The 71,108-nt window shown below is 36.7% G+C and overlaps 8 protein-coding genes across 18 annotated transcripts; 5 read left to right on the forward strand and 3 right to left on the reverse strand.

Annotated features, from left to right (window-relative positions):
* Positions 1–1,977: 1,977 nt before the first annotated feature.
* LOC120004762 ((+)-neomenthol dehydrogenase-like) lies at positions 1,978–4,204 on the forward strand. The gene is made up of 3 exons (XM_038854051.1): positions 1,978–2,304; positions 3,450–3,638; positions 3,783–4,204. The coding sequence occupies exons 1-3, from the start codon at positions 1,978–1,980 to the stop codon at positions 4,182–4,184; spliced, it is 918 nt and encodes a 305-aa protein (XP_038709979.1). The 3' UTR covers positions 4,185–4,204.
* Positions 4,205–19,934: 15,730 nt separating this feature from the next.
* Positions 19,935–21,022, reverse strand: LOC120006020. The gene is made up of 3 exons (XM_038855899.1): positions 20,417–21,022; positions 20,232–20,318; positions 19,935–20,066 (listed from the first exon to the last, which is right to left on the reverse strand). Exons 1-3 carry the CDS (start codon positions 21,020–21,022, stop codon positions 19,935–19,937), a joined length of 825 nt encoding a protein of 274 aa, XP_038711827.1.
* A 3,561-nt stretch (positions 21,023–24,583) lies between these two features.
* On the forward strand, positions 24,584–26,315 carry LOC120006133 (protein FAR1-RELATED SEQUENCE 5-like). The gene is made up of 2 exons (XM_038856041.1): positions 24,584–24,717; positions 25,648–26,315. Exon 2 carries the CDS (start codon positions 25,648–25,650, stop codon positions 26,275–26,277), a length of 630 nt encoding a protein of 209 aa, XP_038711969.1. The 5' UTR covers positions 24,584–24,717; the 3' UTR covers positions 26,278–26,315.
* LOC120006135 lies at positions 26,180–27,573 on the forward strand. The gene is made up of 2 exons (XM_038856043.1): positions 26,180–26,321; positions 27,164–27,573. Exons 1-2 carry the CDS (start codon positions 26,300–26,302, stop codon positions 27,415–27,417), a joined length of 276 nt encoding a protein of 91 aa, XP_038711971.1. The 5' UTR covers positions 26,180–26,299; the 3' UTR covers positions 27,418–27,573.
* Positions 27,574–27,821: 248 nt separating this feature from the next.
* Positions 27,822–30,785, reverse strand: LOC120006134 (protein FAM136A-like). Its single transcript, XM_038856042.1, has 3 exons — positions 30,541–30,785; positions 29,905–30,042; positions 27,822–28,249 (listed from the first exon to the last, which is right to left on the reverse strand). Exons 1-3 carry the CDS (start codon positions 30,667–30,669, stop codon positions 28,067–28,069), a joined length of 450 nt encoding a protein of 149 aa, XP_038711970.1. The 5' UTR covers positions 30,670–30,785; the 3' UTR covers positions 27,822–28,066.
* Positions 30,786–31,241: 456 nt separating this feature from the next.
* Positions 31,242–32,729, forward strand: LOC120004753 (shewanella-like protein phosphatase 2). The gene has a single exon (XM_038854043.1). It carries the CDS (start codon positions 31,257–31,259, stop codon positions 32,466–32,468), a length of 1,212 nt encoding a protein of 403 aa, XP_038709971.1. The 5' UTR covers positions 31,242–31,256; the 3' UTR covers positions 32,469–32,729.
* Positions 32,730–34,665: 1,936 nt separating this feature from the next.
* LOC120005322 lies at positions 34,666–39,004 on the reverse strand. 11 transcript variants are annotated; one of them, XR_005469793.1, is made up of 7 exons: positions 38,784–39,004; positions 38,602–38,672; positions 38,142–38,324; positions 37,737–38,002; positions 37,007–37,185; positions 36,409–36,487; positions 34,666–34,956 (listed from the first exon to the last, which is right to left on the reverse strand). XR_005469793.1 is itself a non-coding variant. In XM_038854904.1 (3 exons), exons 1-3 carry the CDS (start codon positions 37,095–37,097, stop codon positions 34,854–34,856), a joined length of 273 nt encoding a protein of 90 aa, XP_038710832.1. In that variant the 5' UTR covers positions 37,098–37,723; the 3' UTR covers positions 34,666–34,853. The 11 variants fall into 11 exon arrangements, 2 of the variants coding, with proteins under 2 accessions (XP_038710832.1, XP_038710831.1); XR_005469796.1 differs by lacking the exon at positions 38,602–38,672; XR_005469794.1 differs by lacking the exon at positions 38,784–39,004 and having other exon boundaries at positions 37,007–37,150; positions 38,602–38,763.
* A 2,541-nt stretch (positions 39,005–41,545) lies between these two features.
* On the forward strand, positions 41,546–43,083 carry LOC120006142 (shewanella-like protein phosphatase 2). Its single transcript, XM_038856059.1, has one exon. It carries the CDS (start codon positions 41,580–41,582, stop codon positions 42,789–42,791), a length of 1,212 nt encoding a protein of 403 aa, XP_038711987.1. The 5' UTR covers positions 41,546–41,579; the 3' UTR covers positions 42,792–43,083.
* The last annotated feature ends 28,025 nt before the right edge of the window (positions 43,084–71,108 follow it).

The raw sequence follows: 71,108 nt of genomic DNA on the forward strand, positions 1-71,108 counted from the left end.
CTACTTGCTAGTATAAATGCTACTTTCAATCCAAACGAGTTTTTTTGACACGTAATCCGAGACATTTTTACTCAGCATTTTATACTACTTTTGACATGCTACTTGTATGAAGCATTTTAGTAGCATTTCACTGTCAAAAGTCAATATTGTCCCCACTAAATTTTTTTATTCCATTTATACCCTCACTTCATGTGTTATTATAAATTAATTAATAAATAAATAAATTTATTGATATTATAAAATATTTATCATTTAATATATGCTACTCAGCAAAAATGTTATCAGCAAAAGTTCAACCAAACACCACACAGCATTCGAGCAGCATTTCTGCTACTAAAATTCTCCAACATTTCTGCTACCATATCTGCTATTTTCAAAATGTCTTACCAAACTAAGCCGTAATTTAAGAGCATCACGTGAGCTTTGATTATTTTTTGTTTCAGTAATTGGGGTTTCAGTGCAAAGCATGTTTCAATTATCTAATATATTTGAAAGTTGTGCCGAAAGTGAAACCATATAATAAGCTTTCACCTACTACAATCCCTATTATCCAATACTATATTCTCTGTTCCTATAGAAGCTAGAACCTATTCTTTTTTTTAAAAAAAAGCTTATAAACCACACACAGGCTAAACCTTGTCCGAGGGACATAAAGGCCACCACAACGTATGTAAACTATCAAAATTTCAACCCCTGATGAGAATGATGCCATGAACCTTAAGGTTCTAGACAGACAACCTAACCAATCAGACTACCTCTCATTCTGAAGTTAGAAGCTAATTGGGTCTTGCATGGGAATAAGCAGCCTCCACCTAGAAAAAGGAATGTGACAGGAGAAAAGTATATAAAGTACTTTACATATTCCAAAGCAATAGGGTTTTGATGGATTATTATTCTTATTATCGTAACAATGTGTGTGTATGTGTATGTGTGTGTGTGTGTGAAATGGGTAAAGAGTGTCAAAACTGTCTATTTAGTCTTTTCAGGCATGACAAAACCACTTTCAACTCACTGTGTGGATTCCAAGCATGCAAAGCACCAGCGGTATTATTATTTATCAAAGCTCAAGCTTTAAATCATCATAATAGGTTCTTGATGAAATTGAGGGAAAGAAGATTATAAATTATTCTCTAGAGTGCATAAACTCTTATATAATTTGTAGGGGATGAATTGTCAAAGAAATCCATACAGTCAGGTTTCACAGTGTATATATTTGTAATTAAGATTAAGATTTGTGTTTCTGCTCTTTACTTTTTTCCACAAGAAAATTAATTTCCTATTGTCACGCATGATTTGAAGGGAATATATATATTTTGTACTAGATACCGGAATATATTTCACACTGTATTGTAATATTGTCTTGTTTTAGATGTTAGAGATTGACTTATAAACAATTTGTTTTTCCTCTAAATCATGCATGACTACCTTATATATTTCTTTCATATAAGGTAACACTACACATTCATAAAATAAACATTCATAAACTTACATAAATATGTGACATGTCTATGTGGTTTCTTTAATAAAGTTTATTTGTTTTAATCTGTGGCATGCTTATCTGGCTTGACACCTAGATTATATAAATTTATGTATGTGAAAATTATGGACATATGTCATTTTGGTTTGATTAATACACGTCTCCTACATGCATGCTATATACTTGGACAATATTTATTTACATGTGGTCTTGTATGTACCTTTTCTCGTGATTGTGGCCTAACATGTTTTTTTTTCCTTCCTTTTTTATTAAATAAACATAATCAAGTACGTATTTTTTAAATATATTTCAGAAAAGTACCTATGTTTCTTTACATTTGGTACTTGAATTATCCCATTTTATTATAGCAAATTTTAAAAATTATGATAAGTCAAACTTGAATTCTTGAGTTTGACGAAGAGCCAACTCGAGATCCCTAGTGATGTGTAACTCATGTCCTTGATATATATATATAACTTATTTCACTCAATACTTCATCAATGGAAGTAAAAGGGCAAGAAATCCTCCTCTCTTCTCCGCCTCCCATCTCCTCCCCAAGGTGGTGGTCGTCGGAGACGGTGGTGGTGGTGACGGGAGGGAACAAAGGGATTGGCTTTGCATTGGTGAAGAGATTTGCAGAGTTGGGATTGAGTGTGGTTTTGACATCAAGAGACAAAGAGAGAGGACACAAGGCTTTGGATTTGCTAAGAAGCCAAGGAGCCTTTCTCCTCCATGTTCATTTCTTTCAACTAGACATATCAAACCCTTCTTCCATCACAACATTTACTTCCTGGTTCAAACACAAATTTCAAGCCTTAGATATCCTTGTAAGTATATATTAATTAATTAGTTTTCTCATGATTATTTAGTAGTATTAATTGATTAAATTTTACTGTTAACTATGCCACCCTATATGAGATCTGTCATGCATGTGTCCAATGCAATCATATACGCATATATGTATATACAAAAATGATAAACATCCCAACAGTTGTTATCCCAGTTGCTAACTTGGACGCATAGGATCTAAATGAATTCGTGACTCCACATGTCCCACATGATGCACATGAAATCATGTGTGTGCAACTCAACAGTTAGGATAACTGTAATACCAACTGTTGGAATCTCTATTATTACTGATGTATATATATGTGTGTATAAATGGTGCATCCAAATAATTTTTGATTATGGGAATTGTGACTCCAAAAAATAATTGGATTATGGGTTTGTATTTATGTGTATATACATATATGTGTATATATGTATATATATGTTTGCAAAAATTTTGCTTTTTTTTTTGGCATCTTCACTTTGTTTTGGTTTACAATATTAACATAGTTGCCTTGATTAATTAGTTTCTGAACTATATATATACTAATTTTTCTGTCTCAAATGCATAGTGAGCCCTAATTATGGTATTTTCTGAAAGGGAATATTGGAGCATGTACCAAAAAAGAATAAAGGAATATTCCAGTTCATAATTGTGAACTTTCCATTTATGCATCTTCCCCTACCAAACTCCCTCCTTTTGTTTTGGCTCATCAAAAATACACATACTATTTCATATACAATATATTTTTTCTAAAAATAAATTCTAGAAATATTCAGTTCTATATGTATATACACAAACACAAACACAAAAAAAAAATATATATATATATATATACACACACACACACATATATATATACATATAGATGTTAAGATTCTTAAGAACACGTTTCTATTTATCATGCATATTTAACAAACAATTGAAAGCTTAGAGGCTAGAGACTTCAGGTCATCGATCCGTGATGCCCTGCTGTTTTTTTTTCTGGTTTCAATATATTCTCTGGCTTATAAAATTAAAAAAAAAATCCATGACTCCATGTCTCTCTACTTGACCAAGAAAGTCAAAAATGTGTTATGAATTTTGAGACCCATCGTATATAATAATATATATATCAGATTAAAATTATTTGTTATTTTGCAGGTTAACAATGCAGGTGTATCATTCAATGAGATCCATGAGAATTCAGTAGAGAATGCAGACACTGTTATCAAAACCAATTTCTATGGTTCTAAAATGCTCACTCAGGCCCTCTTGCCCTTGTTCCGCCCATCATCACCTTCTTTCAGTGCTAGGATACTTAATATTAGTTCAAGACTTGGGTCTATCAATGTAAGTATATATATCTTTTACTTTACAATATTGCATGTATATATATATATATACACACACAGAAATTTCAAAATATATTTTTCGACAAAAATGTATTTAATAAGTAAGAATTTTGTTGTCTTGAATTTACTTTGTTGTATGCAGAAGATTAGGAACCCTAAGCTAAAAGAGATGCTACAAAGTGAGAACCTAACAATCGAAGAAGTTGAAGGCATGGTGTCATTGTTTCTTAAGAATGTCAAGGATGGGACATGGAAGAGTCAAGGGTGGCCTGAAATATGGCCTGATTATGCTGTATCAAAGATGGCACTCAATGGGTATTCTAGGGTCTTGGCTAAGCTTTACAAAGACAAGGGTTTATCAATAAATTGCTTTTGCCCTGGCTTTACTCAGACCTCCATGACCGGCGGCAAGGGTACTCACACAGCCGACGACGCTGCCACGGTTGCTGCTAGCCTTGCCTTGTCCCCTCCCAAGGACCTACAAACTGGGAGGTTTTATATAGGTTTTCATCGGCCGGGGAAAATTATGAACTCTAAATTATGATGAGTTTTGGCACTTGATTAACTATGTTGGAGATAATTTACATTTTTTCCTATTTTGTGAGCTTCAATAACATTGTTATAATATCTAGAAACTAGAAGTCATAACCTCTATCTGTTCACTTGTTGGGTCTGTCATAACCTAGCCCGTAAGTGTAGGGGAGTGCAAAAATTTTATCACATCTTGAATTGGCATAACCCTATTAAATGACATATAAGTAAATGTCTAGTCTATCTCACACAACCAACATGTTTTCTGGGCTTAAGAACCAATGACAATAGCCTAATAAGAACAAAGTTTGTGCTGGCATTTACACAAAATGAACAATATTAATTTATAATGTTTGGACTGAATTTTCTAACATAAAAAGGCATTGTTAGAGGCTTATAAAACAACAATTGTTGAACCATATGGAGCCAAAGTAAACTAAATAATTGCAACTAGTTATTTACTTAGATGACTTTTCTTAGTTGATATAACTTTCTCTATATTTCTAATACAACATCACGTGTTACACCTATGAAAGTGTCTCCTAAGGCTAAGCTAGAGTTCTTCATGGTGGACCCTTCCTTCTAAATAAGAAAATCAACACTGAATAAGGATTTCTTTGTCAGGAAAAAAAAAAGAAGCAAGTCTCACATGGGGTAAGCATATGATGTACACTAAACCAATGTTGGAACACCCTGTCACGAGTATGGTTGAAAATATTAAATTAACGTGGACGGCTATAATTACGTTAAAATCCTCAAAAGAAAATCTAAAGAAAATTAAATATATAGAAGTTTAAAGACAAATCCTAACCCTACAGGATCCTAATATTCATGCCATCACGATCATTCTGCAAAATGTTGGCCGGTCTCCATCAACGAATGCACCTGAAAAAGAAAATCAAAAGAATGGGTGAGCTAAATAACTCAGCTCAGTAGGGGTAGATATCTAATAAAAACTCAAATACCTATGAGACTGAGACCTCAGTGAACAAATACCAGAACAATATAGCAAAATAAAATGTAGATTAAATATATCGAAACAAGAGAAAAATATAGTGTAGATTAAATTTACCAAAATACGAGGCAAGCTAGTGAAGCAAACAGTGACAAATAATATGTAGGTAGAAAATAATGCATATGATCATGTTGCACAACCATTACTGACAATGCGTATACATAAGTGTATATATATATATATATATAATAATTCTCCTATGTGAACCAAAAGTGTGAACCAACTTTGTGAATCTATTTTTCAATCATAGATGTGATGGGTCCCACAGAAAATTTATGGTCCACACTTTTGTTTTGTTTTATTACAACCATTAGATTTGAAATTCACAAAATTGGTTCATACTTTTAGTTCACATAGGAGAATTATTCTATATATATATATATAACAAGCAATCACCACCACATGTGCACATAATAGTTCAAAAACACTCATTGGAGACTGTGACACCTAAAGTGCACATGAGTGGTAGAACCAAAATCAATCCACCAAGTGTTATGAGGAACTTCAGTTAAATTTAATTCAAAACATACATAAACAAATGCTCACCTTTTTTTCGAATCATGCCTTACGTTTCAGGCAATCTTTCTAAAAGTGTCCAATTTTTCGACACTTCTCATTCTTACGTTTCTTCTTGTAAACTTTGAAAGAAGGTTCATTAATCTTAAATGGTCTATTTCCTTTACCTGCTTTCGTTCTATCTTCTTGATAGTTTACTAAATGAATGGATTAAGGACCTAGCAATTTAAGCCTCATTTTCTACTGAACTATATTTTTTTTTTTAAAGAAACCAGAAATTTTATTTCATAAGGAGAAGAAGAAGAGCCCTTCTCCGGTGGCTCACAATGGGGGACTAAACCTAACCTATGGACAAAAAGAACAAGAGAACAAGCACCAAGAAGGAAAAGAACAAATCATAACAACAGCAAACCAAAAGGGCAGACAATAGCTCAAAAATAGAACATTAGCAGTTAATCTGTCTCATGATTGGGACCCCCATCGAGTCAATGTGTATCATACCTTAAACATTTGCACAAGAAAATTCTCATCCACATACATTTTCAAAGACTTCAGGCTTGCTACAATGTTTGTCATTTCAATAACTTGCTCATGCATAGTACGAGAACCATCAAACTTCATAGTGGTCAGCGTCCTCATTAGTGTCCCAACCAAAGTTTGGGAGCACTCTACCACGAACTTTGAAAATTCTTTAGCACTTTAAGCCTTAGGAAGAACGAAATTAATATTTTTTACAATCGTCATTCGCATGAACATTAAGCTCAGTATGTTTGATCTTTCTCAGTTCTCATAATAGGACATTTCTTCAGTAGTGTTACCGCAGTAATAACATCTGATTTTATAAGTGGCTGATTTAGAAATGTCTTATAATAATGAACTTTAATTTACCCAGAAATTTAAATCATCATATCATTAATTTTAGAAGCACAAAAATTTATGCGTAGGTGAAAATCATACATACAACTTCGAATTAATGTGCCTTAGAGATTCAACCATTTTGGTGATTAACAAATCAAAAATTAAATTGCAAACTGTATTCACTTCACGATTAGCACTATTGAGCATCCGTAAATAGTGCTGTAAAATGGTGTTTGTCCAGACGGTGAGTACTGTTGTCTGAACACTACTCAAATATTGTGTTAACCGATCAACTAGCCTATTGCCCAATTCATCTTTTCTTGATCCAAAACAAGGCTTGATCCACAAGATTTTATGGGAAGAACATAATTGTTCATGATCAATTCGTCAAATAAAAAACAAATTGAACAATTATTCCAATGAAAATAATGCTACATCATAAATCTTAGAGTTGCATAATTTGATTAAGAGCAAGGTTGTCAAATCGTATGAATCGATTGAGCAAAATCTGACTAGACTTAGTAACACTTTGACTTGTTATTTTGGAGTAGGGGAGGCTTTTGTTATTTTATTATGTTGGGATGGTTAGATGGAGTTAGGATTAGTCTTATGATGGATGCCTATTTTTGAGACTCTGTGATATATGACATGATCATCACATATTTTGTTAAACCATACCTTTATCTAGCCTATGCTATTCCTTGCAGCGTATCCTTGTTGCATTGAACTTAATTGTGATTGGATTATGATGACTTTAGTTTGAATCCAATTTATTTTGATACTGTGTGTTCTTGAGCCTTCCTTAGCCAATTTTCTTGCTCCCAAATAAAGTCCTTCTGATTCATTGAACGAGAATTTTAGTGTGAAGTAAGGTTGGTGGACATGTGAGCATATGGTTGCAGGTTATGAGTTCATAAGAGAGTAAACACTACCCTTAAACACTTGAGTGAAAATTTTCTTCTATATATTATGTGTGTACCTTGGTGAGGGTGTGTGAGAATAATTGTGTAAACTAACGTGGTTGTGAGCAGAGTTAAGGCTATGCAATTTTCTACTGGACGTCAATGTTGCATTGAAATAATGAGAAAGTACTTGTGCTACCAATTCTTGATTGAAGTTTTTCAAATGATGCTTAAATCGTTTAAACTTTTTCTTGATTGCTTGCTTGAGGACAAGCAAGGTTGAAGTTTAGGGGATTTTGTTAGGTGTAAAATACACCTATTTTTCTGGGCTTAAAAGTATTATTTTCCTATGTCGATTAGTGCAAAATACTACCCATATTGGTATTTTTATGAACAGGTACTGTAGAGAGTAAAGCTGGCATTGGACAAAATTTGTAACCTGTTTTGTAACCTGTTTTGCAACCTGTTGCGATCGCAGAATGCGGGAATTAGACTTGTGTGATTAAGTTGCTGATGTGGCAAGGACAATTGGGCCAGTTTAGGGCTTGCTAAGGACTATATAAGCAGTGTTATGCTGAGACAAAGGACACTTTTGGCTACACGGTTGAAGACCTAATATTGTAGAGAGTGCGACGGCAAGAAGAAGGAGGAGAGGAGGCACATCAATTCTTCGACAAAATCTCAATTCTTCCATTGAGTTGAACATTGTTAATGAGTATCTTTATGGTTTTTATTATGACTATGTGTAGCTAAACTCTTTTCTAGCTAGGGTTTGGTAATTCTTCTACCATAAACTTTGTGCACAGATTTGATTGACAATCAGACTAAGTTTAATTCTTTGTTCTCTGGATTGATTGTTTATTTCCTATTGTTATGCATGCCTGATCAACATCATAATTCTAGGAATTGTTAGTTAAACATATTCGGCTGACCATGACCCAGTGTTTGACGAAGTAACAAGAACTTGCGTAAGATCCAAGTTTTGGGAACATAGAACATAATTGATTGGGTAATAGACCATTATCCTTGATTGTGCAACTGTCGATTTCCTAGTGCTTATGCTTGTCTTAGGAAACTCTTAGGATAGACCAACCAAGACTCCTTTGATAAGAAAAGATCTTGCAACTGGACCAAAGTCAGGATCGTTGTTTAGGGAAATCTAATTGACTGCAGCTGGACCAAGGCCTTTCAATTGACATTGTTAAACTTTTAAATTGTGTGATTGCATATTAATTTGTGTGCACAGGTGGAGGTAGTTGACAAGCCAAACCCAAGCTAGTTTTCATTCATTGATATTCAGTTCAATTTTATTATTAGTTGCTATTTGAAGTAGTAAATATTTATTTTACACTATTGTTAGTAGTTATAGTTGGTAATTAATACAGTCTTCGTGGATTCGACCCCATTCACCATTTACTGTCTTTTGACACGTACACTTGCGAGTGGGATAAACTCGTCGGTATTGAATTGCAAGTATTTCTTGTGATAAAAAGTATCAATCAAGTTTTTAGCGCCGTTGTCGGGGATTGTTAAGTTCATTATCGGTTATTTCTTATGACAGTAGTGTATTTATTTACTTTATTTTTCCTACTTAAACTTACTAAAAAAAAAATCTTGTGCAGGTCCATAATTGTCTCTTAAATTGCATGATCAATACTCGTTCTCAACATAAGCCACTAGAAGAATTTGACCCAGAAATTGAAAGAACTGCTAAAGCTTTGAGACAAAGAAACATGGCTGAAAATCCACCTAATCGAGAGATTCAAGTTGCTGGTGGCACTGGGAATACCGAGGGTAATGCACGTATACCCATGATGAATAGATACATCCCGTAGAACATTGCCCAGCCATCATGTATTACATATCAACCTACTGAGCAGCTAATGTGAGCTTATCACGCCAATTGTTGAATTCTGTACCACATTATGAGGGGCGGTTTGATGAAGATCCACATCAACATCTGAAGGATTTTACCGATCTTTGTCATAGTCAACACATGACAGGGATATCTACTGATAATCTGAAATTGGTACTCTTCCCATTCACCCTTAGAGGAGGAGCCAAGATGTGGTATAATTCTATTGAAGCAGGTACTATTGGCACATGGGAGCAGATGGCTACTAAATTCTTGAAGGAATTTTTTCCAGCCCATAGAACCAAGCAGCTGGTGCGAGAAATTCAAAACTTTCAACAAAAAGATGGTGATTTATTCTATGAGGCTGGGAAAGATTTCAAAAGCCGTTTGACTCGTTGCCCAACTTATAATCTACATAAGGATGATGTTGTTCTGCACTTCTATGAAGGGTTGAATGAGGTTAATAGGATGAAGGTTGATTCAGCTTGTAATGGAGTGTTAATGAGGAAAAGTAGTGAGGAAGCGATGGAGTCAATCGAAGACTTGAGTGAAGACTCCTAACAATTTTCTACAAGGGGTAGAAGTTCGACAAGGAAGCAAGGCATGTACAAAGTCAGTACCGACAATATGGTACAAGCTGAGATGGGAAATATCAATCGAAAAATTGACATGATTGTTGAAGCCATGAAAGGAATGAATGTGAAAGCTTCTGTGCCAACAAAGCCAGTCACTATTTGTGCTATTTGCTCAAATAATGATCATGTGACTGAAGCTTGTCCATTGACATCCATGTCAAACCCGAAACAAGCCAATTACTTGGGACAAGGAAATTTCAACATGAGAAATCAAGCTTATCCATGGTGTAATCACCCAAATTTCTCATGGAGGAATGAACAAAATTCAGCTGAAACAGCAGCTCTTGCACAGCAACCAGCAAAGAGGAGTGACTTGGAGACCACAATGATGCAGTTCATGCAACAAACAACTCAAGCCATTCAAAAATTGGAGACCCAAGTGGGACAAATGGCTAAGGAGATGAGTGAGAGAAAGAATGGAGAATTACCTTCACAGCCTTTGAATAACCCAGCTGGGCAATCAGAGCAGTTGAAAGCTGTAACAACTCTCCGAAGTGGCAAGCAAATCAATAAGACAGAGCAGCTGCAAACAGAGTCTACAAACTGTAGTAAAGCTACAGAAAGGGTACAAACAGGCCACAAAACTACACCAGTGGAGACACAGGAATGGGAAAGAGATCCTCTACCTTTCCCGCAGAGGTTTGCCAAAAGGAAAATTGATTCTAAGGCAGTTGATATTTTTGAGAATTTGCGTAAGGTTGAAATTAATATTCCATTACTTGATGCTATTAAACAAATTCCATCTTACGCTAAATTTCTTAAAGAATGTTGTACTCAAAAGAGAAAATTTGCTGCTCATTAAAAAATTGATTTGAAAGATGAGGTTAGCGTTGTGTTGTTAAATAAACTCTCACCAAAGCTTAAAGATCCTGGTAGTTTTACCATACCATGTAAAGTGGGAAATCAAAATTTTGAAAAGGCACTATTAGACTTAGGAGCAAACATTAATTTGTTACCTAATTCTGTCTATGAAAAACTTGGGTTGGGAGAGCTCCAAGAGACTTCTATAACACTGCAACTAGCTAACCGTAGTGTCAAAAGACCTAAGGGGATTTTAGAGGATGTTTTGGTAATTGTAAATGACTTGATCTTGCCTGCTGATTTTGTTGTGTTGGATATGGAGGATAGTCCTAGATCCTCATCTTTACCCATCATTCTTGGACGACCTTTTATGGTTACCGCTGACATGAATATTAATGTGAGAAAGGGGACGGTAAGTATGCAAATGAATGACAAAGAACTGGAATTTTGTGTGTTTGATGCTCTTAAATCTCATAATGATCATAGTGATTGTTTTAATGTTGAGGCTACACATGATCTTGTGAGTGGGGTTTTTCCGGTTACTAGTATTGATCCAGTTGAAGCAGTGGTGGCGTATGGTTTGAATGAGAAAACAATTTTTGAAGGAGAGTTAGAGGATGACCGAATAGAGGAGGCTATCCAAGCATTCCAGTTGGACCGGCCTTATGGTGGTAAGAATACTCCTCCTTTTGAGCAGCTGACGCCTACTAATGCATCTCTTGTTCCCTCAATAGTTAAAGCACCTAATTTGGAGCTGAAGTAGCTGCCTAGTCACTTGAAATATATCTATTTGGGTGAGCAAAGCACTTTACCTGTGATAGTTGCTGCAAATCTGAGTTTGGGGGAGGAAGCAAAGTTGATTCGGATCTTGAGGAGGCATAAAACAGCTCTTGGTTGGACCATAGCTGACATAAAGGGAATCAGCCCAGCAAGGTGTATGCATCAGATTTTTCTAGAAAATAATGCTAAACCCACTCGAGAAGCACAAAAGGAGGTTAAACCAACATATGAAGGATGTTGTCAAAGCTGAAGTTCTTAAGTTACTTGATGTGGGGTAATTTATCCGATTTCAGACAACAAGTGGGTCAGTCCAATTCATGTAGTCCTGAAGAAGAGTGGCATCACCGTGGTGAAGAATGAAAATAATGAGTTGATACCTACGTGAATGACTACGGGATGGAGTGTGTATTGATTATAGGAAGTTGAACAATGAAACGCGAAAAGACCACTTTCCACTACCATTCATTGATCAGATGTTGGAGAGACTAGCCGGGCATAGTCATTATTGCTTTCTTGACGGCTATAGTGGATACAATCAGATTGCCATAGCACCTGAAGACCAGGAGAAGACCACGTTCACATGTCCATATGGCACTTTTGCATACCGAAGGATGCTGTTAGGGCTATGCAACGCACCAGCTACATTCCAAAGGTGTATGATGAGTATTTTTTTCTGATATGGTGGAGAAGTTTATTGAAGTTTTCATGGATGATTTCAGTATATTTGGAGCTGATTTTGATCAATATCTTGAGCATCTTAGGCTAGTTTTAGAGAGGTGTGAAGAAACCAACCTTGTTTTAAATTGGGAAAAATGTCACTTCATGGTGTAAGAAGGAATTGTATTGGGTCATATGATTTCCAGCCGTGGAATTGAAGTGGACAAGGCAAAAATCGAAGTCATATCAAAGCTGCCTCATCCAACTACAGTGAAGGGTGTGAGGAGTTTTCTTAGTCATGTGGGATTCTATCGGAGATTTATAAAAGATTTTTCCAAGATTTCTCGTCCTTTGTGTGCATTGTTGACAAAGGAGGCAGACTTTGTATGGACAAATGAGTGCAGAACAGCCTTTGACAAGTTAAAAGAAGCACTCACTTCAGCTCCTATTATGCAAGTACCTGATTGGGAGCTGCCGTTTGAGTTAATGTGCGATGCAAGCGATTATTCTTTGGGGGCTGTTTTGGGTCAGCGGAAAAATAAGATGCCATATGCCATCTATTATGCCTCTTGTACCATGAATGATGCTCAGCTGAATTATTCAACAACGGAGAACGAATTGTTGGAGAAGATTTTTGCCTTGGAAAAATTCAGATCTTACCTTATTGGCTCGCGAGTTATTGTGTGTACAGATCATGCTGCTTTGAGGTATTTGATGACTAAAAAGGATGCCAAGCCTAGGTTAATAAGATGGGTACTCTTGTTGCAAGAGTTTGATTTAGAGATTAAAGATAAAAAGGGAAGTGAGAATGTAGTTGTCCGTCATCGTTCTCGGCTGCTACCTGACAGCGAGCATGAAGAATTTCCTTTGGGTGACTCTTTTCCGGATGAGCAACTCCTATGCATAAACACACTGCCATAGTATGCTGACATTGTGAATTATCTTGTTACTAATTCTTTTCCAACTGAGTTGTCTTATCAGGAAAAGAAGCGGATAAGTTCACGGGCAAGAGATTACATATGGGATGATCCTTACCTTTTCAAGATATGCCCAGATCAAATTATTCGTAGATGTGTATCACAATTTGAACAACAAGAAATTCTGAGGCATTGCATGTGGAGGCCACTTTGGGCCTAAAAAGACTACATTCAAGGTATTTCAAGCTGGATTTTATTGGCCTACTATTTTTAAAGATGCTTGGTTTTTTGTAAGACTTGTGACAGATGCCAAAGGACCAATAACATAGCTGCCAGAGATCAAATGTCGTTAACAAATATTCAGGTCATTGAACTTTTTGATGTATGGGGAATTGACTTCATGGGTCCTTTTCCTAACTCTTTTGGCTTTGAATATATTTTAGTTGGTGTTGATTATGTGTCCAAATGGGTCGAGACTGTCCCCTCAAGAACTAATGATCATCGAGTGGTTGTGAAGTTTTTGCAGGACAATATTTTCTCTCGCTTTGGGATGCCACGAGCTATCATTAGTGACGGTGGCAGTCACTTCAATAATTATGCATGTTTGGCATTGATGAAGAAATATGGGATCACTCACCGTGTGGGCACCCCATATCATCCTCAAACGAGTGGGCAAGTGGAGATAAGCAATAGAGAAATCAAGACCATTCTTGAGAAAACGGTGAACCCAAATAGAAAAGACTGGTCTCTTCGTTTAACTGATGCTTTGTGGGCATACAGAACTGCTTACAAAACACCCATCGGGATGTCTCCATTCCGGTTGGTTTATGGGAAAGAATGTCACCTGCCAGTTGAATTAGAACATCGAGCTTACTGGGCTATTAAAAAGCTAAATTTTGACATGAAGGCAGCTGGGGATAGGCGTCGTTTACAACTAAACGAGCTTGAAGAATTGCGGCATGAAGCCTATGAGAATGCCAAATTATTTAAGGAACGGGCAAAAATGTACCATGACAAGAAGCTTATGAGGAAGAATTTTTCTGTTGGGCAGAAGGTGCTGGTGTATAACTCTCGCTTAAAACTTTTTCCGGGAAAACTCAAATCAAAGTGGCATGGTCCGTATGTGATCCAAGCTGTGTTTCCTCATGGTGCATTAGAATTGAAACATCAAGATTTTGATCAAACATTCAAGGTTAATGGCCATCGAGTGAAGCTTTATTGGGAGAATGTACAAGTTCCTATGGATGAAGTGGTATATCTCCACTCTATTGATCTCTGATAGAGTATAAGGCTATGTCAGGCTGAAGACAATAAATTTAGCACTTCATGGGAGGTAACCCATGTGGAAGAGTAGCACAATTTTGACAACTTCAATCAGCTAAGTCTCTCTTCCTTTTCCTTCCCTTACTTTTGTTATTTATTTTTGTCATAGCAAATTTTCCTTTTGTTTTCTTTTTAAACATTGAGGACAATGTCAACTTCAAGTTTGGGGGAGAGGGAATTTGCTTTTGCCGAAAATTTTTGAAAAAATATTTTGAAATTGTTTTGAGAAGAGAATTGACATACTTGTGCTTAAATTGTTATGCAGTGCTTTTAAGACTGATGGTGCGATTATTTGCATAATCTTTCGCAATGAATGTCTGCTTAGTTTACATGTTATTTGCAACACCAAGTAGCTTGTGAGGAGCCTGCAGAAATTTTGTGTGCTATGAATTTCATGACTTTGTATAGCTAGAACTTGCATTAGACCATCTAAAGTAAATGCTATGTTTTTATTCTTTGAAAGTGATGAAGACATTCTTTGAAAATTTTGGCCTCCCTTGAACCTTGCCTTTGTTCCCATTCCTTTGACTGACTATTGTTCTTTTGTGATAAACCTTCCCATCTATGTGATGTGTTATGCATGTTTCATAAGTCATAAAAATATAATTCCATCATGAGGCTATGGTTGGAAGGTGGTTGATAAGGTGAGAAGGAGTTTAAGTGTGGGGTTGAAGGGAGGCAAGTCTGCATATTGGGAGAAGTGAATAAACAAAGTTCTGGGGAATTTGCAACCTGTTTGTGACCTAGGTGCTACTGAAGCTTAGTTAAAGAGTAGTGACCCAAAACCGTAGGTCAAAAAAAAAACACATATACATAAAGGTATATCTACGGAGTAGGGTTCGAATCAACCCTTTTAATAGCCGCAAATACCAATTTACTTACCTTTTTCACCCAAGTTGAAGGAGCGAGTCCAATCTTGTGGGAAATAGGATTGGATTGTTTCTTTGTATTCTTGTAACATCACAGAGTTCATCAATGGTTACTAGGAGTGCAAAGAGGAAGAAGGAGTTGGCCAGCAAGAAGAAGGGAATGATGGTGCAGGTTGTGGTAGCTTGGAAGAAAGGTTGGAAGCTATTGAGGAGAGAGTGACTGATTTGGGTGTTGAGGTTGAGCAAGTTGGAATGTTGCAGGGGCAGGTGGTAACCCGACTGGAGCATCTTGAGTCAACTGTTGAGCCACTTCAGATGAGTATTGGAACACATATGCATGAGATGAAGGAGGCGCTGTAGAGATTTGAAGCTTAACAAAGAGAGATGTTTGATTTGATTCGTGACGGGACCCTACCCTGATGTTATATGGTTGATATGTTGATGTTCTGACTAGGCTTAACAACACTCTGACTTGTTATTTTGGAGTAGGGGAGGCTTTTGTTATTTTATTATGTTGGGATGGTTAGATGGAGTTAGGATTAGTCTTATGATGGATGCCTATTTTTGAGACTCTGTGATATATGGCATGATCATCACATATTTTGTTAAACCATACCTTTATCTAGCCTATGCTATTCCTTGCAGCGTATCCTTGTTGCATTGAACTTAATTGTGATTGGGTTATGATAACTTTAGTTTGAATCCAATTTATTTTGATACTGTGTGTTCTTGAGCCTTCCTTAGCCAATTTTCTTGCTCCCAAATAAAGTCCTTCTGATTCATTGAATGAGAATTTTAGTGTGAACTAAGGTTGGTGGACATGTGAGCATATGACTGCAGGTTATGAGTTCATAAGAGAGTAAACACTACCCTTAAACACTTGAGTGAAAATTTTCTTCTATATATTATATGTGTACCTTGGTGAGGGTGTGTGAGAATAATTGTGTAAACTAACGTGGTTGTGAGCAGAGTTAAGGCTGTGCAATTTTCTACTGGACGTCAATCTTGTATTGAAATAATGAGAAAGTACTTGTGCTGCCAATTCTTGATTGAAGTTTTTCAAATGATGCTTAAATGGTTTAAACTTTTTCTTGATTACTTGCTTGAGGACAAGCAAGGTTGAAGTTTGGGGGATTTTGTTAGGTGTAAAATACACCTATTTTTCTGGGCTTAAAAGTATTATTTTTCTATGTTGTTTAGTGCAAAATACTACCCATATTGGTATTTTTATGAACATGTACTGTAGAGAGTAAAGCTGGCATTGGACATAATTTGCAACCTATTGTGGCCGCAGAACGCGAGAATCAGGCTTGTGTGATTAAGTTGCTAATGTGGCAAGGACAATTGGGCCAGTTTAGGGCTTGCTAAGGACTATATAAGCAGTGTTATGCCGAGACAAATGACACTTTTGTCTGCACGGTTGAAGACCTAATATTGGAGAGAGTGCGACGGCAAGAAGAAGGAGGAGAGGAGGCACATCAATTCTTCGGAAAAATCTCAATTCTTCCATTGAGTTGAACATTGTTAATGAGTATCTTTATGGTTTTTATTATGACTATGTGTAGCTAAACTCTTTTCTAGCTAGGGTTTGGTAATTCTTCTACCATAAACTTTGTGCACAGATTTGATTGACAATCAGACTAAGTTTAATTCTTTGTTCTCTGGATTGATTGTTTATTTCCTATTGTTATGCATGCCTGATCAACATCATAATTCTAGGAATTGTTAGTTAAACATATTCGGCTGACCATGACCCGGTGTTTGACGAAGTAACAAGAACTTGCGTAAGATCCAAGTTTTGGGAAATAGAACATAATTGATTGGGTAATAGACCATTATCCTAGATTGTTCAACTGTCGATTTCCTAGTGCTTATGCTTGTCTTAAGAAACTCTTAGGATAGACCAACCAAGACTCCTTCGATAAGAAAGGATCTTGCAACTAGACCAAAGTCAGGATCGTTGTTTAGGGAAATCTAATTGACTGCAGCTGGACCAAGGCCTTTCAATTGATATTGTTAAACTTTTAAATTGTGTGATTGCATATTAATTTGTGTGCACAGGTGGAGGTAGTTGACAAGGCAAACCCAAGCTAGTTTTCATTCATTGATATTTTGTTCAATTTTATTATTAGTTGCTATTTGAAGTAGTTAATATTTATTTTACACTATTGTTAGTAGTTATAGTTGGTAATTAATACCGTCTTCGTGGATTCGACCCCATTCACCATTTACTATCTTTCGGCACGTACACTTGCTAGTGGGATAAACCCATCGGTATTGAATTGCAAGTATTTCCTGTGATAAAAAGTATCGATCACTCCTTCGTGATTCGACTGCCCTCACCTTGAAAACAAAGGTGGCCAATGAATTGATGGCCGTTTTGACAGTCGAAGGCACTCCGACGCTTAAGTCAGTCTACAAGATAATCACTAGCCAAATGAATCACAAAATAAAGCTTAAACCTAACCTTGAGGTCTTGCCCTTCTTTATATAGTGGAGGATTTTCATATTTTCACAACTCATTTGAATATTTGAAGAGATTTCCCCAAATCGATTTCCTGATTTAGTGGTAGGCTAATCCCAAAATAATGGGTTTGTGGTTAATGGAAAAATCAACCAATTGGAGTGACCAATAAGATTTTGTCATGTGTCAGTCTTGAAATATTCCCCCACATGGACCGTTTGATTCTTGCAATCCTGCTATCCGGTCCAGTAGTTCTACCAACCAGTTCAATCGTGTTGTTTTGCCGCTACCTAGATCATCCAGGTCGGTCGTGCTAGAGATTGAGGACTCCCCTACCCCTAAAACTCAGCAGTATGGACTTGAGCAAATCGGCTACATTGAGGTCAGACAGCTTGACTAGGTCAAAGCTAGTCAGCTCGACCAAGATGAGAGTTACCCAGAGCACCCTTCTGATCTCATAGTATCAAGGACAGCTGATCCCTTAGCTTACTGCTTTCCTTTATGTTTTAGAGTTGGCCTCCGGTCTTTGGGATCTTTTTCTTGTGTATTGTTGCGTGATTGACCATTTTAGGCATTTCTCACTTGTTGGTACACCTTTCTAATTTGTTGGAAGGCGTTTCTAATTTTTCAGGCTGGCAGACTTGTCCATCCAGCTGAAACCTCAATGAGGAGTCCAATGGACTTTTATGGACTGGTGGACTTGTCCGTCTAGCCGACACCTCTATAAGGAACCACTTGGGTTTTTATTCGAACCCAATGGACTAGAAAGTCCCATGGACTTTTTTGGACTGACAAACTTGTCCATTCAGCCGAAACCTCTATGAGGAACCCCTTGGATTTTTACTTAGACCAAATGGACTTGGGATGTCCTATGGACTTTTTTGGGTTGGCGGACTTGTCCGTCTAGCTGAAACCTCTATGAGGAACCCTTGGATTTTTATTCAAACCCAATGGACTTGGGAAGTCCCATAGACTTTTTTGGACTGGCAGACTTGTCCGTCCGGCCAAAACCTCTATGAGGGACCCCTTGGGTTTTTATTCAATCCCAATGGACTTGGGAAGTCCCATGGACTTTTTTGGGCTAGCGAACTTGTCCGTCCAGCCGAAACCTCTATGAGGAACCCTTTGGGTTTTTATTGAAACCTAATGGACTTGGGAAGTCTCATGGACTTGGTAAGTTTCATGGACTTTTTTAGGATGGCAGACTTGTCCATCCAGCCGAAACCTCTATGAGGAACCCATTGGGTTTTTATTCAAATCCAATGGACTTGGGAAGTCCCATGGAATTTTTTGGACTGACGGACTTGTCCATCCAGCCGAACCTCTATGAGGAATCCATTGGGTTTTTACTTAAACCCAATTGACTTAGGAAGTCCCATGGAGTTTTTTGGGCTGGCGGACTTGTCCGTCCAGCCAAAACCTCTATGAGGAACCCCTTGAGTTTTTATTCAAACTCAATGGACTTGGTAAGTCCCATGGACTTTTTTAGGTTGGCGGACTTGTCCATCCAGTCGAAACCTCTAGGAGGAACCCCTTGAGTTTTTACTTAAACCCAATGGACTTGGAAAGTCCCATGGACTTTTTTGGGCTGGCGAATTTTTTCGTCCAACCAAAACCTCTATAAGGAACCCCTTAGGTTTTTATTCAAACCCAATGCACTTGGGAAGTCCCATGGACTTTTTTAGCCTGACAGACTTGTCCGTCTAGTTGAAACCTCTATGAGGAACCCCTTGGCTTTTTAGTGAAATTTTGTTTTCGAATAGCATCACTGTGAATCCAAGCTTGTCTTTATTCATAAGAAAATGAGAATACGAGGATAAGTACGCCAAAAGGGCTCCCCATTTATTACAAGAAGGAATAAAGTATTTAAGTAAATTTTCTCAGGTTTGTTGTACTGAGTTTGAGCTTATTAAGTTTTAACACATTGAAGATAAACTGGAGATCTTCCTCAAGGCCCATGTGTCAGTCACTTCTTTGCTTCATTTTGGCCGATCATTATTGACTTCGTGTATCTCCCCGTTGTGTGGAAACCTAAGAGTTTGGTGATAGGTTGAGGGCACAGCTTCGATGGAGTGAAGCCAAGGCCTTTCTAGAATGGCATTGTTGGTCGTTCTCACTTGCACCACAAGGAACTCTGTGTCCAATGCCTTTGGGCCCACCCAAACACTCGTTCAAATCCTCCCCAAGGGATAAACATGACTTTCATTGAACCCTAATAGGCATCCTATCTCTGGAATAAGATCCGCCTGAGTTAGTCCTAACTTCTCAAACAACGGGTAGTATATGATATTCACAGAACTTCCCTGGTCAATGAGAATTCGCTTGACATCGTAATTGCAAATTCTCATGGTAATCTTGAGAACATTGTTATGTAAAGGGTCCATTCCAGCTAGGCCCTTATTTGAGAACTTAATATCAACACCCAACCTTTTTGTTTTCTTCTTTGCTCAATCCTCGACCATTCTTGCCTGGGCGGCAATATTGTTCATATATGCCATGTGCCCCCGCCTTTCCAATGTGATAACACTGATTGCTTCTTTCGAGGCATCGTCTTCCTGCCCTCAAGCTTTTACGATTACCATGACATTATCTTGAGCTTAGCATTCTTAACGTCTTTATTCTTCACATAATTTGCAAGTTTTCCCCCTTGTACCAGTTCCTCCAACTGCTCACGCATGTCATCACATTCTTTGGTTAGGTGGCCTACGTCTCTATGGAAAGAGAAGTATAATCTCTTGTCCCTTGTATCTGGGTTTCCAACCATTCTAGATGGTCGAACTATATATGGTTCATCCCTGATCTCGTAGAAAAGCTTATGGATTGGTATGTTGAATTCAACGTTATTGGTCGAACTCCTCCATGATCTATGGTTTTTTGCCTGGCTTGTGGTCTTTTTGTCATCATGCCTAGTCCTACCGCTTTGGAACTCTTCGTGCTCATACCTTGGTGAGGTCGTTCTCTCACAACTAGTTACTTCCACCTTAACATACCTCCGGACCTTGTCTTGTAAGGTAGCTATGGTGTTCGGCTTATACAAAGTTAATGACTCCTTTAGCTTACATCTGTCCAGCAGCCCAATCTTGAAGAACATGACAACCGTTGGCTCATCACAACCTTCCACCTCAGCACACACCTCCAGATATCTAGACAGGTAATCGGAGACCTTCTCTCCACTGTTTAGCTTCATTGTACGTAGAGAATTGAGAGTTCTTGGCTCTCGGCTGCTAGTAATGAAGCGGTTGATGAATTGTCTTGCCATCTCACGTCATGAGAAAATTGAGGTTTGAGGAAGCTGGTGGAACCATCGTGAAGTCATTAGCCCGAAGGATGATGGGAAGAATTTGTATAAGATTGACTCATGTCCTTCCCATATGATCATCTTGGCATTAATTGGTCCAAATAGGCCACGGGATCTGTTTGGCCATTGAATTGCTCAAATGTCTGCATGACCAGCCTCTTTGGTACCTCCCTTTTCCTGATCTCACGCGTGAATGGGGAGGTCGTCATCTCATCAAGAGCATTCATTGCTCTTTAATGGCCACCATAGATGAGATCAGCCTTCAAGGCATCAGGCTCATCGTTGTACTTGATTGGCATTTCATTCCAGTGTTTGGTCTCACGGGGCCTGTTATTAGCATGATATGAGTGCCGGTCTAGCCTGTGCTTCTCTTCTCGATGCAGATTTCTTTCATACTCCCTACTGGTGTAGGAATGTTTGCTTGGTGAGTGTCTCCACTTTGAACGAGATCTACCTCTTCTATCTGGCACCCTCTCGTCCGCTCCGTGGTGAGGACTGTTAAGGGGCGCTTTCCCTTTCGCTTGAATTCAATGAGCCCTTGTCGCAAGGACTCGACATACTTCATTGTACGTCGGATCTCCACTTCTACCTGTTCTTCAGTTGGTATTAACCCTTTTATCGCTGCACTAATTATTGGCGGATTTACATCTACGCCAATGATCGGATGGTCATTTCCTCCATCTTCATCGTGGTTGTTTCGTTGTTGGGGATTTCTTCCTCCTACTTCCAACCCAACTTCAGATCTCACGGTGGTCATATCAAAATTCCAACTTGATTTTTCGTGGAAATAGATCGCTCCCACTGTGATCGCCAAAATATGGTGAATAATAATTGATCACCACGTTGGCCGAACACTCCTTGGCATTGCTGGGGATGTTTAGTTGTTTGCTCCTCCGTGATCCGACTGCCCTCACCTTGAAAACAAAGGTGATCAATGAATCGATGGCCGTTTTGATAGCCGATGACACTTCGACGCTCAAGTCAGTCTTCAAGAAAATCACTAGCCAAATGAATCACAAAATAGAGCTTAAATCTTACTTTGAGGTCTTGCCCTTCTTTATATAGTGAATGAGTTTCATATTTTCACAACTCATTTGAATATTTGAAGAGATTTCTCCAAATCAATTTCCTGATTTAGTGGTAGGCTAATCCCAAAATAATGGGTTTATGTTTAATGGTAAAATCAATCAATTGAAGTGACCAATAAGATTTTACCACGTGTCAGTCTTAAGATCTTCCCCCACAATACCTAGGTTGAAAGAAATTTATAAAAAAAGTTGAAATAAGACAAACTTGCTATTAATAGGAAGAAGACAAACCTGGCTGCTAACTACTAATAAGAGAAGAAAGACAAAGTGACAAACAGCTGGCCACTAACTACTAAAAAAAACCACAAAGTGACAAATAGCTGGCTTCGTCGTGCATAGTGTAGGACAATGTGTAAGTGAAGTAATTTAATTTAAGGGTTTTTACCAAAATCACAACGTTTTAATTGTTTTTTCTAAAAAAGTTAAACGGTGTCAATTTTAATGAATTATATTTTTTTAAAAATGACAATTTTACATCATTGGAATCGTCGATTCTGAGAATTCCAACTATTCGCCAATTCGATTCAACCGATTCAAAAAACTTTTTGATTTATGTTACGATTTCGTATCGTTATCTATTAAAATTGATCCGAATAGCATGAATCGAATCGCGATTCATGCAATTATAACAACCATAATCGAGAGATCATGAATTTCTTAACCCATCGCTCCGATACCACATGTAATACTTTATAATATTGTGACCAGAAACAATCTACACATATATCATTATTACAATCATAGATCATGAAATTTTCATAATCTCTACAATCAAAATTCTAATAATATTAACATGATAATACATGTCCAGACCTATGAAGACAAAACTTGATTATTGAACATCCGATTTCTCCCTTCTTTCTCTTTTAAGCTTGATTGAACTTAGTGATGGCTTTAATTCAAAAGAGATAGAGAGAGGACCAAGGGCTTGATTTGTGCACCGTGAGTTTCTCTTGTTCCATCAAAATAAGAGATGTCTTTATAAAGCTATCTTAGACCAATAAAAATTTAGCACATAAATAACATGTATGTTTTATCTAGCTTAGATCAATATGAAGTTGCTACATTAGTTGGTTATTAAACTAATATAATGACACATGATGACACACTTATCTTACATATCTTAGAGCCGTGAGTGGAGTTGCAATCACATCAAGACCTATACAGCCACAGAGGTGATGGGATGACTTGAAGTTTGCCTAAATCACCTTGTTTCATGCTAAGTGCAGTTCACGATCAAATGATTTTTTCGGCCATCTAGCCATTGTTTTTGTAAACAGAGATTGCCACGGTGTTCCAAGTATGTCAAGGGTCACAATGGTAAAAACCAACTACTACAACAGTGATTCCAACACCTACAGCATGGCAAGCCGATCCAACTAGAGAGAGCATCGATCATTATAACATATTAAACATTCTAATAAAAGTACATATACACTAATATACAGTCATTCCAAAGCTTACTAAATTTATGGTACCACTAAATGTAGAACCCTCAATTTTTCGATTGACGGCGCATTACATAGCATGATGTGTAGATTCTATGAACTTATATTCATACATATAAGCCAATCCATCGTCAGCCTTACTCTAGATGATTTTTCCTTCATAAACTCACATATTATCACACAATAAAGAATTAATGCATTAATTTTTTTTTATTTCAAATTTCATTGCTATTGTTGTTCTCAATCCGAAGGGTCCCCTAAACAATATTTAGGCTTTGAGGTTATATAAAGAAAACTAATTTTATAGATTAAATGACAAACTTACGACTCCATCCTCCAAATAAAAAGTTACATGTGATATGTGTGCACACTCAATTGCATGAACTATAACTTCCATATTATAAACTACAAAAAACTTAGAGTGTGTTCGTATTGAGGGATTTGGGGGAAGGGAAATTGAGTTTCCTTCCAATTTTCTTATTTGGATAGTTTAGAAAAAAAATTAAGGAAAGATATTTGAAGAGAATTAAGGAGAAATTTTATTAAACTTTGCCAAAATATTTCCTCCCAAAATAAGATCATTTGGAGGGAATGAATGACTAATTAAGTTAATTATAAGTTAAAAACATAATTTACCCTTATACATAATACTTTAATATAAAAATAAGGATAAATTAAACAAATTTTCTTTTTTAATCTATCGAAACATTAGAGAGGGAAAAATATTCTACCTACTTTTCCCTTCCCTCCTTCCCTTTTTCTTTCTTTTCCTCCAAATCCCTCAATCAAAATACACTCTCATTGCCAAGACAGATTTAATCAACAGAGAGGATGTAAAAGTAGAGAAAGGAAATATTTATAATTTCAAAAAAATAAACAGGGGGAATATTTACATTGAATTTAAGGTCTACGGTGATTGATGTCATTTATAAAAAATAAGAGGGTCAAAGTATCATTTTTCAGAACTTGAGTGGCGTTAACTGTATTCCTTATCGAGTTTTCATAACCAAAAAGGTAGGTCGAGTCAATTCCCTTGAAACCAAAAACGACGCCTTTTCACCTTGACCTGGCCTCCTCTACCACCGCTCCCTCGCGATTCCACCTCAAGAGGCTTCTTCAGGTATCCATTAGTTCTTCAGTGTCTTTTTCATCAAATTCAGTCAAAGGTTGATTCCTCTGTGAGATAGCTTTGATACTTGATTTGTTTTGTTGCTCGGAATTTCCCAAAATTTGGTCCACAAATGGTCTAAATCATAAATATTTTACCTTTATTACTTTCATGGTGGCTGCCGCCATGGGTCTGTAAAACCCTTCTCCGTCTAGTTTTGAGCTACTGATGTCAAAATTTTCTCCTTGTGGGAAGTTGATATGGATGCGTCAGAGCTTTGATTTGATATACAACTCTGTGAAACATGTTGACATGGATTATCTGGGAAAATTTATATGTGACTTGTGGAATGTTCGATTTTGATTTGATTTACAACTCTGGAGAATGTGAAAACATCTCGACATGATTTTTGCCTTATGAATCTTCTGGTTTTTAGGGTTTTGATATTGATCATATCTTCATTAGTAGTTTCTCTGTTTTCTTGTTCTTGTATTCTGCTGTTTATTTTGAGGTTGTGAATTGGCACTATCAGCCTTATCTATTCTCGGTAATTTAGTGTAATTACCTTCTATGTGAACAAGATCAAAATCTATTTGTTTTTTTTTCAGTGACACTTCTAATAGCTACTTGCTAATTTTAGTGATGAACTCCAGATGACTGCTTTTGTTGATTTATTTTCCGGGTGTTTACGAAGTTGCACCAGCTTTCACATCTCTAGCATAGCTATAGCATCATGTTATGATCTGTGCGCTGGAGGTAAAAAGGATTTTGTTGTTAAGAAAATGGATGAGAATAGCCTTGAACCAATTGTTTACGTAGGGCTCATAATATTTTTTAAACTTTAAGAAAATTAGACTTGTGGCCTTTCTATCTTGCTCAAGGCCTCCCTCGCTCTCCACAAACTGGATTTTGACACTTTTCTCGACTTACATCATTGAACAGATGAATTTTAACATGGGAGCTACTGCAATGGACACTTCTTCTAGAGGGGAGATGGCAACATGTGGGGGAGATGTAATTATAGAACCTCATGAGGGTATGGAGTTTGAATCTGAAGATGCTGCTAAGATATTCTATGATGAATATGCACGACGTGTAGGCTTTGTCATGCGTGTGATGTCTTGTCGTCGTTCTGAAAGAGATGGTAGGGTTCTTGCCCGACGATTGGGATGTAATAAAGAGGGTTATTGTGTTAGCATTCGAGGTAAATTTGGCCCAGTGAGGAAGCCTCGTTCAAGCACAAGAGAAGGTTGTAAGGCTATGATTCATGTTAAGTTTGATAAGTCCGGAAAATGGCTGATAACAAAATTTGTAAAGGACCATAATCATCCTCTTGTGGTGGCTCCACGTGAAGCTCGTCAAACCATGGACGAGAAGGATAAGAAAATTCAGGAGTTAACCGCAGAGCTAAGGAATAAGAAGCGGTTATGTTCAGCATATCAAGAACAGCTAACTGCATTTATGAGAATGGTTGAAGGGCATAGCGACCAGTTATCCAGGAAAGTAGAAAATGTAGTCAACAACCTTAAGGAATTTGAGTCTGTAGACCAGTTGCTTTTGCACCGTAGTTAGTCTCAGCAGTGGCAATGAGCAAATGTGTGCCATTCCTTCAATTGGTGAGTTGACAAAAAAGATTACACCCTGCCAAATTCGTTTATATAATTTGGCATTTAGCAAAGGTTTAGGGTTTCCGTTGGTTACCCCCATATTATAAATAGTTATAGTGTGCACTGCCATTGACATCTTCATAATCTGGCATTACCAAAGCTTTAGGGTTTCCGTTGTTAACCCCCGTATAATAGTTAATAATAATGTCCAATACAATATGCATCTTTGTAGAGCAGGGATTTTATTTTTACCTATCAAACCTATAGATATGATGGGTACTGTTGATTTCTTAGATTGTTAAGTACTGTGAGTAATTTGTTATTGATAAAAAACTTTCTCGAGATCCTGTTTTCTAGCAGTGAGCCAGTGACAGAACAAACATATATTTTCCTGTGCTTGATGTTATTTGTCATACATTTATCTGCTATTCCAGTTGTCTATGGAGTTTGGGGGTGCTTCTGCAAGTTAAACTAAATGATGTTTGGCCACTTTATTTGATTTTCTCAGAGAAGAAGGACATTGAATGAAAAGTAGTTTATAGTTAAGATAATGTTGACAACTTTTCCATCATCTAGTCTATAGCTCACTTTCTCAACTTCAATTTGTTTTGATCTAACACGTAATCTGCAGCTCCCTTGCTTCCCTGTTTTTGCGAACTAAAGATGGACTGGTTTTCCAAAATGACTTGCTGCGTGGCATACTTTCATTGCAGCTGTCATGTAACTGTGTTTCATCTCCATTGAGGAACTTTTTTTTGTGTGTGTTATTTTGTCATGTCATGGATTTTTTAGTTTCCATGGCTGAATTTGTGGTTCAAGATTTATTTTCCTGAGTTCTATGACTAATGCAGATTTGGAGTTGCTGAAGTTTATCATACTTGGAGGTTTTGCTTTCAATATGGCTAAACTTCTAGGAGGTAGCAGCCTTGCACCAAAGACCAAGAATCTAGTGGTTGCAGGAGGCTTGACAGCATTTGTTTTTGGGGTCTATTTCTACACCATGAGAGCTGTTGGGGGTACAGATGAACTTCAGGTAGCCATAGATAAGTTGGAGGAGCAGAAAAGCAAACAAGAAGCTGAGGCAAGCGTGGCATCCAAATCTTAATCCTGTCTTTCTTTCTTTCTTTATTCCCCTTTTTTCTCTCTGGAAGAAAGTTTTAATTATGATATCCCCGGTGTTTGTGGGTAGTATTATCGCGAGCAATGTAAAGAATAATGCATTATCTTGGTAACAGGTTGTCTTATTTGGTTGGTGTCGTTATGAGATTTTTCCTATGATATATGACGCCCAACGTGATGGATGTCAATCATGCCAACAGGTCCATTCAAGAACAAGGCTCTCTTTTTTTCCTTTTTCTTTTTGACAGGAAAACAATTCATAAGATGAACTGAAGCAATTGAAATTGATGAATAATGAAATAGCCATATGGTAATTGAGATCACCCTCTCTTTTGCAAGTATCAATAGCTCTGTAAAAACGTTCTCTTGTGAAGGATTGAACAATTGGGTAAAAAATCATCTGAATAATCAATAAACTGCCGTCCACCAATATAAGTAGAAATTAGACATTCTCTTCAACGGTTCAACTTAGGATCAGGAGGTGATCTCTCAATCCAAACAAATGTGATTCCTTTTTCTCTTCCAACCTCAAATAATTTGATGTTTATGGACTACTGTAACTTAAGTAGAATATTGAAAGTTGAACAATGACCGAAAGAGAGAAACATTATCAGAAGTTCAGACCAATGCTTGAACTAATCGCTCATGGAGAAGGAAGCCTTTAATCTTCCAACAAGATGTGGCAGCGTCTTGATATTCTCCTCGATTGACTGATCGACACATGATTCTAGAGCATTCACGGCATCACTTCCAACCTTTTGGAGCTTTGCTGCCTCAAACTTGTCTTGGCAGACCATCAGTGACCTATTTAACTTTTCCTGCACTCAAGTTTTCAATTTATCATTATTAGCATTGACCCGTATTTAGAGTGGTAGCTCACAGACAGAGTCAGATGTCACATGACCAAGCATGACACCATATAGTACATTACTACAAATACACAATGGCAGTAAGATGTTTAGGACTCCAGCTTGGCCGGTCTCTGACGTGGATTGGATAGGGGACTCTACTTTGAAGGTACTAAACTTACATAATGGAAATGAATAGTCCCAGAAAATAATTGGCTTTCCCTTTGCTAGAACATATGTTCTTTTAAGCAGAAGGCACAATTAATGAAAAATGGCACCAAGGGGGCCACATTCCAAAACATATACCTACAGGAAATAAAAAAAAAAAAAGTTTCTGAACTACTGTAAGTAATCATGAAGAATTAGTGTTGCAAGGTCCTTGCATTTTATGAAGCATTAGGAATTAGCATGCTGAGCATAGACAAAGATGAAGGATCTAAACTACACCAGATAAGACAGCTGTTTAGTTCAAGCAACCATTATTTACAAAACCCCTGAGACCATTGTCATTGTCATGCAATAATTACTTAAACAACACGATCACATGACTCGTAGGATAAAACAGGGCACGTTAGTCCTACCAAGCTGCCATGATATCAATGTAGAGTAGTTTTTTTTGCCAGGAGTTAATGAGCGTTTAATGCATCTTCTCTGCTAGTCCAAATTAGTTTCCAGGTCATTATCTATGAGTTCCCTATGAAAATGAAAAGAATGAGTTTTCTTCCATAGAAGTTATGTAACAAAATACTACTTCACCAGAGGGGAGTCATCTTACACAAGTAAACCAAGGCAATATGATAAAATGAACTTGCACCTTCCATTTTTAATAAGGCATGCAGACCTATGGGAGTTTCTCAATCCAAACCTTCCAGTTGAAGCTAAACCAAAACAATTCTATCAATTCAGATTGATCAGACTTCAATATGTTTTGCTTCAGTTCACATAAAAACCGTTCTTGGTTCAATTCAGCTTGGAGTAAAATATATGCAATTGCACTAAGTAATAAAGTCCCCGATATCAAGGCACAGCTACCATAAAAACAATAAAATGACAGATTGTTCATTTACCCTTGCATCATACCCCTCCTTTGACAAAATGAAACAAAGGCTGATAAAAACAACATGTAATTAACATATGCTATATTTTGAACTCAATGGTTCAGATACTTGATTGAAGTTTAGAATAGACAAGAAAATGTTTGAGCTATTGAAATCAGCCATCTCCACAATGTACTGTCTACTATTCTACGAGGAATATCAATTGCTTTGTCTATTTTCTACATGCGTTTGACCCCCGTTTCTAACTTACATTCGGAATAGTGGCCATTTCTCAATTTCAGTTGAAGGCTGCTAAACAAAGACAACATGTGTCATCCATCTAAGATACTTCTCACACAAGCCATAGACCTCTCTCTGAAATGTTTTTTCCCCTCAACATAGAGTATTTCCCAGATAATAAGCATGGAGATACTTTATCTTTTATTACTCCCCCCACCACTTCTTGGCGAATATTGTGAAACATATTGGGTTATTCTACTACCACTAATACATTGCAGTGAAATAATTTTTTTATAAGATATAGTCTCATGAAAAAGTTACGATTGACAAAAAGGGAATAAAACTTACTTGAAACTTCGCCATCTCATTCTCAAAATGATGTTGCGCATTGACCACTGGGACACTGCAATGTTCCACACAAGTGCTTATCTCATCTTGTCTTCTTCTCCTATCAAAGCACTCATATGCACACTTAAAGTACGCTTTCTGCAGCAGTTAACAATAATAGCAAACTATCAGATATGACGATAATAATATCTAGTTCATTAAAAATTGTAGAAACAGAAAGTTGTATAACTTCAAGAACATCTCGAAATTTATGCTCGGTGAAATATGAAAAAATTAAATGCCTCAATGTGTCATCATCCATCATAACACTGTGATAAACACAAAAAGATTACAATAAAAAGGCAAAAATAAATTCTAGCACAATTATAGACAAGGCCATTAGTTTTTTTGGGGACATAAGAAAGGATTCTGCAAGTGCATTAACCAGAAGATCTCAACAAAGCTCGTCCTTTCCCAACATATCCAGTGATTCAGAAATCAAAATTTCATATTTTTCCCTAATTACGGAAAAAAGGCAGAAAATAAAACTACAAATATGCCCGTCAAAAACCCCCATGTTATCTACAAGAGAAAGCAACGTAGGAACCCAAAACACGCAACGTCAAGAAGAACGTCATACAGAGATTAGAAAGAGACCTGAAGATTGAAATTAATGTGGTCTTGGACGGGAGAGAGGTAGGTCTGAGCAGCAGTGTTGACTTCACTGAGTTTACGCCTTAGCCTCTCTTGTATCATCTGCTGTTCAACGGCTGCTATGTGATCCATCTCTGCTGAACCGCAATGCGAGACGACGGACTATCAGTTGCAGGGTTTAGGGTTTTTGGGTTTTGATTTATTTTCTCAGGTTATGGCGGTTTCAAGTACGACCCATCAACCCAATGGAACCCGACCCTTTTTGGTGAGGTTGGGCAGCTTCGACAAAATAACATGTTTACTAAATATTTATATATTCAGACACTAATTTTGATTCAATTTTAAATGTACTTAAATCTTAATTAATTTAAGTAAATAAGATAATAATCTAATTCAAATTAAGATTTAGGCAATAAATCAAATAAGGTTTCTATATTTAGACCCTAATCATGTTTTAAATCATACGAAATGTGTCTGAACCTATATATCAGACATATAATTTATATCGAAACTTTGTTTAAATCGGATCGAACAAATTTGATCATTTTAACTAGACAATTAGACATAATGTTGCCAACCTAGGTTGGGCCTTACCTAAAAAATCATTTTAATTGAGCAAATTTATTTATTTATTTGATTTTGAGGAGCACAATTCCTACACGGAACAAAGACAAATAGAATAAAAAGACAAATAACTTGTGAATTTCCAACTGGAAAGGATGGAAGATCCTCATCCAATATGCAAGAAGATACCAGACGTCGTCGCCTCCTTCGTTGACACATTCGTCGATTTCTCTGTTAGTGGCATCTTCTTGCCCCCTTCTAACCCGAATTCCAATTCTCATGCTGGCTCTCCCTCTGATCCTCTGCCTGCATATTCAACGTTGCGGACCCATTACCCAGCCCCGGACCGTCTGATCGCTATCGGTGATCTTCACGGCGATTTGGAGAAGTCCAAGCAGGCATTTCGCCTGGCCGGATTGATTGACAGGTCCGATCGATGGACCGGTGGATCAGCAGGAGTGGTCCAGCTCGGCGACGTGTTCGATCGTGGAGGCGAGGAGCTCAAGATCCTTTATTTCCTCGAGAAATTGAAGCGGGAGGCTGAGAGGAGTGGTGGGTATTTAATAACCCTGAACGGGAACCATGAGATCATGAATGTGGAGGGTGACTTTAGAATTGCGACGAAGGCGGGGTTCGAGGAATTTAGGGCTTGGGGGTTTTGGTTTCTTGCGGGAAACAAAATTAAGGATTTATGCAAGGGTTTGGAGAAGCAGAAGGATGCATTTCAAGGGATTCCTTCGTTTATCCGTGGTGTGAAGGAAGAGTATCAGCATGGTTACCGGGCAAGGATAGCTGCACTGAGGCCAGATGGGCCTATTGCGAGGCGGTTTTTGTCGAAGAATTTGACTGTTGTAGTTGTTGGGGATTCTGTTTTCGTACATGGAGGGCTCTTGGCCGAACATGTTTCCAAATTCGGATTGGAGAGGATCAATGAGGAGGTGAGGAATTGGCTAAATGGGTTGATGGGGGAATCGCCACCCGAGTATTGCAAAGGGAGGGAGGGAGTGGTTTATTTGCGGAAGTTTTCTTATGACTCGGTGAGAAGATGTGATTGTATTGCACTTGAACATGCTCTGGCTACCATCCCTGGTGCTAAGAGGATGATCATGGGTCACACCATTCAGGAGTTCGGGATCAGTCGTGCTTGTAGTAATAGGGCAATTAGAATTGATGTTGGTATGTCAAAGGGGTGCATCAATGGCCTGCCTGAAGTTTTGGAGATTAATGGGACTTCCGAGCCACGAGTGCTAAGCTCCAATCCTTTGTATCAGAACAAGTATAAACCATATTGGGATGCTGATAGGAAGGAAGGGTTGGGGTTGTTGCTTCCAGAACATGGACCAAAGCCAGTGGAAGTGAAGGCTTAAGGAGTTGGGTATTTTAACCTTGAACTGCTAATTTGCTGAACATCTATGATATCTTACAGAAAAGATGACTGGGCAATTTGGCTCTATGTTCAGTACATTTGGCCCCTGGCCTTACATTGACCTAAGCCTTGTGCACTGGGAATTTGTTTTTGGATAGACATTGCTTGTTAAACTAGCATTTATAAAACATTGTTCATCAGCAATCCTAATGATATAATATTGCTGAATGCAAAGACTGCTGATGGTTTCAATTTCTTTTTATGTTGTTTGTGCTAATGCCCCTGGCTAATCACCCTATTTTTGTAAATTCCACTATTACTAACATTTGTCAAACAATGCCAATAAAAATACAAAATATTAACATTACACCCACATGTAATGTCATAGTTGTAATGTTACGAAAACAGTAACATTATGCTATAACCTATATAATAATGTTACTGTTTCTCTGCTCCCACCACTCACTACTGCTTCCACACCAAAACACAAGCTCGAGTGACAATAAAAGGAAGACCAAAAATTGATTCAATCTACTACACTTAAGGGCACTTGAGAGTGCGTATGAATCGGAAAACATGAAGAAAAATCCTTAAAAATAGAAAATCAAAACACTAGAGTCAAGAGCACTCAAGAATCAACAAAACACACAAATCATATACACACGTAAAGTGATTATAAAATTCCTTGTATCAAAAAAATAAATAAATTAGATAAAAAAAATAAAAGGCCCATCTCTCTTTCTCTTTCTGCAAAAGCAGTTTCCCCTTTCACTTTCTTTCACACTGGCAAGGCTTTCAAGCCCCAAAGAAAACACACAAAAACCGAACCGGTGACTTGATCTAGTCTTTTCGTAGCTTCAACACGGCCCTGTTCCAATGAGAGAGAGTTTCAACAACGAAGCGAACCAGTGACTTGATCGAGCCTTTTAGTAGTTTCAACACGGCACCGTTTCAATGAGAGAGTTTCACCGACGAAGAGCGGTTTTGGAGAAGAAAAGGCTGCGTTGTGTTCCTCTTGCTTCAGAGAGGGAAAGAAAGAAAAAGAAAGCAAGAGGATAGAGAAGTCACTGATTTTTCTACGGGTATTTAAATGTCCAACTGTTTTTTTACTTGACCTAGTTGTCCAAAAATCAGTACTCAAGTACTTGACCTAGCAAACACTCAGACATGCCAATGCCCATTCTTGCTAGATTGGCCTAGCATATTTGGGACAACAAACCATTGTCATTATAGCCCATTTTTTTTGAATGGCCTCGTAAAAGGGATTTGAAATACAACTGCTGGGCCATCAAATAACAACTATTGTGGTTGCTCTTATAATGTGTTTTGTTGTGGATCTAACCCATAAGCACATGAAAGTGGGGAGAGTGAGAGAAATGCATTTTCAGTTTAAACAATGGACCCATAAAATAAATAAGTGGATTTGTGTTGGGATTTACGCCCGCCAATCTGAGCTCTTGTATCTCATAAGAGTCGGGTAAAGAGACTTTTGTTGTACTAGTTCAAGAGATAAAGAACTGTAGATGACTCAAATATCTCAACAAAGCAGACGTGACAACATGAGAGCTCTCTATTTCTCATTTGAGGCTTTCGCTATTATATATAACTACGCAGGATTCGCGCGTTGCCACGAGGTCGTATTTGTCACTTGTTTCTGTGAGTTAGAGCACTTTGAGCTCACGTTTTCAAAACGTAGGAGGAGACTTTATGCCTTCTCTGCAATTAGAAATAGTAGCAATGTAGTAGGACAGTGAAAGTTGAAGATGAACATTTGATGCATTAGAAGCATTGTTTGAAGAAGTACAAATACAACAGAAGATAAAGAAGCAAAGAAGAATTTTTACTGGCACATATATACATGCTGGCATAGACTAATCAAGTCACAGAGCAAAAAACACACATCAATATTGTTTCAGAAAATATAGACAACAGTCCTTTGAAAATTGACAAAAAAAACATGATAAAACATCCTGCTTGCTTTTTGCCATGTATAGTTCATTAGATGTTCATCTCTCTCTTGGGTCCAGATCACACAGCTGCACCAAGTGCACCAAACCCTCAATCACCACGTCGTGGAATCCAAAATCATCAGGGACCCTGCTCTCAGCGGGTTTGAAATTCTTTGCTATATTGATTTAATATCAACATGCATAAAGAAAATATTCCACTTGCTTGCAGATCCCACAATATCACCCAAATAAATTATAAAAATCATGCAATTAAATATATCATGTGAAAAATATTATCTTGTAATCTCCACAATAAATTATCCTGTATTGAAGAAGTGTGAAAATCAATAAAAATTGTATAATTCTAATGCATACACATTTCTAAATCTGCTTGAAGGAAGAAGAAAATTGGAAAAGAAAGTAGAAAAGAGGGAACCTCAATCGCTCACGCAATACATGATTCCAAAATATTGACACACCACAACCTTCACTTTAACACTTGGCCCAATGGGAGAATAGTTAGGCGGCAATTTTTGAAACCTACAAAGAAGTCCACAAAAATTATAGAGTTGAGAACAAGACTGTGATAGAACAAAAATTATTGATACCACTGGTTTTCAGGACCTATTTTGACTTTCAGCAGTATTAACACAAATTCATCACAATATACTTCAATAATTTTTAAAAAAAACAACTGTATGAAGAGGAGGCCGGGAGAGAGGGTTGCATAAAAGAGAGGAAAAAAGTTACTACCATTTCCAATCATTGAGCCAGTTTTAGTCAACTGCTCTATAGTTGTTATACATATGCCTAAAGAGCAAAATACAAACATTAATAAAGGGAATTGAAAGATACAATATTTAGCATGAGGATCATATTGGCCAGTTGTGCATTGGTGAGATCTACTATACTAGACTCGACCTTGGCTGAAGCTTTGGCTTGTTTACAAGCAGTGAAATTGTCTTCAGAGTTGGGCTTTACTGAGTTGATATTTGAAGGTGATTCTGCTGTCATTGTTAATGCAATTAATGGGAGTGTTCCAAACCGTGCGGTATGGAGTAAAGTGATAGAGGAAATCAAGAGATTGCTAAGCTATTTCAGGAGTTGGAAGGTTGTCTTTGTGCGACGTACAGCAAATTCGGCTGCTCATTCCATGGCCAAACATGCGCTCCTTGTCCAAGACATGCAGGTCTGGATTGAGGAAGTTCCTAGCTCGGTTGTGAATATTGTTTATGCAGAGAAGCTAGCTTGGGAAAGAGATATGCAAGGCCTAGGAGGAGAATTAGTATAAGGTGTCTTATAAGCTGATTTATGTCTTATTATTATATGTCTTGTCCAACTTTCTTATTTTGGTTGTATTCCATCATTATGGTGGCCCGAGTACCTTTGATGGTCTCCATTTCTTTTACTCACGTGGCGAGTTCTGAAATATATATTGGGTCTTTTGACCTTTTCAAAAAAAAAAAAAAAAAACAAAAAAAAACTTACTCATAAAATGCGAAACACCCGAAAAGAACTTTCCGAAAAGATGCGAAACAATCACAGAAGCAGAGAAGTTCATAATTGACCTATAGAAACCACCTAATTACAAACATAAGTAACTGACCTACATCCACCTTAGTATGTTCCACCCAATCGGAACAAAATTAAAGATCAAAATAAAAATTAACTAACCTACATCATAAGCAGCATCATTTATTCCTTGATGATCATTGCAAGCATTTGTAGGAAATAATAATCGTTGTATGTACATACAAAGTTTAAACATGAAAAGGTTATCTAAGGGACACATGTAAATTATAAAGATTGGAAACACCTACAAATGGCAATCATAATAAAAGGAAAATGCCGTCAGCCCAAGGGTTCATTCAAGGCACAGAACATCGAGCCATTAGCTATTCCAAAAGTGTGTATGCAAGGATTTTCTTGACTTTAATATGGTGTGGTGGGTTTTCTCAGAATAATTGACTGCAAGAATCAGACAAAACTAACCTTCCAAAATATACCTGAGGATGAAGTGGCAGTACAGGAACAATGACGGCAAAGGAAGCAACACAAAATTGGTAAAAACCTGAACAAAGAAGAATAAAATAAAGAGGGTCAAAAATAAGAGAATAAGCAAATGATCCAACGGCCAAAAAAATTCCCAATCAAGGCACAATAGTCCTGAAAGATGCAATTAAGCTAAGAAAAAAAGAGATCTACACAGTTAACCGAAGTTGGAACTGAAACAAAAATTAAAATCAAAATGGAAACTACAGAGGGAAATCTTCAACAATAGCAGGATGAAAAGCTGAAAACCTATCATTCCAAGAATGACAAACACAAACAAATAACTACAACCCAAGTTCCAACCAACACAAAACAACACGCACGAACGCACAGGAGACCCAACAATTAAAAACAAAATGAAAGCTACTATGAAAAAGGTGAAGGAGAATTCAGCAGTTGAACAAAAGAGAGAAACCATGAACACTTCAGAAGTTCAAGTGTATATGAATGACCGCAATCAATAAGAGAAAACAATAGCCAAATCCGCCAATCACCCGTAACATACATAGAAAATCAAATTAGGAAGTTCACTACAAACCTGATGATAGGACAAAGACAACGAAAACCGTGGATGTTAGTAAGCTTATGAAGGAAGACGACGAAACTGATGAGGTGAGCAACCCTGGCATCAGCAACCAGCAGGTGCATGAACTATAGTTGCCAGCTCAGGTTCTAGAAATATCTTGAAGAGGGTAAAGCAACAACTGGTTGAATTGTCTTTGCAAGAAGACAAATGGAAAACGAAGTTAACACAGCAAACGACAAAGGAGTATACACAACGCTAACGACAACATAACGGCAGCGCCTAAAACAACCGCACGATGATAATCTACCAACAAATCCAACGACCCTCCTTCATCCCAAATGAAGGATATAGACGCGAGTAGGAAAATTGTGCAGAAGTCGCCACAGGAAGGCCTAAAATCTTCCAATTTTAGATATTAGACTAGTGTGTAGCTCGCGCTCCGCTGCGGGGATTTTTTTTCCACATGTTAACCTTGATGTAGAAAGATGTCTTGTTGCTCAATCGTATAGAGTTGGACAAATCCAAATATAAACAAATACTGAATCGCTAATACAATCCAGAGATGAAAGAACATGTGATGGAAACACACCTTTACCATATGCACAAAGTATCTATTGTCCAGTTTAGAGAATGAGTCAATAATATTAAAGAAAATCATAACACCATATGCACAAAGTATCTATTGTCAAGTTTAGAGAATGAGGCAAGAGCTTTAAAGAAAATCGTAACAGTAAGCACTCACCAGAGATGAAGCTCAGCTGAGAAGACCTCACGCCACCTCGGATGAGAAAGCCACAACACTCATTAGCAACCTAAATGTCACCCAACTTATAGCACCCTAAACTACTTGACGCCATTTTAGAACTTCGACAATAGAACTAATAATTTCAAAGCAAATATATATAGGAGGTGCGATCAATTACTGTGTGTTACCTCTTTCATACCAGAACACCATGGAGGAAGATTATTCTCTGCCCTTAATAGTGCCAGCGGAGCTGGTAATCCATACTACAAACAGACATGAACAAATATCATTAGGCACTTCTTTCTTCCAAACAAAGACTCCATTTTCAATCACATTAAAATGACCCATTTGCAGCTAATAACTACACAGTTTCAAGGGCAAACCCCAAGATTTAGACAGTACTCGAAACCGTTTCTTGAAGGAGTGCTTGTATAGATTTGGATTGCAGAGAGATAGGGGACATAACGATTTATATTACGGTCTCGTTGTTGTTCACAAAAATTGGAACTCCAGCACCACAAGCACTCCATCATAGAAGCTCCAAAAATCGGCAAAGGTGAAATACTCAACTTCGTCTCTCTTGCTCTACAGAAAAAAGAAGTAAAACAAACAGAGTAAAATTGGTGAATTGAAACAAAATCCAAGGCAAACAGAACAAACGTTTGGTAAAACTTAGACTTTGCGAGTTGGGTTTAAAAATGAAGCAAGCAATCTAGGTTTGATTGTGCAGACCCTTTCTCAAGAATCATGGTTCGGGAGAGGAAGATTGTGAGAAAAAGGTTAGAAAAATCAGATTGTGGCGAGAGAGAGACCCAGAAAACAGAACAGGAAAACAGCACAATTCAAGTGGATATAGGAATACCAGTATCACCAATGATGGAACAATTGCAGTTCGGATCGAAGAGGAGAAATTGTGCGACAGAATTGCCATCCCTAATGGACAACAACAAATTCAATAGGTGAAAACCCCAATAACCCGTGCGATAAACAGTGATGCAAGATAGATAGTTGAGAGATCTCAGGAAATAAACACAGCGGAAATACCTGGAATGATGGAGGTCGATTGAACGCTGCAGTTATAGATTCACACATTGAAGGAGAGAGATCAAATCACAAAGAGATGCATGCACCGAAAAATTCTTTGTCGTACGTATGAAAGTCGTCTGCAGCGGCGGGAATGAATTGTCTAGTACACGACGAAGATAAGAACGATGGTTTTGTCGTTCATGACGGAGCAAATGCCACATAACCGCACGATAGGGAAGTGCCATCTAAGATCAGACGGCCGAAAATCCACAATAAAGACTAATAGTAGTTGACGACTTAACGTAGAAGAACCCAATAGCGAGAGTAGAGAAAAGTAGTAGGACTCGCCACAAAAAAGCCCCAATAGCCGCTGCAGTTATAGATTCACGCACCGAAGGAGAGAGATCAAATCACAAAGAGATGCATGCACCAAAAAATTCTTTGTCGTACGTATGAAAGTCGTCTGTAGCGGCGGGAATGAATTGTCTCGTACACGACGAAGATAAGAACGATGGTTTTGTCGTTCATGACGGAGCAAATGCCACATAACCGCACGATAGGGAAGTGCCATCTAAGATCAGACGGCCGAAAATCCACAATAAAGACTAACAGTAGTTGACGACTTAACGTAGAAGAACGCAATCGCGAGAGTAGAGAAAAGTAGTAGGACTCGCCACAAAAAAGCCCCAATAGCCGCTGCAGTTATAGATTCACGCACCGAAGGAGAGAGATCAAATCACAAAGAGATGCATGCACCAAAAAATTCTTTGTCGTACGTATGAAAGTCGTCTGTAGCGGCGGGAATGAATTGCCGTACACGACGAAGATAAGAACGATGGTTTTATCGTTCATGACGGAGCAAATGCCACATAACCGCACGATAGGGAAGTGCCATCTAAGATCGGACGGCCAAAAATCCACAATAAAGACTAACAGTAGTTGACGACTTGACGTAGAAGAACCCAATCGCGAGAGTAGAGAAAAGCAGTAGGACTCCACAAAAAAGCCCCAATAGCATGCACTTTAGAGGAGTAGTAGATAGATAGTGGATAGATGGATAATATATATTATTACATAGTATTATTGATTTATTGATTTTGGCAACCTGGGTTGGGCCTTACCTAAAAAAGATTTATGCTATTCACACTCCATTTTTTACTTTATAAACTCTCTCAATCAATTGTCATTCATCTCTCACTTTTTAAAAAATCAAAGAAGCATGCGTTATTTTCATACGTACGTGTCAAATTATAATAAAAGTCAATTTCAGAAATTTGTCAAATTATTATACTTTATTGTACTTTTGGCAATATTATTGTCTCTGTCTTTCCCTGCTATCTACTCCATATTAATATTATACGAGTCTATGTGACGTCCTTTTTTGGCATGGGCCATGCACCAATTATTAGTCTTTTTCGACATTAAAAATAAAAAAAATAAAAAAAGAAACGAAATACACACAAGATTATGATTTTCAAAATTTAGGGCTTTTATTTTAATTATTTTATTGCATTTTATGATTCTGATTTTTCTCAAATATCATTATGTTAATTTTTACAGTTTTTCCCCGTTTATCATCAATCAATGTAATTAAATATTTTCTTGTCTATATAGTCGGTAAATAATATTTAATTTTACACAGTAGTTATTTTTTACACAGTAGCACTTCGACTTTGATTCCCTAATCGTCTCAACTTCACCTCTACCTCAGCCAACATGTTGAAACGCCTCTCCCGATAAGATTTTTTTCCCGAAAGCGAGTATTTCGTCCCTCACCCACATTCAACAAACTCCCTCACCATACAAATTTTGAATCAAGCTCGAGTCGCACTCTCATCTCATTAATCACCTTATAAATTTCCTTGAAACACATGTCTATCTCGTCAGTATTACGAAACCACAACGTTAGTTTTCCTTTTTACAACAAAAAATTTTAAGAATTGTTTTACACACACATCTGGTGCAAACCTTCCTGTAATGTAAGCTTAATTAAAGGGAACAATAGCTTAATTAAAGGAAAAATTGAAAGAAATTTTGTTTATCTAGCTATAGACGTTTGAAAAATGAGTTATTGAGTTGAGCTGTGTCAAATTATTTAATTATTTTGTTTTTGGGTAATAATTTTAGAAGAATCTAATCATATTATATGATTTTTCATGAGGTATAAATGTTTCTCTATCACAAATATTACAATTCAATCTAATTATTTTGGGATAATCGAGTGAACTGGGGATAAATATTTTGAATTAGAAAATCCACCCGGAATTACAAAAGTATTCAAAGAAGGATGACCCATTTGCGTAGTACCATTATTGCCTTAAAAAAGAAGAAATTTTAAAGCAATTAAGAAAATTTAAATAGTTTCAATAATATCAGCATTTAATTTATATTATTAAAAATAGTTGAGAATTAAAGTACCAACGTATACACACATTGGAAACCTAAAAGCAATGTATACACTAGACATGAAAGGACAACACAACAGACATGACACACTAGAAACCTAAAATAGCATTCCACCTAAAATAGCATTCCTAATTGCAAGTGTGAATAGCATAACCCAACCTAAAAATAATGCATACACTAGACATGAAAGGACAATACAACAGATATGAAAGACTGTTATGTGTGATAAGGGGATGAGAAAAGTAAAGATAGTGGCACAAATAGGAACGCCGCCTAAAAAATCATTTTAATTAAGCAAATTAATTAATTAATTTGATTTTGAGGAGCACAATTCCTGCAGGGAGCAAAAAGAGAAATAGAATAAAAAGACAAATAACTTGTTAATCTTTTCCATAATTCCTGGAAAGGATGGAAGATCCTCATCCGATATGCAAGAAGATACCAGACCTCGTCGCCTCCTTCGTTGACACATTCGTCGATTTCTCTGTTAGTGGCATCTTCTTGCCCCCTTCTAACCCGAATTCCAATTCTTATGCTGGCTCTCCCTCTGATCCTCTGCCTGCATCTTCAACGTTGCGGACCCATTACCCAGCCCCGGACCGTCTGATCGCTATCGGTGATCTTCACGGCGATTTGGAGAAGTCCAAACAGGCATTTCGCCTGGCCGGATTGATTGACAGGTCCGATCGATGGACCGGTGGATCAGCAGGAGTGGTCCAGGTCGGCGACGTGTTCGATCGTGGCGGCGAGGAGCTCAAGATCCTTTATTTCCTCGAGAAATTGAAGCGGGAGGCTGAGAGGAATGGTGGGTATTTGATAACCCTGAACGGGAACCATGAGATCATGAATGTGGAGGGTGACTTTAGGTATGTGACGAAGGAGGGGGTCGAGGAATTTAGGGATTGGGGGTTTTGGTTTCTTGCGGGAAACAAAATTAAGGGTTTATGCAATGGTTTGGAGAAGCAGAAGGATGTATTTCGAGGGATTCCTTCGGTTATCCGCAATGTAAAAGAAGAAGAGTATTGGCCTGGTTTCCGGGCAAGGAGTGCTGCACTGAGGCCAGATGGGCCTATTGCGAGGCGGTTTTTGTCGAAGAATTTGACTGTTGTAGTTGTTGGGGATTCTGTTTTCGTACATGGAGGGCTCTTGGATGGTCATGTCAAATACGGATTGGAGAAGATCAATGAGGAGGTGAGGAATTGGCTAAATGGGTTGATGGGGAAATCGGCACCGAAATATTGCAAAGGGTGGGATGCAGTGGTTTGGTTGCGGAAGTTCTCTGATGACTCTGCGAGAAGATGTGATTGTATTGCACTTGAAGAAGTTCTGGCTACCATCCCTGGTGCTAAGAGGATGATCATGGGTCACACCATTCAGGAGTTCGGGATCAGTCATGCTTGTAGTAATAGGGCAATTAGAATTGATGTTGGTATGTCAAAGGGGTGCATCAATGGCCTGCCTGAAGTTTTGGAGATTAATGGGACCTCTGAGCCGCGAGTGCTAAGCTCCAATCCTTTGTATCAGAACAACTATAAACCATATTGGGATGCTGATAGGAAGGAAGGATTGGGGTTGTTGCTTCCAGAACATGGACCAAAGCCAGTGGAAGTGAAGGCTTAAGGAGTTGGGTATTTTAACCTTAAACTGCTAATTTGCTGAACATCTATGATATCTCACAGAAAAGATGACTGGGCAATTTGGCTCTATGTTCAGTGCATTTGGCCCCTGGCCTTGCATTGACCTAAGCCTTGTGCACTGGGAATTTGTTTTTGGATAGACATTGTTTGTTAGACTAGCATTTATAAAACATTGTTCATCAGCAATCCTAATGATATAAAATTGCTGAATGCAAAGACTGCTAGTAAATTGTGACTGCTGATGTTTCAATTTCTTTTTATATTGTTTGTGCTAATGCCCCTGGCTTCCAAAAGTCTCTATTCATCATCATCCACCGAGCCTTTATCCCAAAAGTTTGGGGTCGCCTACATGAGTCTATGAATATTTTAGCATGATTAGCTTGAAGAGAAATGTGCTGATATAGGACTACTTTGTTCTTGGTCTTGCATTTCTGTGATGTATGTGTGCATTCATTTTATGATTCAATCTTGACCTCCATCTTATGTTTCCTCATTGTTCTTCATTCAATTGAGAAAGGGTTGCTCAAAATGTTGCCAAAAACTGTCTGTGAATCTTAGGCTGCTTGAATTTGAGTTTATACTATTGATAAAGGTTGCCTAAAATGCCTTTCTTGCTAGCTGATTAATCACGAATATTTTAGCATGTTTTCTTGACAAGCAATGTGCTTCAATCCGGACTGCATTGTTTCCACTATTGCATCTGGGATGTATGCTTCATCCATTGCATGAACTCATGCTCATGGCCTGATTGATGTATTCACTTTCGTTCTTTTTTGTTGGTGTATTTTAAATTAATGTAGAAAATTATGTATTTGTTGATATGATTAATTTATTAAATGATTTGTTGTCTCAATTAGCTTGTTAAGCGTGTTTTCTCAAATTTAGTGGGAGATCTAAAGTTGCACATTGAATAGGAGAAAAACAAATGCACCTCACTTAATATGAATGAACACTTCCGTGGGTTGTTAGAGCAACCACAATAGTGTACATAAATTTATCATCATCCAAGAATCCCGGCGATACATTTTTAAAACCTATTTTGGCTTCTGCGGGTGTTCACTGCTGTCTGTCCCTTATTCACGGTAGTTATTCACAGCTATCCTAGGAATTTGCATGCTTTCCAGGGTGGTTCTCAAAAAAACTTCGAGCGGTTCTGGGTGTGAAGGACAATAGAATGACTGAAATGGCATAGGCAATCGAGTTTTGCTGAGCCGGATTCATGTATCAGATGCTCTTTATTCAGATCCAGTCTCAAAATATTTTTGTGGGCGATTGAGTTTCATGTCAGGGTGTGGATGGTAGTTCTGAGATTGGGAATCGGATGGGGATATGCTGGCTATCTGGCAGGCAGAGGCGGCAATGCCAAAAAAGCTCAGGAAAAATCTGTGATTTCGTTGCGCCGCGATGGTACCTATTCAATAACAGGTATCCTCAAAACCTCTTCTTACTGCGATCTTATCTGATGATGTGGGCTTTGGTTTCACCTCTCTGTCTGTTTCTGTTCGCACCTTTCACCCTTTCTTTCAGTTATGACCGTGTTGTTGGGGTAGTTCATATGTTGGGGTATACCGTGGGTCAATTTTTCATCCAGCTACTCGCGAATAAAAGAGAAGGACTTCATAGAGGTGACTAGCGTGGTTCAATATTCATTATTTTTCATAGAGCACATGTTCTGTATTCTGTTTATCCAGCTTCTTTGGCGGTGCACGCAATTGGGTTTTAGCTATTCAGTTTAGTTTGCATGGGTCTTTGTTCTTATTGACGGATGAATGTTAAGATTTTTTACTTCACCGCGGTTCAAAGAAGACGGATTGAGGTTTCGCGACGGTTTGAACTGCCGCTTCCTTTCTTCAAGGCTCTTCCCTGTTTAGTTGGTAAGACTTCAAACACGTTTATCTCAAAAAAAGTTGCGTGACTTCTCTCTTATCACGTTCCTCTTTTTCAGGATTCAGCGCATTTTTTGGTAAGTACAGGCTACAAACACGCCTTTTAAATGAAAGCAACCATTCACTATATTTGACTTGGGAATCCCAGGGGTTATGGAAATTCAATTGTTGTTTACGTTGATTTCCTAATTGGGTATTGTTGTGAAAACGAGCATAGGCTCTTGGTCTATGAATACATGCCACAAGGGAGCTTAGGAAATCAATTGTTTAGAGGGTGTTATAATGCTATTGACGCTTAAATTTTGTTTACATATGCTGACATTTTTATTCTGGGTTGTGCAGAATGCTCAGTGTCATAACCATACTTAACAAGAGTGAAGATAGCTTTAGGAGCTGCAAAAGGACTAGCCTTCACAACGAAATTTCTGAAAACAAATAGTGCTCAATTCTCATTGTACCTACAGGTATCACCGTGGCTGAGAACAAATTTATATCATATAGTCTATTGTTTTCAGTACAGAACACAAAGAATTCATTATTTGAATATAAATAGACTACTTGAGAACCCAGCCGTCAATAAATTCAAAGATGCGTTGGCCAGGTGGCAGGTACAACACAGGTAGTGTAAGCGTTCCAATATCTGTAAGTTTAATCTTCATGTTAACTATCGCTTTGGAAGTTTTCAATTACAATGTATAAGAACTATTATTTTATTAATTTGTACTTGGTTCATATTGATGGACAATAAAAAAATTTGTACTTTGGTTCATGCAGGGAATCAGAAAGCTTTGCAATGACCTGTTGGATTTGAAGGAAGCTGTGAAAAATCTAGCTGCAAATATGCAAACAAAGTATTTGGCTTTCTTGAGGTAATAGGGGGTATACAGGAATCTATAAAAGCCAATAATAATTATATTATTATCATTGGCATTATTGTTGGCTTTTCTGAGCTTGTAAGCCATTTTTCATCTGGTAGCAAAATTAACCCTTTATGACATAGTTTGTGATGCCCTCCGTTGCTGCTTATAGTTTCTGCCCATGCAAATAGCCTTTATATTAAACACTCTGAGCCTAGATTTTTCAATAGTTTGTTTGTTGCTTTTTAATGATTCTACTGCTCCCCTGTTTTTGTAAAACTTGCATGGCCCCTAACCGACTTAAGGTCGGGAAAGCTGATGAATTTGTATGCTTAATCCTCTGACTTTGGCGCTGGAAAGTCAGAAGATATACTTAATGCTATGAACATATACAAAATATTATATATATGTAAGATATAGTATAAAGTTACATATATATAAAAGATAACAAAATCTAATCTTTTGCTTATATACAACTTTTATTGCGCATTAAGGGAGTAAGAACAAGTGCAGTGTTTTCTATATATAAGCATGTTGCTGTTATTCGTACCTGGTGAAAGAAAAAAGAATTGGGACCCTTCTGACCCGTTACTTCTCCATTTGTTTTATGGATATTCAGCACTTTATGTTTATATTGGTGTGAAAGGCAATTTTTTGCTTCAAAAGTGATGGAGCGGACTGGTAGGAATGCTTTTATTATTGGTGATTCCAGTGGTAAAAAATCTACAACCGCTGAGATCTCTACCACTATAATCATGATCTACCACTATAGTCATCATGATCAATGTTTTTAATAGTTCTAGAAATATATGGAAAGAGCAGAATATTTGGGTGGCCTGTCAGCGAAACAAATTTTATGAAAACACAAATGCCATGGCATGTGTCATCACCAAGGTTGTTGTGCATTTGAGCTATTACAAGGGACAATTTAGTTTCTTAGGTAATCAGCCAAGGACATATAGATAAAGTGGCAATTGGAAATCCTCTAGAGTCAAAGACTTTTGCATTGCACAGGTAACTACCATAGTCATGTCACCATTTGTTGGTGGACAATAGGTTTAAATATCAACTTGCTGTTGATCATTTTTCTTTTCATTTTATATGAAATAGGTTTTTTTTTTGCCCGAGTTTTGTAGTCCAAGTAAGAGCCTCCAGATTGTCCAGCAACTCTACCTATTTTGGTATCGGTTTCCTGCAAGTTAATATTATTTTTTCCAATTATCAGGATGTCAACTTTTTCCCCTGATACTGATATTCATATAACCTTTCCTGCTTAGAAAAATGATTTTGGAAACAATAAATTGAGTGCTATTCAGTAGAGACATCTTCCATTTGCTTTATTTTTCTTTTATTGCTATAATGTGGTTATGTGGCAGGAAAGAGTGGGAACCTTTCAAGGCCTCAAAAAAAAAAAATTCCCCATAAAATATTTTTGGTATTCGTGGGTCTCATGAATTAAGGTACCTTTGACATCATCACAGATGTTTTGCAATGTCAGGTCAAGAAGCTTGTACTTATTGGTTAATGGTTATTCTTTCATTTTATAATTCAAGAATATTATTTGCTTTTAAAAATATGCTTGAACTGTTTTGTTTTTGTTGTTTAATTCATTCCCCTTTTCTATTAGTTAGTCCTAACAAGAAGCAATTCTTATGAATGCAGGATAAATACCCTCATTTTACGATGTAGGGATCTCAAGAATTAAGGCGTCTTTGACATCATTGCAGAGTCAGAATTACTGGATAATGGTGATTCCTTGATTTCTTAATTTAAGAATATTATTTGCCTTTACAATAATGCTTCAACTGCATATGCATTATGTTTTGTTGTTTAGTTCATTCCCCTTTCCTATTAGTTAATCGCCACAAGCAACAATCCTTATGAATGCAGGACTGATATCGTCATTCGTTTCTTAAATTAGGATCTGGGCATCTTCCTTTCTTATGTTGTCCGTTAGATAAACAATAACGCTATTTTTAGTAAGTTGGCTGATCCGAATATTAAAGTAGACATATTTAAAATAAGGTGTAGACTAAACAGGTTTGAAGTGAGATTTCCAAATTTTTGGCCTTGCTTTCCCTCTATTATTGCTGCCATTAGCTTCGTCTTCTTTGCCCATTTTGTTTGTAAGTTTTGATGTTGCTGGTTTGGATTGTTAACCTGTGCATTTATGAAACAGGTAAGACTATTTTTTTGTATAATGTTTTAGGGCATTATTCTTCTTTCAATATGATCTCATAATCTACACATTTTGTTTTCTTTATAAGGCTTTCTCCTTGGTTTTTCACAGTTTTATCTGCTTAGCCAATATTGGATTTGAATGAACCTTTGTGTCTATAGTTTCAGGATGCTTGGTGCTAGGATATCTTCACATCTATGTTTGCGCTACTGGATGATGCCACATCACACGCAGTGATGGATCACTCACATTCAAGATTTGTCAAATGTTTGGTGATACAAGACCTATAAAGTCTGGGATTGGGATTTGGATTTGTAATTATAGTTTATAATTTCTTTGTAAACTAATCTTTCTGAATGAATAAATTGATTTCTAAATACACTTAATTGGTGTTATTTGATATCTTATCCAGAATTTCAAATACGTTAAGTATTGATAAGTATTGGAATTTCAATTCTCACACATTGGATTCTCAATTTCTATGTAAACAAATACTATAAAGCTTTTAATGAACAATTACTTCAAAATTATACAAATAAATCAAGTTGACGCAACGCTCAGGTTCACCACTAGTATATATACATATATGAATTCTCTGATGAGGTCTTAAACTGAGGCCCAAACTTTTAGGATTAACTTTTAAAATTCAAAATTTTTTTCAAAAATCTAGAAAAAATATATTTATGTTACAAACCCAACCATATATTTTTTTTTCGAAACAAAAATCAAATGCAATATGAAAAGTGTGAAATATTTTTTGTTTTTATATTCAACGATACATAATTCTTTTATATATATATATGTAACAATTCTCTTATGAAAGTAGGGTCCTAAATTTTAAGCATCAAAATATTTTTTTAAAAATTTGAAAAAAATATATTTGTATTTTGATCGATCCCAATGATATATTGTTTGTTTAAAACAATAATATACTAAAAATTGAAACTATAATATGTGATAATTTGAAGTGAACTAGCATAGTTGGCATAAGATGTAGCCACAACCATTCTGAAGTGAAAATGGGTTGGAACGAAGTGAAGAAAAAAATACGGAAATCAATAGGTAGAGACTGGCAACCAATGGGTAGGAATAAAGTGCCAATCAATTCATACCTATACGCGAGAGTTTGGTAGTTGGGGTGGGTCCCAGTTGAAATAGAGTACCAAACTAGCAGGCATGCCAAACTATTGTTATTGTAGCCCATTTTTTTTAATTGCCCAATATAAAGGAGAAATACAACTATTGGGCCATCAAATAGCAACCATTGTGATTGCTCTTATAATGTGTTTGGATGTGGATTTAACCCACAAACGCAAGGAAGTGGGGAGAGTGAGAGAAATTCATTTTTGGTTTGAACAATGGACCCATCAAGTAAATCAATGGATTTGTGTTGAGTGTTACGCCCGCCAAGCTGAGCTCTTGTATCTCATAAGAGTTTAGTAAAGAGACTTTTGTTACACTAATTCAAGAGATAAAGAACTGTAGATGACTCAAATTTCCTTTAAGAAAGCAAGATGCTCGTGCCTTAGTATCGTGCGGTTGTACTTATTTGTAATTTGTTTGCAATTTTTATATTATTGTATGCTCCAACAATTTCAAAAAGTTTCTTATATTGAACTTGCACAAGACAAAGCCAGTGAGATTGTTGACGACCTCAGCAAGTTGTTCTGCTTTAAGTGTGCCAACTAGAAGAGTGCAATTGTTGTCAATATTTGCTTTATTGCCTAGCGGATCATTTCTATGATTATTTCAATAATACCTATAAAACTGCTAATAAAATCTGAAAGACTGTACAATTAAAATATGATACTAAAGAAGGTGGAGCAAAGAAGTATGCCGCTAGCCGCTAGCCGCTTCTTCCTCTATTAAATGATGGACAACAAGTCTATGGTGGATCAAACCCTAGAATTCCAAACGATAACAGTCGATGTGCGATCTAAAGGAATGAAATTGTTCGGTTTTTCGATTCGGTTTAGAACCGGAAACCACCAAACCGAACATTTTTAGGTTGTTCTTTTTGTAAACCGGACCAAATCGATTAACTTGTATAACCCGTTTTAAACCAAACCGAAAAACTTGGTTTGGGTTTCGGTTTTTCGGTTTAAACCGGACAAGTGTGCAATTATGAATTTCGGAATTATATATATATGTATGTATGTAATTGTAATTCTGAATTTCTTAATTACATATATATATATATATGTAATTATATTACTTATATATATATATAAGTATAATTAAACCTAAAAAAAAATAAAATATATATATATATATATACACATTACTTATATAAAATTATAAAAGTATAATTAAACCTAAAATACTATTCGGTTTTCGGTTTGAGACCGAATTAAAATTTTTAAGACCGGACCGTAAACCGAAAACCGAATAACCTGAATTTTCTAACCCAAAATAGGACCGTAAACCGAGAAACCAAACCAAATGATTATTTTCGATTTGGTTTACGGTTTGGTTTGGTTTGATTTTTTACACCCCTAAATGAAAATATGCGACAATCTCATTTGTGGCAAGGATAATTGATAAGGTATACCTTTAAGTTAGAAGGACATCAAAATACAACTTTGCCACAAATAAAATGACTTGTCAGTTATCCCTTGAGGTGCTAATGAGAATCTCACATCGAAAGATGGTAGATTTGGAGCCTAACTTATAAGGGAGAACAAACTTCCTATTGTCAACCTGGGTTTTCAATAGAGAGTTAGGCCCAAACTTATATTGCTAGACTTGGGCCCCATCCCGTGTGGCTGGTATTCATTATTGGTGTTTCATTGAGAGTGCACGCGTTTGTGTGCAGGCCCATGGACTGGCACTATCGTAGGCAGGCCTGCCCCAGAGCCCATTCCTTTGTGGAGTTGGGTTAGCGGACAGTGGGCCGTGTCCATTGTGGGCGGGTTGGAAAAGAGAAAAGGACCCTTAAAAAAAAGAGAAAGAAAAAAGGCCGTTAAAAGTAAATGGGAAAGCCCTAGATCCACTAGACTTGGTAAGGCTATGTGACCCTGACTGGCAAGGCTTGGGGCGGTAAGTGGGCAGTATGCCGAAATGGTACAGTCAGGGCAATGCACGAGGTCGTGCATGCTCCAAGGGGGGAGGATTGATGAGAATCCCACATCGGAAGATGGTGGATTTGGAGCCTAGATTATAAGGGAGGATAAACCTCCTATTGTCAAACTGGGTTTTCAATGGAGAGTTAGACCCAAACTTATAATGCTAGACTTGGGCCCTCATCCCGTGTGGCGGGTATTCATCAGGTGCTCGCAACACGTCTACGAATGAGTCAAGAGATAAAGATGTCATATGAGGACAACACCAAAGACAACAACCATTCCGTCTATAATGTAAACTTAAGATCTGTTTGGTATCACTTTCGTTTCTTGTTTCTTGTTTTAGTTTTCAAAAAATAGAAAATAAAAACAAAAAATATTGTTTGGTTGTATTTTCTGTTTTGGTTTTTATGAAAACCAAAAACAGGTTTTCAAAATTTTTGAAAACAAGAAAAAAAAGGTTTTTAAAAGTTTTGGAAACAAAACTAGTTACATTTATTATAGATTACACTTTGTTTAAGATTTCAGATTGCAAATTGCATAGAGATATGAAGACAATGATCAAATATACTTTGGGTTATTGTTTTATTTCTTATATTTTTTTCTTTCTGCTAATGTTTTCAATGGTGAAAGACGGCAAAGGCTGTAATTTTTTCCTTCAGCTTTTGTTTTCAATTTTTGTTTTCAGTTTTAAGTGTTCAACCAAACAAGTTTCAATTTTATGTTTTCATTTTATGTTTTATGTTTTTGTTTTTAAAATTTTTGGAAGTGATACCAAAAACAACCTTAATTTCTACAAATCCAAAATTTCTTTGATATTTAAAAAAAAATGCTAGTTTTGAAGCCAAAAGACATCGAAAACCTACGAAACAACGAACAAAATCACAAAGTATGCACTTTTTGATATAACAAAGGTTGGTTCAAGAAATACGATTCTTATGAGGAGGAAATGTTATATTGCTTGGTGACTTAAGTAAGACCAAAATACTTGAAAATGGAGACGTTGAGTTGAAGTTCACCTCTGGTCCTCTGGACTCAAAGATGTGTTATACACATACCATTAATGAGGAAGAACTTGATGTTTTTTCGTGCTTCAATTGAAAACTGTTAACAAGTGAACCGGTTTGGAAAGGTGTATGTTAGCAAAGTCAGTTGAATTAGATAGGAAAGAAATATGTGATAGGTGATACCTGGTTGTCATACTTACTATAAATTCCGTAATTGTAGTTCCTTTGATTGAGTTGTAATCTCCTTGTAATCTCCTTTTCACACAAGGAAGCCCTTGTATATATTACGAGATATGATAATAAGAATACATACAAGCCAAATATTCTTTTCTGCAAAAACTTACTTCTGGTTCATGTCTCCAATTACTGTAATATTCTTTTCTGCAAAAACTTACTTCTGGTTCATGTCTCCAATTACTGTCGTCACTTTCACACTATGGATATGGGAGTTAGCTCAAAAAGCAACAGTTAATGATAATTTTTTGAGTTTCTATTAGCAATTTAGCAGTGATAAAGCAAAATAGAAACATAGTTAATCAAACTGCTGCAAATGGAGCTCTGCAAATTTTGTTAACAAGAAGAGAATAGCTACTGAGCATGGAAGGAACAACCATTTTGTATGCTGATGAACAAGGATTGGAAATATCACCATGCTTCGTTGCTCTTCAATTTCACGTCCCTTCAAACATTAAAAAAACTGTCCACCCAACACTTGGGATTTCTTTACTTTTTTTGAAAATAGTTTAAACCAAGCACTTCATTCCGTAATAGCAAACATTACACCTAACGTCACATTAGTAGCCTAATGAGTTTTTAATTTTTTTTTTTAAATATGCCAAAATGAGAACAAACAGAAAACAAAAATTAAAACTAGGATGTGAAAACTATTTTTGGCTTGCTCTTAATAACATCATCATCATTTTTGTCCTATTTATTTTATAGATTTTTCAATATATTAGAGACATGGTACAAGAGTTCTACTAATTGTAACCCAGACCTGTTCTGATACATATTTAAAAATTGGTGTGAGACTTCTTATACACTTAAAAAATAAGAATTCTCAAAATTTTATGTGTGCAGAATTCTGTTTCTTAATATATTCGTATCCATTAATATAATTATTATTTTACATATCATTTTTTTTTTGTTTTAATTAGTTTTTAACTAAAACTAGTCGGTTGCTTGTGCGAGATTTGCTAATATTAATTTCGTCGTTGGCTCTTGCTTATTTAGATTATAAAACATAAAAATAAGTAAAAATACTGAGTAACTTCTTATCATATCTCAGCCGTTGATAAGATAATTGGATACCAGTGGTTGGGATCACTATCATAGTTGTTTACTCAAGGGATAAGTATCACAAAGGCCCTCTAAGTTACGAAAAATGGTCAATTCAGCCCTCTATCTTTTTTTCGTGCCAAATGAGCCCCTCAACTTCCACTAATGGGTCACGTTTGCCCTTCTATCCATAGTCCATCAAAAATTGCTGACGTGGATACCATTTTCAGACGTGTCATATATATTTATATAATCTGAGTAATACGTGGAATTATTGACATGGAATTTGATAAAAAATTAAACTTAAATTGTTTTATACAAAACCTAATTCCAATTAGAGTTTCAGTGTTTCACATAGCAAGAAGAGACAATTATTTTTCTCAAATGCGCTGCTCTCACTTTCTGCACTAGGGTTCTTGCAGGCTTCAAACTTGATACTCAGTCTCCGTCTCCCTCCTTGCTCAGGTATCCCTTTCCTTTGCGATTTGCATTTCGATATACAAATTCTGTTTCGATTTGGTTTTCGAAAATGTGTGTCAATCTACGATATGTGTTTCGATTTGGGTTTCGCTCCTTGTTTGATTCGATTTGGCTTCCTTTCTGTTTCGATTAGGGTTTCAATCCATTTTTGTTTCAATTTAGATACCTTTCCATTTCGATTAGGGTTTCGATCCCTTTCTGTTTCGATTTAGATACGTTACTGTTGCGATTTAGATACCTTTCTACTTCAATTTGTCTCCTATTCCATTTCGACTTAGCATTGACTAGGTGTACTTATTTGCAGTTTCAATCAGTTATTCATTGGTTGATCCAGTAACAATGGTGAACCGAAAGACAAGAGCTAAGCGAATTAGAAGGGTGAGAAGACATGTTATGTGATTCTTTGTTTGTTGACAAAGACTTGTGTTCTATGTTGTTAATGTCTGCATTTTTTATAGGAATCACCACCAAGTTCTGACAGTGATTATAGTGATGCTGAGAAAAGAGAAGAAAGTGATGAAGAATTTCTCCCTTTGGACGAATCTTCAGAGGATGATGAAGAGATCATTGCTACCAGAGAGAAGGTTATGAATTTCGACAAAGGATGGAAATCTGTGGCTATGCTACAGGAAAGTGACAAAGAGGATGATAGTGACAATGCAAATGTTACTGAAGGTGATGGTGGTATTGATGTAGATACTGGGGTTGGTGGTACTGATGGGATTGGTGGTAGTGCTGGAGATGTTGATGTTAGTGAGGATGATGAAGCAAATGGTGAGTCAGATGGACCTTTGAGTGAGTATTTGGAATCTTCTGATCCTGCCAACAATAATGAGTGATAGACAGAAGGTATGTTTATCATGTTTGATTTAACAATTTAATATGTATGTTATGTCTTGTTAATCTGGCAGCTAATTCAATACTTTTATATGTAGGGATTGGTTGGGGCTGTTGCAGCAACATGGGCCAAAGCTGACCACAGGTTCTGTTGTCGACATTTGTATGCAAATTGGAGCAAAACACACTCAGGAAGACATTTGAAGAACTTGTTCTGGGCCTTAGCTAAGTCCACCAACAAGTATGACTTCGATAAGAATTAGAAGAATCTTGAGAGGCTGCTAAGGACTTGATGCTGTGTGATCCTAAGCATTGGTGCAAAGCTTTCTTCTCAGCATGGCCAAGGTGTGATTCAAATGATAATAATTTGTGTGAAGCATTTAATGGGACAATAGTTGAGGCAAGAAGCAAGTCTATAATATCTATGTTAGAAGATATCAGGAGGGCAATGATAAGGAGGTTTAGGGACAAGAAAGTTGGTGTTAATTCATGAAAACATGATTATGGTCCACTGATACACAAATTTTTTTTGCACAATGTGAATGAGAGTCATGTATGGGTGTCTGAGTGGAATGGGGGAGGGAGTTATGAAGTTGGGCATGGTTCTAATCAATTTGTTGTTAGATTAAGAGAAGGTGAGTGCACATGTGGGGCATGGCAACTTTCTGGAATCCCTTGCCCCCATGCCATCTGTGCATTACATGATAATGGTGACAAGCTTGAAGATTACATTAATCTTTGGTACAAGACACCAACTTATTTGAGGGCATATCAGGTACCACTAGAGCCAATTCGAGGAGAAAATTTGTGGCCAAAAAGTGATCAAGATGTTGTGGTTCTTCCAAAGTTGAGGAAAATGCTTGGGAGACCAAAGAAGAAAATGAGGAGGGAAATGAATGAGAATGTATTGAAACACAAATTGAGCAGAGTTGGGAGGCCAATAACTTGCAATGTTTGCAAAGGCAAAGGTCACAATGCAAGAAACAAGGCATGTCCAGGAGCCAGTTGCCAAAGGAGTACCCTCACTGCATGTAGGACACCAAACCAACATACTTCTCCTTCCATTGCTTCTGCTTCCATTGCTACTGCAAGTATGGAAGGGACCACAACTGGCTCATGTCAAACTAGACAAGGACAGTCTATCAAGTACGTCAGCCCTTTTCACAAAGACTGCAGGGCTAAGAGCAATCAGAGGAAGAGAACATTGCTCACTGGTATTGGCCTTTATATCAATCCCGAGACAGGTCGATCAATTCTCAATGTAAGTAATGGTTAAACTTTACTTTATGTTGTTCTATATTTAGATTGTGATCAAAATATATTAACACAGGATTTTTTTTGTCTTTATTGTATTCTGGAACTTCAATGGCTAGGGTGGTCGATCGCGGAAGCAAAATTCCATGACTAAGAACAACTCATCCAAGAATGAAGCTGGAGGTGGCTCTTGAAGAATGGATTTTATTGTCTCACCATTTGGAATTGTTATGTTGTTTTTGTTTGTTATGAACGTAGTTGTCGTTGAATGATGGTTTTTATTGTTCCACTATCTGGATTTCTATTGGGACTTAGTATCCCTGGAATTGTATGAATTTGAATATCTATTATCTTGTTTTGTAGTTGATTTGGGACCATTGAAGTATCTTGTAAGTCTCTTATGAATGTTGATATGTGGATTGCAGCTATAGGTTAGGTATATGAAGGTTTCGTTTGACCCTATTACAGAAATTGTAAGTGTTTAATTGACCCATCCCATTTTCTTAAAGGGCTTCGTCGACCCCCAGAAAATAAGTCAACAAATAATAAAAAAAATTTAACTGACTACGGCCTAGTTGGTAAATCTATTTGGAAAGCAGCAGATATGCTAACATAAATGGTGGTAGCAGAAATGCTGGACAATTTTAGTAGTGGATATGCTGAAAAAATGCTCAGTAGTGTTTGGTTAAACTTTTGCTGATAACATTTATGTTGTGTAGCATATTGTGACAAATTACGTGCAGCGGTATTATGCATTTAATTGTAACAGAGACATATAAATGTATTTATAAATAAAAATTAATTTATAAAATAAAGATAATTAATTAAAATAAGATAAAGATAAAGATAAAAATAAAAAAAAATTATTAATTAATTTATGAATAAAGATTATTAATTTATTAAAAATAAAGATTATTCATTAATTTATAAAAATAAAGATTATTAATTAATTTATAAAAATAAAGATTATTAATTGATTTATAAAATAAGATTATTAAATAAAGATAATTAATTAATTAATGGGGTGAGGGATAAAATGGGAATGACAATGAAATAGTTAGGACATAAAAGGAATAGAAATAAAAATGGTAGTAAAATTGTTCAAATTGGTAGCATTTTAAAATTAGCATAATATGTTGGTAAAATTGTCTCAGATTACGTGCCCGGATATGCTCGTTTGGCTGGACAAAAGCATTTATGCTAGTTACAAACATAAAGCTTGCAAGAATGTTTTACCAAACGCAACCTAAATGTAGATAAATTAATTCTGCCACGTGGCATCATTGTATTGGTGGTTGTACACGTGGAATTGATTTAAAAATAAAAAATTACACCTCAGCACTTTACGGCCACGTCATCAACGTTTTGACGGAATAGTGACTGAAGGGCTTGATTGACCCATTAGTTGAAGTTGAGGGGCTCATTTGGCATGAAAAAAAGATAGATGGTTGAATTGACCATTTTTCGTAACTTAGAGGGTCTCTGCGATACTTATCCCTTTACTCAATATATGCACAATTCAATTCATTTTAATTTCACTTGAGCTTTGAGGTTTTGAAATATAACCCACTAATTAATTCCTTAAAAAACACCTAATTAAGCACAATAATAAGCCAAACATGCGAAGAGTTGAATACATAATAGTGGAAGAACAAATGAAATATTATTTTCCTCCAAAACCTTCATTGAATAAGAAGATCAAATCAGAATTCGCAGGAAAAAAAAATCACAACTCAAATAAAGACGATAATACATGATATAAGAAATTCTCCATCAATATATAAGAAATAATAAAACATATTAGAAAGTTATTCAGATTTACAGTTGGGAAAGATTTATAACCAGTATAGGTAATAAAACATAAAACAGAGAAAATTATTTTATGCATCGCGTGGGAGGTTTATGCGTGCAAATTCTAAATTGTCTACCTGCGATTGTATCAATGTAGGCGAACATGTGATCCAATAGTAGAGTTTCAGGGATGCAACATAGAGGTAATTTAAATGAGAATTATTTTGAATCCTAAATTGCTAGTGAGTGATACAAAAATGTTAATTATATTGTTGAATCCCAAATTACTTAATAGTTTATATGAAAAATATTTTGAGTACTAAATTACTTTCAAACATCTTGTTTGTCCCCTACCCAATTATATTGTTGAATCATAAATAAATAACTCAATAATTTAAATGAGAATATTTTGAATCCTAAATTACTTCACGAGTTATATAAAATTCCAATTATATTGTCGAATCCTAAATTACTTAATAATTTCTATGAGAATTATTTTGAATCTTCAGTCACATTTATACATCTTCCTTGTCCCCGACCTAGTTATATTTGCTGTCTCATTATAATTGGACTTGTAGCTAGGTTTGTCTTTGTGGTTAATGCTGATCTTGTTGATTCCGTCTTTGAATGAATTCATATCAGTGACAATGTTGTGACGATCCCCTCGGTGCTTTGACGCAGCTATTGATGTGATTGGGATCTTTCTATTTGATTGCATGGTTCTCCTATCATATGAGTTCGTCAATGCCTGAAGAAATAAGAAATGATATGAATTTAATTAATAGAAGTGGTTGAATGTATGATCCATGATAGAAAAGAATAGAGAAAACAAATACATGTGATGATTTTCGAATAATGTTCTCATACACTCGAGTAGCCGCTCCCAAATTATTGGGATAAAGGGTCGGATGATGAATGCTTGGCAAGGTTTTCTGTTTGTCATTTTGGTTGTCTGGTTGTCATTTTCATTATTTTGGGGTTGGTGTGGTTAGGATATTTATCTTATTAAATTGCATTCTTTTTTTGATAAGAGGAATCTGTATAATACGTCTCCCATTCAATGCTATGTGCCGTGCTTATTCCTTTTTTCATTCTTTTTTTTTTTTTGTCTTCTTTCTCCCTAATCAAATAATTCATGTAGAGGGAGATGTTCATAAAAATACATTTCTTTGTCTGACAATAAGTTGTGAACATTTTTTGATTTGGTTTATATATTGTTTTATTTTTTTCTCCAAGTATTTTGTACATTATATGTAATTGATCTGTCTTCCTCCATGGCACTTAGTTTGATGGTTTCTGATCGCCACATGTTTGTCCACTTGCTGTCTACTTATGCTGATGGTTGTTGAACTGGCTTTGTCTACTTGTGGATGCCTCTGGATGATGCACGTTTATCATGGACTCAAATATCACATTATACGGGGTGTCAGGGGTCCGCTGTAGTTTTTATTACAGCAGACCCCGTTGTAGGTGATTTGAATCACAAAATTTTTTTATTTTATTTTAAAAAAAATGTAGATGTCTAGTTTATGATCTAACGATATATTTTTTGTTCAAAATAAAAATCAAATTCATCGTGATCCAGACACCGAATGTTTTGAGTTTATATCCGACGGTCTAAAATTGTTAAGCATTTTTTATGTAGCATATGATTTTTGTTTTGAACAAAAAAATATATCGCTGAATTCATTAGATCATAAACTACACATTTATAATTTTTTTAAAATAAAATTAAAAAAATTTCACCCTCAAATAGGTATTACAGCAGAGCCCCGGCACTCGTGTTATACGGATACCATCAGTGAGGAAGAACAAAATGTACGGTAACTGAGTGTTACTACACCAAAGCCAAAAAAAAAAAAGAAACCGTTAACCGTGGTTAAAGAGTTACAAGTTCACATCTATTTTTACAATTTTATTTGCAGGTACTTTGGAAGGGGGGGTACTTGAGCAATGGCTCTCAAGCCTAATCTATTCCATACTCAAGCACAAAAGCTTGCTTCTTTTGCTCGCCCACCAATGGCTAGCCTCAGATCTCCCAAGTTCTTCATGGCCTCAACTCTTGGCTCTGGCACCAAGTGAGTGCTTCTTTCCTTACTTATCAATCGATTCCTCGATGGTTTTTATCTTCTTCTTTTTTGATAAGAAAAGAACCCATGACCTTTACTAAAAAGGCAAAGATGCTTATCAACTATGCTACTAAACACTCTTTGATTACGAAATGAAGTGAATTCAATATAATATATTTGATTATGACCTCTCCATTCTTCAAAAATATAATATATTCATTGTGTCTTATAAAAAACATGATATATTTAATAAAGACATTAATTGACTCATCACTCATTAGATTAAATGTGAATTTTTTTAAAAAACTTCTTATTAATGGGTTTCGAACTCATATTCTCTCATTAATGACACCAATGTCTTAACCAATTAGGCTATAATACTTTATTTGTTTAAAGGAATACATTAATTCTATATATCAAAAATTGTATTATTACATTTATTCAAACATTTCTAATATTGTGGGTATTATAAAGTATGAAAAGTTTATAATTATTATTTATTTTTAAATAAATATATATTTATAATTAATTATATTGAACCAATTTGAACCCCAATTGAACCTTTCAACTTTGAACCAATAAATCTTTCGGTTCGATGACCGATCCAATTTTCAAAACCTTGGTTTTCTATTTGTCATTTTGATTGCGTGCTTGTCATTTTCATTCTTTTGGGGTTGGGTTGGTTGGGATATTTATCGCATTAAATTGCATTCTCATAAAGCTTTCTGGAGTAATCCGTCTAATACGTCTCCCATTCAATGCATGTGGAGAGATGTTCATAAAAATACATTTCTTTTTCTGGCAATAAGTCATGAACATGAATGGGAATGGTGTGTCTGAAAAATATTCCAGAATTAGGCATATATCTTTCTGTCATTGTTCCTAGTATTTGAACTTTAGTTTGCTTCTTTCAGGAGTATATTATGATAACGGGTACGTAGAAGAAAGTGAGTGTGAACTACAACAGCTGCAAATTTTCATGAAAAGACAGGACATTATTGGCTTTGTTTGTTAGAGAACCTACCTTTTTTTTTTCCTTTAGCTTTAATTGGTCTCATCTTAACTTCTGTAGCTCTTCACTCGAAAGGGAGAAGGGGTTTGCAGTACGTAATCGCTGCTTGTTTTTGACACATTGTACTTATAGTATTTAACAGCAGAAGGGGCGTTTTCATTTGAAATTCTTTTTCTGTATGCAGGGAGGTAGAAAACCTCAGAAAGCCTTTTATACCTCCTCGAGTGGTGCACCTTCAAGTTACACACTCTATGCCTCCCCAAAAGATTGAGATATTTAAGTCCTTGGAGGATTGGGCTGACCAGAACATCCTAGTTCACCTGAAACCAGATGAGAAGTGTTGGCAACCTCAAGATTTTCTGCCTGATCCTGCATCTGATGGTTTTCATGAACAAGTCATGGAATTAAGGGAAAGGACCAAAGAGATTCCAGATGATTACTTTGTTGTTTTGGTTGGAGATATGGTCACGGAAGAAGCTCTTCCAACGTATCAAACAATGCTGAACACATTCGATGGAGTTCGGGATGAAACAGGTGCAAGCCCAACTTCCTGGGCAATTTGGACAAGGGTATGGACAACTGAAGAGAATAGGCATGGAGCCCTTCTCAACAAGTATCTTTACCTGTCTGGGCGGGTAAACATGAAGCAAATTGAGAAGACAATTCAGTATTTAATCGGGTCGGGAATGTTGAGTGACTTGCAATTTAGTGCTTAAGTTTCTTTAATATGTCTCTATTTTGTCCTTTATGTTTAGGGTTATTTTAGTCAGTTTATATTTTGTTATCCTTAGAGTTGTTGTTAAGTCTGGCTTTGTGCCGTTTGTAGAACTTGAACAATGTATTTTGCTTTGAATGAAACCCTATGTTGTTGTGTATTCCAGTTTCTGAGGGAGTATGCTTAACATTCAGATTGTCCAAGCTTACTGTTCTGTTCTTTAGATCCATCGGTGGTATCGGAGCAGGTGTGAGCTTGGATTGAATATTTTCTTTCGTTGTTTTCCTTGCTGTTTGTGATGGCTTCCTCAAGTGTTGATCGATCGCTCATTCCAATTTTCACTGGGGATGATTATGCTTCGTGGAAGGTTCGAATGCAAACTTTTTTGATGTCTGAAGGTCTATGGACCATTTGTGGTAACCGGGTACAAGGAACCCAAAGATGAGACCTCGCTAGATGCAACGGCGAAGACAGCTCTGGAGAGTACAAGAATGTTGAATGCTAAGGCTTTGACCCGATTGCAGAATGGCGTTGGGCCAACTATATTCCCTCGTATTATTCGAGCTGTTCAAGCTAAGGAGGCATGGGATGTGCTAGCCAAAGAATTTGATGGTGATGGCAAGACCATCATCATCAGGTTGCAAAATCTTCGTAGGGGGTTTGAAAATCTACGGATGCAAGATAATGATACGGTGAAAGATTTCTACGACAAGCTGATTGATACGGTCAATCAGATGCGAACCTTGGGGGAGGAAGTCTCTGATGAGAAAATTGTCCAAAAAATGTTGATTAGCTTACCTGAAAGATATGATGTGGTCGTTGCTGCGATTGAAGAATCAAAAGACCTTACTGTGCTCAGTCCTGAGGAGCTAGTTGGGTCATTGGGGGCGCATGACCAATGCAGGCTTCGGAGAGGCGAACAGACTCAGTCTTTAGAGTCGACATTTCAGTCTCAAATGTCTCTCAGAGATGATCACAAGAAGGGAAAGCAGCCCAGCTGGAGAGGGCAAGATACTTCTGCCTAAAAAGGCTCAGATCGAGGTAACACCTCTGAAAGTTTTTTGGCTCTAGTAAACAATGTGATATATGTACGAAAATTGGTCATATTGCTGGAGATTGTTGGTTTAAGGGGAAACCTCAGTGTCGTCATTGCAAAAAATTCGGTCATATCCAAAAACATTGCCGTTTGAAATCAGAGAGAAGAGCAAATTTTGTTGATTGTAGTACTGACCAGGAAGAAAATTTATTTTATGCGGGTGAGTTTATTGTGAATACTCCTGAAAATGTGTGGTTCCTTGACAGTGGTTGTAGTAATCATATGTCAGGAATTGAGAGCTTATTTGAGAACATCAACGCTACCATTCCCATTAAGGTTCGTTTGGCAGATGGTGTAGTTGTCGAATCTAAGGGTAAAGGCAGAGTGAAGATCACTACTAATGAAGGACACAAATTTATTAATGATGTTCTGTTTGTTCCAGAAATTCGTCACAATTTATTAAGTGTAGGCCAAATGATTGAGAATGGGTACAAGCTTGTTTTTCAAGGTAAGGGTTGTATGATACATGACAGAGAAGGCAAGAAATTGATGTTCATTCCCATGAAGAATCACAGGAATTTTATGGTGGATTTTCAAACTGAGAAATTGTCAGCTTTTAAAGCTGCTGCAGAGATTGATCAAACTACGCAATTGTGGCAAAAAAGATTTTGCCATCTAAATGGTGCTGATTTGAAGTCACTATATCAGAAACAGTTGGTTTTTGGTCTACCAAAAATTACAAGTTCAGTAGATGTGTGTGAAGCTTGTATTATGGGGAAGCAACATAGAACTTCTTTTCCTAACCAAAGCACTTGGAGGGCTAAGGCAGTTTTAGAATTAATTCATACTGATCTTTGTGGGCCTATGCAAGTCTTGTCTATAAATCACAGTAAATATTTTCTCACTCTTATAGATGATTTTTCGAGAAAAATTTGGGTGTATTTTCTTAAAGAGAAATCTGAGACATTTTTTGTGTTTCAAAGATTCAAGACCTTGGTTGATAAGGAGACTGGTCAGCAGCTAAAAAGGTTAAGGAGTGATCGAGGTGGAGAATACACCTCAGCCAAGTTTGAGCGATTCTGTTAGGAGGAAGGTATTGTAAAACTACTTACTGCCAGTTTTAGCCCCCAGCAAAATCGAGTGGCCGAGAGAAAAAATAGAACTATAATGGAAATGGCAAGAGCCATGCTGAGTGAGAAGAATATTCCCAAAGTTTACTGGGCTAAAGCTGTCAATACTGCAGTGTATATCTTAAATTTATGTCCCACTAAGGCAGTTCGATATTTGACTCCGAGTGAGGCATGGTCAGGTATAAAGAGTTCAGTTGATCATCTGAAGGTGTTTGGCAGTCTTTGTTTTGTTCATGTGCCTGCAGAGAAGAGAACCAAGCTTGATAAAAAGAGCAGGAAGTGTGTTTTTGTGGGCTATAGCTCTAATTCCAAGGCATACAGAGTCATTGATGTTGAGACCAAGAAGCTAGTGATCAGTAGAGATGTAGTTTTTTATGAAGCTTTCATATGGAAGGAAAATGGGTTGCTGATGGAAGGCAATGGAGACTTTATTCCTCAAGAGACAACAGCTGTTGATTCAATTTCGACTCCTGCTTTAGATCAAATGCAACAATCTGATGCTCTTGACACTGAAACCATACTGGAAGATGAGGACAGTAGTGACGAAGAAGGTCCTAGAAGGATGAGGGAGCTATCGGAAGTGTATGTAGCTTGTAATTTTGCTGTGCAAGAACCTGAAGGGTTTAATAAAGCTAAAAAGGATCCTTTGTGGTGTAAAGCTATGCAAGATGAAATAGGCATGATTATCAAGAACGACACATGAGAGTTGGTCGATAGACCAGCTAGCAGGGACATTGTTGGAGTAAAATGGGTGTATAAGGTGAAGTTGAATTCAGATGGTAGTGTGCAAAAGTATAAAGCCAGACTTGTGGCAAGAGGTTTTACTCAGAAGCCTGGTGTGGATTTTCATGAAACCTTTGCTCCTGTGGCAAGGCTTGAAACAGTGAGGTTGTTATTATCAGTGGCAGCTCAGAAAATGTGGAAGGTGCATTAGTTTGATGTCGAGTCAGCTTTTTTGAATGGGAAGTTAGAAGAAGAAGTCTATATTTCTCAGCCTGAAGGCTCTCTATGGACTAAAGTAGTCACCTAGAGCAGTCACCTAGAGCTTGGTACTCAGAGGTGGATAAGTTTTTTAAGACCACAGGTTTACAGAAAAGCAGAAATGAGGAGACTTTGTATACTAAGAGGGAAGGAGAGTCTATTCTGATTGTGTCTATTTATGTTGATGATTTAGTGATCACTGGCAACTCTGATAAGTTGATTGAGGAGTTCAAGAAAAATATGATGGCGACTTATGAGATGAATGATTTGGGCTTTCTTAAATATTTTTTGGGAATTGAGGTGAATCAATCCAAAGAAGGCATCTTCATTTCTCAATCTAGTTATGCTAAATTTGTGCTTGACAAGTTCAACATGTTGGACTGTAATCCGGTAGTTGTGCCTCTGGTTGCAACTGAAAAATTGCACAAGGAAGACCGTTCAGGGAAAGCTGATGCTGTGGCCTACAGGAGCTTAGTGGGCAGTCTTTTGTATCTTACAAATACAAGACCAGATTTGATGTACGCTGCCAGTTTGCTATCTAGGTTCATCGAGAATCCAACTCAAGTTCATTTTGGCGCGGCAAAGAGAGTACTGAGGTACTTGCAGGGAACTATAAATTATGGCCTCTGGTATGTTGCTGGAAAACAAGTAAAGTTGAAGGGATTTTGTGACAGTGATTGGGGTGGAAGCTTTGATGATTTGAGAAGCACATCTGGTGTTCTGTTTAGTCTGGGAATAGGTGTACGCACTTGGGCTTCTAAGAAACAGAATAGTGTGACTTTATCCACAACTGAGGCTGAGTATGTGGCTGATTCTAAGGCTGCAGCTCAAGCTGTATGGGTAAGAAAGATTTTGCGGAATATAGGTGCAGTTGAAGATTGCCCAACTGAAGTGATGAGTGATAGTAAGTCTGCAATTGCAATTGCAAATAATCCAGTTGACCATAATCTAACAAAATACATAGCAATTAGGTACCAGTTTGTAAGGGACAAGATTGAGGAAGGTGTGATAACTCTTGTGTTCTGCAGAAGTGAAGAGCAATGGGCTGATATTTTGACAAAGGCTCTGCCAAGGGAGAAATTTTGCTATCTCAGAGCTATGATGGGGGTTGTGCCAAAATCGCAAGTCAGAGGGAGTGTTGAGTGACTTGCAATTTAGTGCTTAAGTTTCTTTAATATATGTCTCTATTTTGTCCTTTATGTATAGGGTTATTTTAGTCAGTTTATATTTTGTTATCCTTAGGGTTGTTGTTAAGTCAGGCTTTGCGCCGTCTGTAGAACTTGAACAACATATTTTGCTTTGAATGAAACCCTATGTTGCTGTGTATTCCAGTTTCTAAGGGAGTATGCTTAACATTCAGATTGTCCAAGCTTACTGTTCTGTTCTTTAGATCCATCAGGAAATGGTAAGATCCTTGCTGCATTAATTGACATTTTCCGCAAGTTTGGTCTGCATGAGTGATGGATACACATGCATACACTCACATGTCCATGCACACATACTGCATCCACATGCTTGTTAACCTTGAGGGTCTCAAACAACAAATTCGAGGCTTATGATACTATTTTCATCATCCCTTCTCCCTGTTTTTATACGTGTTTTGATAGGCTCTCCCCACAGAGAACTATCCCTATCTTGGTTTCATCTATACTTCGTTCCAAGAGAGGGCAACCTTCATCTCGCATGGGAACATTGTAAGGCTTGCCAAAGAGCATGGTGATCTGAAGTTGGCTCAAATATGTAGTACAATTGCCTCATATGAGAAGCGCCATGAGGTAGCCTACACCAAAATAGTGGAAAAGCTATTTGAGATTGATCCAGATGGAACTGTCTTGGCTTTTGCTGACATGATGAGAAAGAAAATCTCTATGCCTGCCCATCTGATGTACGATGGTCGTGATGACAATCTCTTTGAACGCTTCTCAGCTGTTGCACAACGGCTCGGGGTGTACACCGCCTATGACACCACACCCAGAACACCACCGGTAAAATCACTTTCTAATTAAAAAATAGACTGAATCATTCTTAACATAGATCAAGATTGGCAATCCAAACACCCAATTCGAACCAACAGAGCCCAGGGTTCAAATATCATACAACCTCTATCAAAATGGATATCTACATGACGAGCTTGAAGAGAAGAGCAACTTTACCTTACTGGCGATGATCAAAGAGCTAGCTGCGATTTCACTTGATGAGGCGGAATAAGATTAAGGGAGAAAAGGGAGAGGAGCAGTGAGAGAGAGACGTAGACGCAGGAGAGGAGAGACAAAGCAAGCGTGTGTTTATTATTTGGGACTGATTTTTTAATTTTTGTCCCACAAATTACAGATTATTTGGGACAACGCTTTTATTTTATCCTAAAAACTATGATTATGTGGAAAGAAATTTCCATGTTATTCCAAAAACTTTTTGAGGGATGAATTTTAAATTCGTCCTAAAAGTATCAATTATTTGGGATGAAGTTTTCCTTTTGTCTCAAAAAAAAATGATTGTTTGGGATGAAGTGTTAATTGTCACAAAAATTATTGATTATTTGAGACGGTACAAAAATGTTTGTCACAAATAGTGAGTTTTTTGGGACGGAATTGTAGTCACGTCCCAAAAAAGTAGTTATTTGGGACCGACACTCCATGTTTACAGAAGGATTATTTATATATATCTAATATGTTTGCGGCTCGACACTCCATGTCTCCATCCATAAATGAGTTGGTATGGATCTCGAGTTGAGTTTTAATCTGTTTATGAATGTCGAATAGTGTTTCTCTTGTCGAAAGAACGCGTGATACACTTGAATTTATAACTTCAAATCTGGTCATAAGCTTTAAGAAAATAATTTACTTTCTTTGGGCAAATTTGGAGGATGAGATTTTAACTTTAAATCTGATCTTGCATGTCTTGAAAATCTCTTCGACATTTTAAGGGGGTTTTTTTATTTATTGTTTTTAAAGATGGGTTTGGTTTGATTGTTTTTTATATTGGTAGCACAATCATAGTTAAACAAACATCCATGAGTGTACATATGCACATGTGGCATGACACATAGGACTTGACATGGCAAATTCAAACCAAAAAAAAAAAGCAAAATTTGGACGGGTTCCATTACGTGTTGAGGTGAGAAAAAGTTGCAGAAAATTTATTACACTTCTCTCACCAAAAACTTCCAAACTTCTCTCTCTTTCCTCCGTTCTCTTGCTTCTCTCCCTCTCTCTTTCTTATCGACCAGACCGGTCTAACCGACAATTTATGAACCAGAATATTTTCAATTGAACCGGTCGGTTCTTCGGTTGAACCAATCAAAACTGGTCTATTTTGAATCGATTCGGTTCATTTATTAAAGTTCCAAAAATACTTTAAAATTTTGTTCTTTGTATGGTTTGAACTCATGACATTTTGTTAATCAAAGAAGACTTTAACTACTAGGCTATAAGACTTTATTTTTTAAAATGATACTTTATTTGAATATATTGTATTTATATGAAGTTTTCTTATATATTATATGCCTATAATATAGATATATATAAATAATTCATTACATTGAACCAGTTCGAACCTGGTTGAACCTCTAAACCATGAATCGAAGATTTTTTCGGTTTGATGATCAGTCTGGTTTTAAAAACCTTGGTCGTAGCAACACTCTCGTTCGACGGTTTATCACGAAAAGAGAGAATCACAAATTTCGTAGGTAATTTTTCGGAATCATTTCTCAAATATATGAAAAAATCGACAATCTGTATCATTCTCTTTGTGTATTTACGTTTGGGCTTGTTGAGTAGTGTTTTTCTGATACAAATTTGTTCTTACATGTTACTGATAATTGAAAGGAATGATTACCAAGTTATTACACATTTTTTGATGAATTTATGCCCTAAATTGTTTGGTATAACACGGTTTTTGACGAATCTATGTTGTAATTTGTTTCTTAACACAACGTTTTTCAGGAATCTGTGCCCAAAATTGTTTGCTACTACACTGATTCTTACGAATTTCTTGCATAAATTGTTTGTTACTATACTTTGCTTTGGACAAGTTTTTGCCCTAATAGCTTGTTATTTCATATCCACGATTCTTGATAGGGGGAATTTGTACTTAAGATTACTCACACTGGTTTTGTGAAAATGGATTGTAATATAATGTTGATTTAATAACATTGCACTACCATTTTATTGCATTACTATGTCAATAAGTACATTACATTACCTGAACTGAAATCATCTAGGATGGTGAAAGTAAGAGCAAACAAAACTACTCCTGTCTGTACTTAAGTTGATGATGATACCTCTAAATGTAAAGATGTGAAGTCTAAGGCAAAGAAAGTGCAATTCCGTACAAACTTATTAGGGATAACCTCCCTACTGAAGGGTATGAAATTGAGGAATATGCATATAAAGGATTCTCTGGAAGACTCCCCTTTGGCTTAAGTTCAAAACGTTCATAAGATATGATAAACTTGATGTGAAGATAAGGAAAGAGAAACAAAAAATTAGCAGTATCGTTAGCTCATATAATGACAACATGGCGCGCTTCATGCTAGGAAGTAGAAAAGTCGAGCTGGCAGATAATGATGTTGATGTAATAATTCTCGCAAGTGCACAAAAGTCTACAAATAGCACAATGTATGCAAGTACGAGGTCGATCCCACGGAGACTAGTTAATCTAATTAATGTACCTAACTGAATGTATGAATAATAGTTGGTGACAAATGAATGAAAATATGTATAATGTAATTAAACTAACTAACAAAGAAATTAAAATTCAGATTCTTGGGATATCAATATGAGAAGAACACTAGGGCAATGATTTCACCTGGTAATCCTATCACAAGCATTCAATTAACAAGCACACAATTATGGTTCCAATTCAAGGGTTCATTCTTTCTTAATTATGTTGGTTCGTTCGTTTGCGATGCCAACAAATATTTTCAATAATGGATTAATCATGTTCGTTCGTAGTCATTAACCCAAAGCTAATAACTCATTACGATCTGAAGAACTATAACAACCAATCAATCCCCTAAACCTTGTTCATGACAGTCGACAATTGGTTTCCTTAATTCCAATTCTGCTAGGACACGTGAATTCGGTTCGTTCCTTAGTTCTAACTAGATGAGTCTAATTGAGCATTCAATTGGTGGCCAATCAATCAAACAAACAATAGACTGTAAACATGAGAATTAATTAAAGACAATAATCATTGAACTAAAATTATGCATTCATTAAATTGAAATACTTGCAATATTCAAACTAGGCTACATCAAGCCCTAGCAAAGAAGTTTAGTTACAACCCATCATCCAAGAAGTAAAAAATAAATCTAGAGAGAGATGAAGAAAAACCCCTTGAAATTAATGGAATTGTGGTTGGGAGAAAGCCTTGAATCTTTAGAATCCTTGTTAAAGCTGGGAGAGGATAAGAGTTGCCACTCAAAAACCCAAAAAAAGAATGTGTAATCCTAAATTTCGTGGCCCCCCTCTATATTCTAAATTTTGGAAATTAGGAAACTAAAACTAGTCAAATTCGGCACTCTACAACGTCGGGGGCGAATGGATCCCTCCTGATGGATCTATCCATCATGTATATATCTTCTGGCAGCAGTAGCTATGCAATTAGCGGATGGATCTGTTTACACTGATGGATCTGTCAACTAATGATCTTCAGGTGGCAGCAGCTATGTAATTGGCAGAGGGATCCTCCCACAAGGATAGATCCATCCCTGAAAATACTTGAGCGCAATTTTGCCTCTCTTTTGCTCCATATGGATGCGCCAACTCCCCTATAATAAAAACACAAGGAATTCACATAATATCAACTCAATTCCATCAATTATTATTGAGAACTATATAAAAATACACACAAGTATGATTAAATATATGGACATCAGATGTTACGTTACTATTTGGTATGGTGTCTAGTGATAGGCAATTAAGGATTGGTAGGAAAAAGAAGCCTATAGAATCTGAATTTGTAAATCGTAGATTTTTAGGCATCAATAACATGAAATCTTCCTATATAAAGGATAAAATTGATATGGCATTAGAGGGTGAGTTAGATGAAGATTTTGATGATGTTGCATGATTGTTGATATTATACACGTGTTTGACACTCTTTTTCTTAACAAGAGTGGGCCACATTTTATCGGCCTTTATCCAAATTGTTGAGGACTTAGCCCATACAATGACTTGACAAGTTTACATACCTAATGTTCTTGTCCTTTGACCTTGAACCATTCAGGTTGTTCCATATATATCTCTTCATTGAGTTCACCATTTAAAAATGCAGTTTTTACATCCATTTGATGTATCTACAAGTCATATAGTGAAGCTATAGATATTAACATCCATATGGATGTAATCCTCGTGGTCGGTGAATAAGTGTCAAAGTAGCCTAGATCGTCTTTTTTGTCTAAATCCTTTGGCTACCAACCTTATTTTATACTTATCTATGGAATCATCAATTTTTAGCTCTCTTAAAGATCAATTTACATTCAATTGGTTTATTTTCAGGTGGAAGATCGACCAATTCCCAAGTATGATTACTTATGATGGATTCAAATTTGCTATTCACAGCTTATTTCAAAAATAGAGCTTTTGGAGTTGATATTACTTCAGCAAATGTATTAGGCTCACTTTCCAACATATATGTTAGATAGTCTGAACCAAAGTACAAAGAAATTTTTGATCTCTTGCTCCTTTTTGGTTCTACTTCATCACTAATTTCTTCATTCTTAGA

The sequence above is a fragment of the Tripterygium wilfordii genome, chromosome 9 (assembly GCF_013401445.1).
Source record: "Tripterygium wilfordii isolate XIE 37 chromosome 9, ASM1340144v1, whole genome shotgun sequence".
In the NCBI taxonomy this organism is placed as follows: Eukaryota; Viridiplantae; Streptophyta; class Magnoliopsida; order Celastrales; family Celastraceae; genus Tripterygium; species Tripterygium wilfordii.

Excerpts from the sequence above, each read along its gene's own strand:
- LOC120004762 (XM_038854051.1), top strand. The coding sequence starts at position 1,978 with ATGGAAGTAAAAGGGCAAGAAATCCTCCTCTCTTCTCCGCCTCCCATC. Across the intron at positions 2,305-3,449 it reads TTCAAGCCTTAGATATCCTT|GTTAACAATGCAGGTGTATC; the intron begins GTAAGTATATAT and ends GTTATTTTGCAG. Across the intron at positions 3,639-3,782 it reads CAAGACTTGGGTCTATCAAT|AAGATTAGGAACCCTAAGCT; the intron begins GTAAGTATATAT and ends TGTTGTATGCAG.
- LOC120006135 (XM_038856043.1), top strand. The coding sequence starts at position 26,300 with ATGTGTGCCATTCCTTCAATTG. Across the intron at positions 26,322-27,163 it reads GTGTGCCATTCCTTCAATTG|ATTTGGAGTTGCTGAAGTTT; the intron begins GTGAGTTGACAA and ends TGACTAATGCAG.
- LOC120005322 (XM_038854903.1), bottom strand. The coding sequence starts at position 37,116 with ATGCACCTGCTGGTTGCTGATGCCAGGGTTGCTCACCTCATCAGTTTC. Across the intron at positions 36,488-37,006 it reads TGTCTTTGTCCTATCATCAG|GTTTTTACCAATTTTGTGTT; the intron begins GTTTGTAGTGAA and ends TTCTTTGTTCAG. Across the intron at positions 35,227-36,422 it reads TACTGCCACTTCATCCTCAG|GCATATGTATAACAACTATA; the intron begins GTATATTTTGGA and ends TTTGCTCTTTAG.
- LOC120006133 (XM_038856041.1), top strand. The coding sequence starts at position 25,648 with ATGAATTTTAACATGGGAGCTACTGCAATGGACACTTCTTCTAGAGGG.
- LOC120006142 (XM_038856059.1), top strand. The coding sequence starts at position 41,580 with ATGGAAGATCCTCATCCGATATGCAAGAAGATACCAGACCTCGTCGCC.
- LOC120006134 (XM_038856042.1), bottom strand. The coding sequence starts at position 30,669 with ATGGATCACATAGCAGCCGTTGAACAGCAGATGATACAAGAGAGGCTA. Across the intron at positions 30,043-30,540 it reads ACATTAATTTCAATCTTCAG|AAAGCGTACTTTAAGTGTGC; the intron begins GTCTCTTTCTAA and ends TAACTGCTGCAG. Across the intron at positions 28,250-29,904 it reads ATGAGATGGCGAAGTTTCAA|GAAAAGTTAAATAGGTCACT; the intron begins GTAAGTTTTATT and ends ACTTGAGTGCAG.
- LOC120004753 (XM_038854043.1), top strand. The coding sequence starts at position 31,257 with ATGGAAGATCCTCATCCAATATGCAAGAAGATACCAGACGTCGTCGCC.
- LOC120006020 (XM_038855899.1), bottom strand. The coding sequence starts at position 21,022 with ATGGCAAGACAATTCATCAACCGCTTCATTACTAGCAGCCGAGAGCCA. Across the intron at positions 20,319-20,416 it reads GTGAGCAGTTGGAGGAACTG|GAAGACGATGCCTCGAAAGA; the intron begins GTACAAGGGGGA and ends GCTTGAGGGCAG. Across the intron at positions 20,067-20,231 it reads TGAACAATATTGCCGCCCAG|GGAAGTTCTGTGAATATCAT; the intron begins GCAAGAATGGTC and ends CTCATTGACCAG.